General features: G+C 52.0%; 1 protein-coding gene across 3 annotated transcripts; it reads left to right on the top strand.

Annotated features, from left to right (window-relative positions):
• The first annotated feature begins 27,072 nt into the window (after positions 1–27,072).
• On the top strand, positions 27,073–56,710 carry LOC115645289 (translation initiation factor IF-2-like). Of its 3 annotated transcripts, none has more exons than XM_030549707.1 (10): positions 27,073–27,288; positions 33,240–33,326; positions 33,664–33,780; positions 34,726–34,812; positions 37,842–37,964; positions 45,655–45,801; positions 48,956–49,165; positions 52,830–52,937; positions 53,752–53,835; positions 54,650–56,710. In XM_030549707.1, exons 1-10 carry the CDS (start codon positions 27,178–27,180, stop codon positions 54,839–54,841), a joined length of 1,266 nt encoding a protein of 421 aa, XP_030405567.1. In that variant the 5' UTR covers positions 27,073–27,177; the 3' UTR covers positions 54,842–56,710. The 3 variants fall into 3 exon arrangements, with proteins under 3 accessions (XP_030405567.1, XP_030405566.1, XP_030405568.1); XM_030549706.1 differs by having other exon boundaries at positions 54,647–56,710; XM_030549708.1 differs by lacking the exon at positions 33,240–33,326 and having other exon boundaries at positions 54,647–56,710.
• The last annotated feature ends 14,023 nt before the right edge of the window (positions 56,711–70,733 follow it).

The raw sequence follows: 70,733 nt of genomic DNA, 5'->3' as shown, positions 1-70,733 counted from the left end.
GCACCAGATATTGCCTGTGCCAGATGCTATGGAATTAATGCACCCCCCCTCGACCAGGCACACAGGGGTTCCCCTCTCCCATTGGCCAGTCACATAGGGGTTCCCATTGGCCAGGCACACAGGGGTTTCCTCCTCCACCCCCACTGGCCAGGCACACAGGGGTCCCCCCTTCCATTGGCCAGGCACACGAGGTTCCCCTCTCCCATTGGCCAGGCACACAGGGGTTTCCTCCTCCACCCCCACTGGCCAGGCACACGGGGGTTCCCCCCTCCCATTGGCCAGGCACACAGGGTTTTTCCCCCCAGTTTCCTCCCTCCACATCCTCCAGGGACAGAATCTCCCAGAGACAGGGATTTCCCTTCTTCCCTCCCCAGCCGCATCACCCAGCGACAAAGGGGAGACTGGGCCCGTTTCCCAGGCAGGGGCGGGGGGGAGACTGCAGGGACCAGCGTGCCCCTGGCATTGGCTCAGCAGCCCCAAGCACTGCTTTAAATTCAGCTCCTGCATCAGGGGCCCCTGTGGGCTCTGCACAGGTCCCTGCCATTAGCCTGTCTTTCCCCATCCCAGAATTCCCCCTGCTCTGGGGCAGCGCAGGGCTGGTGGTTCTGTGCCTGGGGGTCGAGGTCCCAGTGCAGGGACAGTCCTCCACTGGGGTTATTCTGCTCGGCAGCCCCATTGCACTGGCCTATCCAAGGGCTCCTACATCATCCCTTTGCATTGCCCGGCCAAAAGCATCACCGCGTTCCTGCCCATACTGGCCGGAGACCAGAGCTCAGCCCCTGGGGAACGAGAACTGAGACACAGAGAAATGGGGGAGAGACTGACTGTTCCAAGGGGGGAACCCTCTTTGTGGGCACAGCCCCACCCCACCAGGCAGCTGGCACATTGTGCTGGTGGCAGGGGGTCAGTGAGAGGGAGGGAATGGGGCAGAGGGTGGTGCTAGTGTCTCAATCCCAGCCCTGGAGGACGGTGTGGGGCTGAGGAAGGGGGTCACCTCCCTGCTGTGTGGGAAATCAAGAGAAGCGCCAGGGGAAAGTGGGGCATCTGTGGCGCTCCTGCATCTCACAGCTATAGAAGTGCGTCTTTCCTCACAAGGGGGCGTCCCACCCCCGCTGCTGAAAGCTGCTTACTTAAGAGGAATCGACTCTGGCAGCTCCTCCTGCTCTGTCTCCTCCCCTCTCCACGCACTTGTCCGCACACAGGTGGGCCCTCCCTGTCCGGTTATCCCATGGCAGCTCCCTGCTGCTCCCCTCGGCATAGGAATACCCTGCTATCCTGCACACCCTCCTGGCTCATGGGGCAATTTCACTGTCACCGGTTAATGCAGAAGATCCTGGTTGTCAGCGCTCTCTCCTGATGAGCGGTGCCCAGAATCCCCGTCATTCCTGCAGCCCCTCCCAGGATCCACCCTCACAGCCGCGGGGCCACATTCCCGGTGCCTTGCACGTGGCCTGAGGTCTCAGCTTGTGCTACTCAGATTGCCAAGAGGGATGAGCTCTCCCAGCGGGTCACTCCCTTCCCAGCGCTCAGCGGCCTTTACGTCGGCAGCTTCATGGGGGTGATCAGTGCTGCCCCATTTCTCCTTGGAAGGGGGATTTCCCCATTACCACGTCTCACTTGTCAATAAGGGTGGTCTGTGGCTAAGGGTGTGTCCACACTGCAGTGTAAGGCCAGACTTTGAACCCAGACTCAGGCCTAACCCCCCTTTCGTTGATACACAAATTGCGCTAACCCCCGGCTCAGCTCCAGGACCCCACAAAGGTGGAAGCTCTGAGCCTGAGTCAAGCTGGGACCCAGGGCTGCCAAAAGTATCCCACAGTCCCCTGGGTCAGCTTGCTTCGTCCTGTGGGCAGTCAAATTTTCTCACACTGCACCACAGACAAAGGAGTTGGGAGGGGGGGCTAGGAAAGTCTGGGACGAGGGTGGTTGGACACTGGAGCCCCCAGGGGACCTGAGTGCAACAATTCCTAACCTGGGGTTACAAATGAGTGTAGACGCTCAAGCCCTAGGTTGGGTTTGCTAACTTGAGTTCTCCTAACCCTGGACTTACACTGTGGTGTGGACAGACCCTAAGTCCTTACCCTAAGTCCTTACCAAGGCAGACCCAGCTGGCTTCAGACCCCAAATGGCCACCATCCCCCTGACTACTGGAGAGCGGCCCTCCCCCCCCCCGAACCGCTTTGCACAAGCAGAACAACCTCTCTGCTCAGGGAGAGTCGCCCGGATCCCCACAGGGACAATCAGCTAATTCACACTTCCTGGTGAGGCGCTGAGCCTCTCCTTTGGTGATGGGGCTGTTGGTGCTCAGAGCTGCATCACTGCTCCCTGCAGGTGACTGAGCCAAACTCTTCCAGTCAGTCGGGGAGGATCCGTGATTGACGCTTCCCAACAGGGGTGCGTATGCTGGGGGGAGGGGCGCGGGGTCAGGAATAAAAGGCATGCTCAGCAGCACCCCATTTATTACAGGTGCGAGGATGCTGCAGCTCTTTATTCACAGACATGGAAGCCTGGTCCCCTGGCTGTGACTAATCCAGTGCTGATGACACCAGCTTGGCAGCTTGGATGTCTCTGAGTCCTCAGATCTTCCACTCTCCAAATGAGTCTTTTTCCTTAATTGGTTGGACACCGGGATTTACAAACTATGCAGAGCTGTCAGCTTCAAGCCAGGCTCCAAGTGTGTGTAAACGTGCGCCTGGGACTCACGTTAACTGACAGCTAGTTACCTCTACTAGCTGGATTAAACCCAGTGACGTGCAAATGGCAGCACTGTCAGTTGAATTCTCCCTGATCAGAGCAGCGGTCCTGGAGTCAGGACTCCTGGGTTCTATTCCCAACTCCAGCACTGACTGGTTGTGGAAACCCAAATTTCTCGCCTTCTTAGCAGGGGTTTGTGTGGCTTAATCAAAGTTCCTCTACTCAAGCCAGACTGAGCGCTCTGAGCACCCCAAGTATCAGAGGGGTAGCTGTGTTAGTCTGGATCTGTAAAAGCAGCAAAGAATCCTGTGGCACCTTATAGACTAACAGACGTTTTGGAGCATGAGCTTTCGTGGGTGAATACCCACTTCTTCAGATGCATCTGCTAGTCTATAAGGTGCCACAGGATTCTTTGCTGCTTTTACTGAGCACCCCAGCAGATGGGCCTGGCAGCATGGCGCCACTTGGTGACAGCCCCGTCCTTCAAGGCACAGTAACAGGCGTATCTGTTCATTTCCGTTCTCGAAGTAGGTTGGACAATTGTCAGGCTCTTTGAGCTCCTCAGATGACACTGCAAAGTATCTCCAGTGCTTACAATTTAAGGAATACAATTCATTTGAATACAATTAATGAATTCATTAATTCAATTCATTAATGAATACAATTCATTAAATTTAATAAACACAATTCATTAATTACCCAGATGTAGCTAGATAAAAACATTCTCCTGTCTCCCTTAGACAGCTTTGCGCTCCTTTGGGGGCAGGGACATTGTCTGTACGGCTGGCCGGGTTTCATAGTGTTTAAGGCCAGAAGGGACCATTATGATCATCTTGTCTGACCTCCTGCATGACACATGCCAAAGAACCTCCCATAATTTCTGCATCGAGTCCACCCCAGCTGTCTGAGCTAGTGCAGATCTTTTAGAAGCTAGCCAGTCTTGAGTTGCCATCTTCAGGTGACAGAGAATCCACCGTATCCCTAGGTAAATTATTCCAACAGTTAATTCCCCTCACGGTTAAAGAATGCGCTGCTGTGACAAATGCCTCAGAGTGGGGCAGCCATGACTCTCCTCTTTGCCACTGTGGCCAGTTAGAACACATAGATCATATATCTGCAGGCTGCAGCCATCAGGAAGGGCTGCCTGATTCCCCCATGGCTTTGCACAATGCTTTTCCCTCAGCTATTCAATGGTTAAGACATTTAGATGAACACGCTTGACTTGAATGTCTATGTAAATGAAACTGCAACCAAAAATACTGTTCAAAGTTGTTGAAATGGCCAGGTTAGTCCAGTTGATTAATTATTGCCTTTCCAAAAACACACTGAATCGGTCCTTCCACGTATCCAATCTCTAAGCAAGCCTCCCTGAGCTGAATCAACAAAGGTAGTGTTGCAACCAACTTTGATAACATTTGGTCCATTCCAAAATCTGGGGACTGACACAACCAGATTTCAGATCAGGAGATGGATTCTGGCAGGAGTGGGTAGGTCAGGTTCTGTGGCCTGCAATGTGCAGGAGGTCAGACTAGATGATCATGATGGTCCCTTCTGACCTGAAAGTCTATGAGTCTATGAGGACTGGTAGATGAACTCTTATGGCTAAGGAGAAAGGACAAACTGCTGGACCTGTCAACTGCCTGCTGACACCAGTGTGTTGATTACTGATTACTCTCGCCCCTTGCTCCACCGATATGGCCACCAGGTGCCCGTTATCTACCGGGTAATGAGCGTTGGGGTAGGGCGGAGGTTCGATCACTGGATGCCCCGGGGGCGGGTGTCAAGTGCCCAAGGGTAGTGACGGAGAACACGCAAGCAATCACTCTTAGTGTTTAAGAGAATAAGGGTTTATTAAATGAATCACAGATAAGGATAAGGGATAACACGATTAGTTACAGCTGGGGCTTACAATACACTACCAAAGCAAATAATACAAATACTGCAATTACAAATAAAAGCTGGCCTTGGTATTTTTCCAAGTCCCAATAGTTATTCAGGTCGTTCCAGGGGTTAGTAGAAGTGATACTGGTGCTATTAGTAATCATAAATGCAGCAACTAATTTCCCTAAATAAAGTGTGAGGCTCAACTGATCCCCCTTGCTTTCAAGATTTCCTGGTCAACGGGTTTCCCCTAGCAGGAGTCTTGGGGCGGCTGGAATCAGTCTTTGCCTCTTATCTACCAGTACAGAATACTTAACAGCTAATTATACTTACACATACAAACCACAAAAGTTTCATTACGGCCGGCAAGCGATTAGGCTTCAGGAAACGCGTGAGCCGAGAGAGATTCTTCAGGGTGATCAGGCCTGGATACGGTTTCGACAGGGATTCGGGGTCTCTCCGCCCGTCCCCGGGAGGGGACCGGCAATATATAGTGAATTTGTCGTCATAATTTGTGATAAGCCAATTGGGGGGTCGCGAGTGGTAAATGCCCATACAAGGGAGGCAATTGGGCCCCAACATCCCTACCCAGGAAGCAACCGTCGTGAGGGGAACTTTGTCCCTCCAGGCTGGCCGACCACAAGGCTGCTTTTCCTGTTGCAAGTTCTGCTTTCTGAGCAGCTACGTGACCAGTGGCAGTTCTAGGGGTGGGGGAAAATCCGTTGGGGGGTGGAGGCCGGAGCACCCGTTGTCTGGCCCTGGGGCCCCACTTGGGGGTCTAACATGCCCCCATGCTCCGGCCGACAACGCCCCACGTACCTAAACCTCAGTGTCTGAGTCAGCATCCGCCCCTACGAGCGGACGTTTCTCAGTAGCCGAGGCAATAAGGGCACTTCCCACCATCCGCCGAACACAGGCCTTAACAAAAGCGCACCCAAGGCAGAGGAGGCAGAGGCCCACCACAAGCGACACAAAAAGGGATTGAAAATAAGCCTTATAGGCTCCAAGGCCCAACCACTCCAGCCATGACCAGAAGCGGAAGGTCTCTCTGGACTCACGCACAGCGGTTCCTAAGGCCTTAAGATCATCAATTACTTCAGTTAAGTTTCCAGAAATAGAAGAAAGAGAGATACAGCACTTATCTTTAAACTGGGGATACATAGATACAAGGGTTTCACAAAAATCCCGTGATTGTAACAAAAATTGTATCATTAAGCGATTCTGAAACGAATAATCTGCTAATTCGCCTAACCGCTGATTAACTAAACTAAAGCCTTTTGCAGTAGTATTGGCTAGCGTTTCAATAGCCAGTGATTGGAATAATACTTGCTCACGCAATAACATGTACCCCACGGGGTTAAACGAGACCGCTGAAGAAACCATAGAGGACAACGCCCCCTTCGCCCTCTCCCACCATCCCCAGGAACGTCGAACCCTCCCGGCTGAACTGGGCTGCCAGGTCTTAACATAAACACCGCCCCCTTTTATCAGGATAGAGCCAATAGTACATATGCCTTTGGGGTTGGGGGGGAGTGCCGCAAAGGCAACCTCGCCACATAGCCAAAAATGACCGGGTCGTAATCTGTTTAAAACCCAATTAGAATAAAAATAGGTGTGCCTAAGAGGGTTAAAAAAGGTGCTAAAGGGTGGGGCCCAGACATCTATTTCCACGACAGTTTTATTGATTATTGGCAAGGGGGTGTCCCGATCCATAACAACGTCACCGTAAGACACGTTGCCATAGACAAGGGTTTGAGAACAATTCGGATACGTGCCGACCCAATAGGGTGAGTCTGACCGGTTTTTATGTCCCTCCTTGCCGTAAAATGCCCAACAATGAGACGCCATGGGTCTCTGTGCAGGTGACAAGGGGAGTGGGTCCCTGCAGCGTGCTCTAGTTCTATTAAAAATAGGGAAGACAAGAGGGGAAATGGGGTTAAAAAGGTCTTTTGTGCAACCTGTCCACTGCGCGGTAGGGAGCCACTGAGCTGAGGGGGAAGAGCAATTAAGGGGACCATTAATACTACTAAAGTTAAACACTAACGGTAATAAATCAAACAAAGGCCTATTTACAGACAGCTTGTTGGAACATGCAAGGCAGTTATCAGAGGTCAGCGAAGATAAGTCGATGTTTCCTCCCAGGGCTTCCTGGATCCAATAGGCTGCAAACAGAAGCTGATGGGCATTTTCGCCCACAGGATACCGTCTCAGGTTCAGCAGAGGTGGGCCCCTCCGATCGTCGTTCTGGCTTCCTGCCGCTATGGCGAACTGTAAGACAGAACAGAAGGCGGCCTTATTGGCCACCGTTAGTTCGCTCCTGACTCAGAACGTTTGCTTATCCAGTTGTGGTGGACCAAGGTATGGGTGCCCTGGGCATCCACAACCGTATAGGTATTGGGATATTTACCTGCACTTACAATTTGTGCGGCGTAGGGTTCCCGGCGACCTGAGGCCTGTGGCTCAGCCACCCAGACTAGTTGGTCAGGGTGATATACGAGAGTCCAGGGACCTCTAGGTCTGGGGCTGATTTCCGGCCAACGAGAACAGTTTGCATTGAGGGAGATAAGAACCTGGGGTAATAGCGCACTCCAGCCCTTATAGTCATCGTTGGGATTAACTGAACGTATCATGGTTTTCAGAACCCCGATTTTCCGCTCTACAACACCGTTACTTTCGGGGTGATACTTCAAGTGAATATGGAGGGAAGCCCCCCATCCCAGCACTAATGCTTCGAAACGTTTGCTGGTAAACGGGGGTCCTCCATCTGCTTGAACCTCGGAGGGCACACCCCATGCTGCAGCTACCTGTTGCAGCGCCCCAGCCACGGCCGCAGCCGTGGTGGTATTCAGGGGAATACAGTGAGTTTGACGGGAGCCCAAATCTACCACTACCAGAGCCTTAGGGTGGCGATGGGCTCCGGGTAGGGGTCCCATTAAATCTATTTGCCACACCGCGCCAGGAGGGAAGTACTCTGCAGCGTACGCCCACCGCTCGTAGCGCGGGCGGTTTTGGGACTTGATTTGTGCACACTTAAGGCAGGCCTGCACGACTCTTTCGCAGTCCTGCCGCTGCACCTCAGGCTTTCCCTGAGCACCTAGGGCTAACTGATTGTATAGGCGGCCGCTAGGCAAATGCCCCCAATCCTCATGAAGCCATTGGAGGAATGGGTCGGTGTTAAGATGGGGCTGCTGCCCCAGGCACACTTGGGGTGGTGCCTGAATTTCCCTCATTCTGTGATCCAATTCGGAATGGAGGGGGTTAGAGTCAGGACGATGTGACGGGCAATGAGTTATAAACCAGGGCCGTGGGAACTTACGTACGAGGTCAAAAATAGTCTCCCACAGGGGCGTAAATGCTGTGGGGTTAGCCTCTCCCGTGAGGATGCTGAGACAAAATTGTGAGTCTATGCCTAGCACGACCTGAGCAGAAACGGAATGGGCCTGGGTAACGTGCTGGGCAGCGAGAAGGACCCCATGAACTTTGCTATGCTGGGCCGATGAACCCGGGGGAAGGAGGTCAACCTGGAAGTGGTCGCATTTAGCACAGAGGACACCTGCCCGGGGGGTCGGGGAAGTGCCCCCATCACATACAATCCAGGGGTCATATTTTGTTTCTATACACAGGGGCTCCGAGGCTATTGGGAATCGGACATCGTTTGGCAGCGATTTAAGCGTCCATTCCCGCCACGTGATCTCCCCCACATAACACAGCTGTTGCCACGTTAGGCTGGTTCCATGAAAACTGGGAGGGGGCAACCGCGTGAGCCATGGAATGAGGTGTACCTCAGGGCCAATCAGGGTTCCCTTACTAGATAGCGGGGCCCAAATGCGTGCCTCACCTGCGGCTAGTAACATGAGTCCTATGGGCCCGTATCGATACTGAGGGCCCTTGAGCCGTCGGGCCCAGTTATAGACCGGTTGCCCGTCCTGTGATACTGAGTACCCATAGTGATGTTGTGTAAAGAAAAGGGTGATGGTAAAAGGTGAGTCCCTTTTATATCGGGCCAGCCGTGGGTTAGAGGCAAACCAAGTGGCTATTCGTTCCAGGCTTTTTTGGGCTTCAGGACTCCATATTTCCCGTTTCCGTTTGGACGAGAGGGGTTCCTGGATCACCTCCAGGTCTACAAGGTGTTTATCTGGGATGAAGTGTCTGTGATAATTAATTAGGCCTAAGAGTCTTTGCAGTTGCTTTTTATTCTCGGGCGGGTCTATTACCCAAGGATCTAGAATCCCCGAGGTGGGTTGGCCACAGTCGTAGGGGTCATAATGTTGGCCTAAGAAGGAAAAGCTTTGAGAGGGCACAAGGTGGCTTTTTGCCTCATTAATTCGCCACCCATTGGCCTTTAGTTCGGTTACCACGGCGTTAGTTACGTGCTGAACTATGTGTTCGTTGGGCCCAATTACAATTATGTCGTCCACATAAGCTAAAATGGTGGTGCCCCCAGTGGCTTCTACCCCTTTTAAGGTTTTCGCAAGCGCGGCCGTTGCCAAGGCGGGGGAATTACAGAACCCTTGAGGGCACACCTTCCACTGGTACTGTGCGCCCTGGAAAGCGAAATTTAAGATTTGGGGCTTGTCCTCCAAAGGGATTTGATAGAACATATCCTTTAAATCTAGGGTGCAGGCCCACCTCCCACCGGCATCACTTAGCTGCTGCTGTATTTCTGGGATGGTGGCTGGGCCTGCAAACGGGAGGTGGCGGACTCGGCTATTTGCCTGCCTATAATCAATTACCAATCGAAATTCAGAGGGGTTGCCGGGCTTGGGGATACCCCAGCCGGGAGATAGATAGTTGGACGCGATCGCCTGTGCTATCCGTCCCTCCTTTAACAACTGGTCGAGTAGCTGCTTAATGAGGGGGATGCCTTCAGGCTTCGTGGGAATAGGGGAAAATTTCCATGAACTGTTATTAACAAGCTCGGGGCTATAAGGGGGGGGGGCATCGGGCGACAGGGTGACAGGCAGGGCCTGACAGACCTGTTTTTGTAATCGCAGTCGTTTTATATCCCCAACCCCCAACAAATTTGTCCCTCCCAACAAAGCCTTTACTTTTCGCTTATACCCCTTATGAATTAAAGTAAAGCTGACTACAGGCTTTTCTTCAATACTGTTAAGGCCCTGAACAAACATAGTAGAACTTGTGGGTACGTGGGGCACATCGGATTTTATAACGGAGATTTGAGCTCCGGTGTCCAACAGAAAAGATACAGGGGTGTAAGGGGGTTTGGGACCGGCTACTAACAGGGTGTGATATGGTCGGTCATCCCAAGTCTCTGTGGAGGCCGGGGCTCACCCGGCCTCTACTCGTTTTTTGTCCTCAAATAGTCATCCCAATCCTTCCATCCTAACTGTTTTCCCAAATCTTGCTGTTGGGTATCAGACATCTTCCGCAGTGCCTCCTTGGGGATCCCCTTATGTAATAGGAACCCAAAAAGTGCCCTTTCAGCCTTGGTTCGTTCAGGGTGTTTAGGCTGACCCTTATTAACAGGGTTCTCAGCTGGAAGGGCTGAAATGGGATTCTTCGGGGTCGGTGGCATTCGGAGCCGGGACACGGCCTCATATAAGGTGATAAGGGGTTGCCCAATCCAACCTTGCAACAGCAGGAGTCCCCCTGTGTCAATCGGTGGGGCGCCCTCTACGGCCGAGTCCACCGCGTCCTGGTGGACCGGAATTTGACTGGGGTCTGTGACATAAACAAAGGGGACAGCTGACTGAACCCGTCCCTCGTCTAAATTTAACAGTACCGCTCGTGGATCCCATACTACGATGGATGCTCCGGCAATAGCCCAGATGATCTCATGGGGTGTATTTACGCTGCCGGGAGGCACATACAGCCCCCTAAAACTGCCCTTCATGGCCAAGACGGCCGCGGCCGGGGTGGTAATCGGCCATACCTGATTTTCCAAGAGATGATGACCCGGGAACCCTGACGCCCAATTGGACGTTTTTGCCAGAACAGCGGCTTCCTCCCTGTCCACCATCTCTGCCCCGTGATCAAGGGCCAGACGACCCAGCCACACTAGGGGTGCCTCGCCCTCCCTGCGCCTCGTGTCTGCCAGAAATTCCTTCATCTCTGCCTTAGTGCGAGTTCGATACTCGGTAGTCGAAACTGTCTGACCTGCCCCATAATCCACCTTAGTTTTAGTGATAGAAACGGGCATTGCTTCCATCTGCCTCTCCCGCTCAGGCGCAGGTGGGGCTGAGGGGAGAGCAGGGGGGAGAGCAGGGTAGATCGAAGGGGGAGCTTCATAGGGGGGTGGGCTTTTACCAGCCTGACTCCCGTCCTCCTGCTCCTTGTCACTTATCTCACTTTCTGCACTGTCGGTACCACTCACAGCGGCTTGTTTAGCAGCAAACATAGTGCTTCCGTGAAGGACCGCACAGAGGTCCAGCGCTTTGTTAAGTGCACTGAACAAGACCGTGGACACGTCCTCCGACTTAAACTCGTCTGGTCTAAGTTTCTTTGTCCGCCTGGTCTGCTCTAATTCCTGCAGTAACTGGGCTAGCAACCCATGGGCAGGATCACCTGGCTGTACCCGGGGCGGGGGTATGAGTTTAGAAACGGTGGCCCCGGATTTTTTGATGATACGGCTACACTCCTTCCAGATGCCTGATGGTGTCTCAGTTCAACTAGTTTCCGCAACCCCCGTGCACTGGGGTTGCAGGGAACCATCGGCCGGCTGACACTTAAAGGTGGGGTGGCAGTGGAGGAGGCACCCTACGGCAGGCAGGGTTAATGAGGTAGTATAGCTTTTCAACCCTGACCCTGACTCTATAGTACAAACCCAATCTAGGGTGGGCCTCGCAGACTGTCTGCTGGCCACTTGGTGAAATTGTAAGTGTTGAAATTGCTCGAGCTCAGATTGTTCACGGTCCCCACTACACCACGGGCACTGACCCTCCCGAAGGCATCCTGTTCGTGACGCCATGTTGATTACTGATTACTCTCGCCCCTTGCTCCACCGATATGGCCACCGGGTGCCCGTTATCTACCGGGTAATGAGCGTTGGGGTAGGGCGGAGGTTCGATCACTGGATGCCCCGGGGGGGGGGTGTCAAGTGCCCAAGGGTAGTGACGGAGAACACGCAAGCAATCACTCTTAGTGTTTAAGAGAATAAGGGTTTATTAAATGAATCACAGATAAGGATAAGGGATAACACGATTAGTTACAGCTGGGGCTTACAATACACTACCAAAGCAAATAATACAAATACTGCAATTACAAATAAAAGCTGGCCTTGGTATTTTTCCAAGTCCCAATAGTTATTCAGGTCGTTCCAGGGGTTAGTAGAAGTGATACTGGTGCTATTAGTAATCATAAATGCAGCAACTAATTTCCCTAAATAAAGTGTGAGGCTCAACTGATCCCCCTTGCTTTCAAGATTTCCTGGTCAACGGGTTTCCCCTAGCAGGAGTCTTGGGGCGGCTGGAATCAGTCTTTGCCTCTTATCTACCAGTACAGAATACTTAACAGCTAATTATACTTACACATACAAACCACAAAAGTTTCATTACGGCCGGCAAGCGATTAGGCTTCAGGAAACGCGTGAGCCGAGAGAGATTCTTCAGGGTGATCAGGCCTGGATACGGTTTCGACAGGGATTCGGGGTCTCTCCGCCCGTCCCCGGGAGGGGACCGGCAATATATAGTGAATTTGTCGTCATAATTTGTGATAAGCCAATTGGGGGGTCGCGAGTGGTAAATGCCCATACAAGGGAGGCAATTGGGCCCCAACATCCCTACCCAGGAAGCAACCGTCGTGAGGGGAACTTTGTCCCTCCAGGCTGGCCGACCACAAGGCTGCTTTTCCTGTTGCAAGTTCTGCTTTCTGAGCAGCTACGTGACCAGTGGCAGTTCTAGGGGTGGGGGAAAATCCGTTGGGGGGTGGAGGCCGGAGCACCCGTTGTCTGGCCCTGGGGCCCCACTTGGGGGTCTAACACAGTGGTCACAAGAATGCGTGTGCATCTTTAAGCAAGAGCAGGTTTTATGTTGTTGCAAACATAGTGTTGTCAACGCTTGCAATTTTATCACAAGTGTCATGATGTTTGTGGTTTTCTTAAAGGCTCCCTCCTGGTTGAGACTCAGGTGTGGCCGTCACAGGTGCTGCGTGTGCACCGCTGGTGACTGCAGAACGGCGTGACTCAATGTGGGAACTCAGGAATAACGGAGCATGGGATTCCTGATAGTCTTTGTTTCATCCCATACAGTGACTTTAACCTTGTTGTTCCCTCATTAGAGCAGTTGACCCTGGGCCTGATCCAAAGCTGCTAGAAATCAGTAACAGCCTTTCCACTGATTTCAACAGCCCTCCGAGAGCAGCTTCCGGAACAGCCACTTTTAAAATAAGTTTCTGAAACTGGTTAAAAAAATCGTAAGGCCCAGGTACTTCTGAACTGATTCCCTAAGGTGGCTGTAAACGTTCCCAGTTAATTTTTAACTAAGTTACATCCTTCCCCAGGCCCGTCCATCCCAAATGCTATGGCTCAAACATCTCCCTTCCCACCACTCTGACCCTGTCGATCTCCCTCCTAGAATCTCTGCAGTGACTTTCCCACTGGAGAACCTGGCACCGTGGATGTTGGCTCGGCGCTTTCATGCTGTGAGCAATTCACCCTCACGGACTCCTTGCTGAGGGAACGGGCGCGTGGGAGCACCAGCAGTAAGAATACACAACACCTGTGGTGCAAGAGAAAAACCTACAGTGCGAAACTAATTTACAGCTGACTACAGCGCAGGCTGTGAGTGCAATTTGTCCTTCTCTGTCCCATCAACAGGGCGCCCAGTTTCCAGATTGGATATTTGATCCTGGCTGGACTGAAGGGAAGAACTGTGGGTCAGGGATTATCAGGGCACAAGGGGAAAATTGGTTGTAGCAGCTTCCCAGATGAGCGAGAAAAATACAAGCCGTTGAGGCACTAGCAGGGCACTGACACGTTGAATACAGTTTTTGCAGTCTCATTAGTTGAGGTCTGTCGCCATTCGCTTTAATCTTCTAGCAAATGGTAACCGTGCAAGTTGTCTTTTGATCCACTTTCTACCATGTGTTGGAATGGTCCCTGTTTGGAGAAACCCAGGAGCTGGGATCTGATGGAACTGACTTACCCTTGGAGATGGGAAATGCATTCCCTGGATGCTGGCACTTTGGGGCACAGGCATTGTGCTGCCCACCAAAAAGGCACTTTGGAATTCTGAGCAAAGGGGCGGGTTTGATTCAGGAAGGGCAGGATTTGCACTGGCCTTGCATGCCCAGCTCACAGTTAGGGGCCCGTCACAGCCATCTTCATTATTCTCTTGCCTGTGAGAAGCAGCTGGGGGAGGGGAGCAGCCCCCCCAGCCCTCACCTGAGTTCAGATCCTCAGCAGAGGGGTCTTCCCAGCTCCAAAGAGCAAGGCAGCTTTGCTCTGGTTCAGTTTGTCCGCAAGGCGCAGAATGGCCTCACGCTCAGCCCCACAACTCTGCAACCCCTAGGAATTCCACTTGTGTCACTGGGCCATGTGATACTAAATTAACTCTCCCGGCAGCCCTACAGCTGGTGAGCCCCGAAGAGGATTCAGGAGAGGCAGAAAAAAACTGACACTGGGAACTGGGACCAGAAAATGCAACCATGGGGAGTAAATCGGTGGTAAATCGGTGACACATAGCAACTCCCTGGAGGGGGTGAGCTGAGTCCTCCCCACCCCACACACACCCCATGAACTTGTATCACCACACTGGCTGTCCCTCTGCTCTTCTCAGCACCTGCTTCCCTTCTGGCAGGCACCCCACGCTCTCTGGTGCTACCGATACTCAGGGAGAGACCCACGGGACTTGTGCCGCTAACACTGCTGGGCCCAAGGAGAGGAGACCACGTGCTGATGTGCGGGTTTCTCCCACTCCTGCTTTTCTGATTTGGCCCCGACTCTGTGCCCTCCTTGTGATCTTCGTCCTGTTTAGACACCTGCGCTTTCCTCTTCAGAGCACCTCATGTTTACAGTCATTCACTGAGTGTCTTTGCCAAACCTCTTGTTGCGAGGCACCTGTTTGCCTTTCTTTTCAAACCCTGCCTCCTGGAGTCCCTGCCTTCCTCCCCCATCCCAGCCTGCTGTCACTCCATCGCCTTCGGCGTGACACAGAGCAGAGCTGGGCCGGTCCACGTGCAATGTGGTGCAGTCTCAGGCCTCCTGAGCTGAGCGGTGTGAAAGTAGAATGAATTATATTGTGAAAATAGAAAGGATTAATGAAATGCTGTCTGTACCTTTAAGTAAAACTGTTGGAATGCTGCAATCCAGGTGTCAGGAATACAGACATTCACATAGAACAATTGCACTGTTTAAGGGCAATTGGTAAAGTATTAGCCTTAGATCAATAAGAGTTAGTAAGGAAGTAGGATATGCATTCTGTGCCCCAGGTGAATTTTACTGTTTTGCTTTCTTTGTCCCTTTGTCTAATTCCTGCTCTTTTATCTGTATAAATAAGACTGTTTGGGTCTTGCATGGCCAGTCACATTACCTAGGTGTTATTGGCGGAGTGCTGCGCTAATAAAACAGAGTGGTCTGGCAAATTGTGAGTCCTGATTCTAACTTTGGCAATTTGGAGGTTCCACCGAGATGGCAACCGCCTTCACTGGGGCTGTGTGATTCCTGACCGTTTTTGTAGGATGACCATGGTATCCGCACCTGGGCATTTGGCCTGAGTGGTCCTCCACTAGAGCAGAAAGGCGCACAGCCACAGTGAGATCTACTCCATCGAACCTGTTGGTTCCCACTCTGTTCTGGTAGGGATCCCGGGATCTGACATCAGGAATCTGGTCAGGTAATTATTTCTGTGTTTTGTCTGGACTGAGGACTGTCCTGTCTCTGTGTCTATCCGTCCTCTTGTGGAGTGTTTGAGTCTGGGTGCCGTCCCCGTCCGGGAATAGGCCGACCAAGGGGTTCCTGTCCCCGTGGTCTGAGTGAGTGGAATCTGCACAATCGCAGCCACACCGCACTTTGGGTAAAACCCTTGGTGTGAAAGCAAGGGCAATTGAGGCAGTAGCCTGTGGGCTCCTTTTGTGTGTTGCACTGGGCATCGCTCTGAGGAACCCGAATTTCCTTCTTGCGTGATTGGTGTGTGAAGTCCTCCTGTATTGGTAACCAGACGTCTAAGTCGGGACAGTTCCCTAGATGAACGCCGGCTCATTTTATGTATTTAGGATGGGTCTGGACTCCTGTAAAAAGGGTCCAGACTCCTGTAAATTTCTGGAAAAATGGTCTAGGCTAACTCAGGGGGATCCTAAAACTCAGTGACCACTGTTAAAATCTTGAAACAAAGACTGAGTGGACATCTTAAAGGACAAACTCAGCCAACCTAAAACTAAATGTGCAACACCTGTGCCAGCACTGCTTCTGTCTCCTCCACCTGTGCCTGTAGCCAGACAGATCACCAAAGCATGGATGCTTTTACCCAGATTCTGATGTGGGCTTGCAAAGACTGTAATTTGCAATTTCCACTTACTGATATCCAGGCTGGGGGTGGCATCCAATGTGAAAGGTGCCTACTGGTGGAATCTCTCAGGCAGCAGGTGGGAGAGATACAGGAGGAGGTGGCCAGGCTGAGGAACATCTATGTCCATGAGCAATTCCTGGACAGTGTCCATGTGGAGACAGCTGATGGTGCTGTCCCAGTTGACAGGACTACTGACACACCAGTGGAGGAGGAGGTGCCTCAGGGTGTATCTGACACACCAGTGGAGGAGGAGGCTCAGGGCGGACACAGCCAGCTGGTTACTTCTAGCAGCAGGCAGTGCTCCACCGCTGCTGCGAACCCTCCTGCTGTGGTAATAGATAACTGTTATGCTCTTCTTGATACAGGAGAGAAGAAATCACCCCCAACAGTTAAGGGGGTGAAGCCTCGTACCCCTAAGGCTGGGAGGTCTGCTGCCACCACTGATAAGAAACGTAGGGTAGTGGTGGTTGGAGACTCTCTGCTGAGGGGGACGGAGACACCCATCTGTCGCCCTGACCGTTCATCCAGGGAGGTATGCTGCCTGCCAGGGGCCCGTATCCGAGATGTTACAGAGGCTTTGTCGAGGATTATCCGGCCTTCTGACTACTATCCCATGCTACTCATCCATGTGGGCACAAATGATACTGCGAGGTGTGATGCTGAGCAGATCAAGAGTGACTACAGGGCTCTGGGAGTACGGGTTAAGGAGTTTGGAGCGCAGGTGGTGTTCTCTTCGATTCTTCCTGTTGAAGGTAGGGGTCCGGGCAGAAACAGATGCATCGTGGAGGTGAATGCCTGGCTGCGAAGATGGTGTCGCCAGGAGGGCTTTGGCTTCCTCGACCACGGGATGCTATTTGAGGAAGGACTGCTAGGAACAGATGGCGTTCACCTTTCGAAGCGGGGAAAGGCCTTATTTGCGCACAGACTGGCTAACCTAGTAAGGAGGGCTTTAAACTAGGTTCGACGGGGACAGGTGAGCAAAGCCCACAGGTAAGTGGGGAACAAGACCTGGGAGATGGGTTGGAAACAGGAGGGAGCACGGGCTATAATAGCAGAGAGGAAGGAGGGTCAGGGCAAAGCTGGGAGGCAAGATCAAACCAGTATCTTAGATGCCTTTATACAAATGCAAGAAGTATGGGTAATAAGCAGGAAGAACTGGAAGTGCTAATAAATAAATACAACTATGACATTATTGGCATTACTGAAACTTTGGTGGGATAATACACACGACTGGAATGTTGGTGTGGATGGGTATAGTTTGCTCAGGAAGGATAGACAGGGGAAAAAGGGAGGAGGTGTTGCCTTATATATTAAAAATGTACACACTTGGACTGAGGTGGAGATGGACATAGGAGACGGAAGGGTGGAGAGTCTCTGGGTTAGGCTAAAAGGGGTAAAAAACACAGGTGATGTCGTGCTGGGAGTCTACTACAGGCCACCTAATCAGGCGGAAGAGGTGGATGAGGCTTTTTTCAAACAACTAACAAAATCATCCAAAGCCCAAGATTTGGTGGTGATGGGGGACTTCAACTATCCAGATATATGTTGGGAAAATAACACCGCGGGGCACAGACTATCCAATAAGTTCCTGGACTGCATTGCAGACAACTTTTTATTTCAGAAAGTTGAAAAAGCTACTAGGGGGGAAGCTGTTCTAGACTTGATTTTAACCAATAGGGAGGAACTTGTTGAGAATTTAAAAGTAGAAGGAAGCTTGGGTGAAAGTGATCATGAAATCATAGAATTTGCAATTCTAAGGAAGGGTAGAAAGGAGTACAGCAGAATAGAGACAATGGATTTCAGGAAGGCGGATTTTGGTAAGCTCAGAGAGCTGATAGGCAAGGTCCCATGGGAATTAAGACTGAGGGGAAAAACAACTGAGGAAAGTTGGCAGTTTTTCAAAGGGACTGCTATTAAGGGCCCAAAAGCAAGTTATTCCGATGGTTAGGAAAGATAGAAAATGTGGCAAAAGACCACCTTGGCTTACCCTTGAGATCTTGCGTGACCTACAAAATAAAAAGGCGTCATATAAAAAATGGAAACTAGGTCAGATCACGAAGGATGAATATAGGCAAATAACACAGGAATGCAGAGGCAAGATTAGAAAAGCAAAGGCACAAAATGAACTCAAACTAGCTATGGGAATAAAGGGAAACAAGAAGACTTTTTATCAATACATTAGAAGCAAGAGGAAGACTAAGGACAGGGTAGGACCCACTGCTCAATGAGGAGGGGGTAACAATAACAGGGAGACTTGGAAATGGCAGAGATGCTTAATGACTTCTTTGTTTCGGTCTTCACTGAGAAGTCTGAAGGAATGTCTAGTATAGTGAATGCTTACGGGAAGAGGGTAGGTTTAGAAGAGAAAATAAGGAAAGAGCAAGTAAAAAATCACTTAGAAAAGTTAGATGCCTGCAAGTCACCAGGGCCTGATGAAATGCATCCTAGAATACTCAAGGAGTTAATAGAGGAGGTATCTGAGCCTCTAGCTATTATCTTTGGGAAATCATGGGAGACGGGGGAGATTCCAGAAGACTGGAAGGGGGCAAATATAGTGCCCATCTATAAAAAGGGAAATAAAAACAACCCAGGAAACTACAGACCAGTTAGTTTAACTTCTGTGCCAGGGAAGATAATGGAGCAGGTAATCAAAGAAATCATCTGCAAACACTTGGAAGGTGGTAAGGTGATAGGGAATAGCCAGCATGGATTTGTAAAGAACAAATCATGTCAAACTAATCTGATAGCGTTCTTTGATAGGATAACGAGCCTTGTGGATAAGGGAGAAGCGGTGGATGTGATATACCTAGACTTTAGTAAGGCATTTGATACAGTTTCGCATGATATTCTTATAGATAAGCTAGGAAAGTACAATTTAGATGTGGCTACTATAAGGTGGGTGCATAACTGGCTGGATAACCGTACTCAGAGAGTAGTTGTTAATGGCTCCCAATCCTGCTGGAAAGGTATAACAAGTGGAGTTCCGCAGGGGTCTGTTTTGGGACTGGCTCTGTTCAGTATCTTCATCAACGATTTAGATGTTGGCATAGAAAGTACGCTTATTAAGTTTGCGGACGATACCAAACTGGGAGGGATTGCAACTGCTCTGGAGGACAGGGTCAAAATTCAAAATGATCTGGACAAATTGGAGAAATGGTCTGAGGTAAACAGGATGAAATTCAATAAAGATAAATGCAAAGTGCTCCACTTAGGAAGGAACAATCAGTTTCACACATACAGAATGGGAAGAGACTGTCTAGGAAGGAGGATGGCAGAAAGAGATCTAGGGGTCATAGTGGACCACAAGCTTAATATGAGTCAACAGTGTGATACTGTTGCAAAAAAAGCAAACATGATTCTGGGATGCATTAACAGGTGTGTTGTAAACAAGACACGAGAAGTCATTCTTCCGCTTTACTCTGCGCTGGTTAGGCCTCAACTGGAGTATTGTGTCCAGTTCTGGGCACCGCATTTCAAGAAAGATGTGGAGAAATTGGAGAGGGTCCAGAGAAGAGCAACAAGAATGATTAAAGGTCTTGAGAACATGACCTATGAAGGAAGGCTGAAGGAATTGGGTTTGTTTAGTTTGGAAAAGAGAAGACTGAGAGGGGACCTGATAGCAGTTTTCAGGTATCTAAAAGGGTGTCATCAGGAGGAGGGAGAAAACTTGTTCACCTTGGCCTCCAATGATAGAACAAGAAGCAATGGACTTAAACTGCAGCAAGGGAGATTTAGGTTGGACATTAGGAAAAAGTTCCTAACTGTCAGGGTAGTTAAACACTGGAATAGATTGCCTAGGGAAGTTGTGGAATCTCCATCTCTGGAGACATTTAAGAGTAGGTTAGATAAATGTCTATCAGGGATGGTCTAGACAGTATTTGGTCCTGCCATGAGGGCAGGGGACTGGACTCGATGACCTCTCGAGGTCCCTTCCAGTCCTAGAGTCTATGAGTCTATGAGTCTAAATTGGCTAAAGGAGAGGTTAATTGTTTCATGCAGTGGTGGCAAGAGGCAAATCGTAGGTGGACAAAATCAAAACTCACCTCTCTCAAATATTCAAATAATAAGTTAAAACTTTATTAAAAGCCTCCTCTCCCACCACCAGACTGAGCGCTCACCTTTACCCCGTTCTCCAAACCCTGGATCGATCCAAGCCCCTTCATACTCCCATCTCATTGTAAAAAGGACAAAAAGCCCCTTGTTCTGTTCCCCTTTGTTGTCTGCCTCAAAAACTGATTCTTTAGTGTTCCACTACCAATTCATCAAGGAGGGTGGGCTCCTCAACTAGCCCCCACCCTTCCTGGTCCCTTTCCTTGAACATTTCTTTCAAAATTGTAAAATGACCACAATATCACTCACAAACTGTTCATTGGAAAAAAAAAAACAGGATCGGGCCCAGACAAGCAGGCAAGTAATAGATAAACAAACTGAAAAACAGGTTGAAAGCCCTAAGGGAATAGTGTCAGGAGTAAAAAAAGCAGGATCGGGCCCAGACAAGCAGGCAAGCAACAGATAAAGAAACAGGTTGAAAGCCCTAAGGGAATAGTGTCAGGAGTAAAAAAAGCAGTAAGTGCAGGCATGAACCCCTGGAACAATACTTAAAATGGTAAAATCTGAGGTGATAAAGGTGTCATTTTGGAACAAACAAGTGATTTAAGAAAAGAAAGTAAAAAGTTAACTCTACAGAGGCTGAAGAGAATTAAGCAGTTAAACTTTGTGGAAAATGTTAAAAAAGGACCATGTTAAAGAGAAAAAATTCTTGGTTTCTGTGCAGCCACTCTGAAGGGAAAATAGGCCCTTTTTCCAGAAGAATGCCTGTAAATAATCCATATATATATACAGCTATGTAAAAACAAAGCAGTGTAAAGAAATGTTAAGGAAAAGAATATGTGTATGTATCTATTTGTCTGTGAAAATATGTAACATTCTAAGAATCTAAACCAACACATCTGGTTTGTAAAACTCCTGTTTTCTAGGTGTCAGATAAATCGGTTTTGTTTTTGTTTTTAATGCCACTAAAAATTCATTTGACTCTTTAATTCAAAGTTGCAAAACTGACAAACCTTTTTGCAAAACCCAAGTAATTAGTGCTGTTTGGCTTTGGAATTTAGCATTTAACCCTTAAGAAATATCTTAATTCTTTACAAAAATTAAAATGTTTTTAAATAAAAACCAAGTCATGGCTGCAATAGAGCAGTCAAAATCAGAAAAATAGAAAGAAATTCTAAAGTCTTTTTGTTTGGTTGGGTTTTTTTTTGTAAAAATAGCAAGTAAAAGCTGTAATGAAAGAATAAGAAATTAACAATAACCCTCTGAAGCAACAGCAAAGGTAAGGTGCACAAAACAAAAGAAAGCAATGTTAAAAACACTGAGCCTTAAAATAGCTCTGTGTAAAAAGACTGTCACTTTTATAAGGGTACATAAAAACTCTGTAAGAACAAAACAAACAGTTACACCTTATGTAAAAATTAATATGGCTAATATTTTAAAAAAAGTTATAGTATAAAAAATGTGCATTTTCCCTAGGACATGTGCAGTATATATTGTAGAAAGGGGTAAAAAAAAATGCAGATAAAATGTGCTGCTAAATTAAAATCCTATTAGGGCCAAAAAGAGCCGCAATAGACTGTGTTTTCTTTTTCAGACCCTGTGTGTTAAGACAGAGTCTCTGAGCTCTGCTGATGGCTTTAAATCCAAAAGCCAAGCCTGTGTTAATGCAAATTACCTAACTGATAAAGAAAGTTGAGAACTGCCAGCACAAAAAAAGCTGCAAATAAAAAACATACCTGGTCAGCAAACAAATTGCCTACATAAAAGGCATGGTATAACAAGATACCTTTAATAGATTTGATGCTAATGTTATTGTTAATATTAAACATTAAAATAAATTTAATGTTAGTAAGTACCCCTGTAACAACTTATAGTGTGTATAATTTTTGAAAAAAATCCTTTAAAGTAATATGGTAATAATGCTTCTCAGCTATTACCTGTAAATAAACTTAAAGCTTAACACAGCAGAAAAAACATTACAAACTTGGTCTGCTATATATAAAAAAAAAACTTGAGGTACACTGCCTCATGAATTTAATAACTAAACAGTAAAATAATTTCCGCATAACCCTTAAAAAGTAAAAGCCATTAAAACCTGGCCTGCCTATAAAACAAACAAACAAATAAACAAACAAACAAACAAACAAACAAAAACCACAAAAAATATGGGGGTAATTCCTCTGTTTTGCCTGCAATCAGCAAGGGTATTTGTAAAAGAAAGAAATCTTTTAAGTAATAATCAATACCACCCCAAAAAGGATAAAAAAATGTTATCTTTGTCTTTCAAATAATCCAAAGTACTGTATAATGGGCTATGTGTATGTGTTAATTCTTAAAAAAAAGTGTTTAAAAAGTGTTAACAACCCACCAATAAATAAATGTAAATGTAAAGGTAATGTAAGTACTGTGTTTACCAATAATCACATTTAGTATTTGCCACAACAATAACAATAACAAAAAAGTCTCAGCTTACTGTAAGCACTAATTTAGCTCAGTTCTCTATCAAGCTTGGCATTAAATGGCAAACAGTTACCAATCATCTGTTAAAAGGTAAAAAGGTAATGTAAAAAACTAAACCATTCATATTATACACACAAATAAAAACATGTTAAAAATTGCCACTACAAAAAAACATAACAGCTTACCATTGGTATAACATATATTTTCTATGGTCTCCCACAACTACTAGCATACTAATGTTACTACCCCTAATTATGTTTTTGGTTTTAAATTGTATGTGTTTAATTAAAATGTTTAAAATGTGCTGGTGAATAAAACAAATGTGTGCAAAGCTAAAGTCACAGGCTCAAATCACCTCCCAGTATTTTCTATTATGTGAACTAAATAAAAAGTGACACTGGCGATTAATAATCTTAGTGTCAAAAGGGGGATATGTAGGAGTAGGATTTTATAATGTCCCTTAAGAATTAAAGTATAATTTGATTTCATCCTGCTAGCCACTTTTTTAAATAGCAGAAAGAAATGATCCCCTGGGACTATAAGATTCTGTTTTCCCATATGCATTACAAATTGGGCCCTCTCTTAACTCTTTAAGATTTAGTTAGTAAGAGACAGGATTCTCTATTGTGTCTATGTTAAGTAAATTAAAGAAACCTTAAAGGCCTGGGTCTCAATGTAAATTGTCTTGGTTATCAATTGTAAAACTTAGCAAGGTTTAATTTGCAATGCCTTTTTTTTTGCTCAATATAAAATACTACTGTTTGTATTCTCAATCTGTTTGTGTGAATAAGGAATGTATGCATCAGGAAAAAATAAAGAGTGAAGGCCATTATTATAGCCAGAGTCAAGGAAGAAGTAGTAAAGAGACTTAAAGAACATCAAAGAATCACCAGGCAGTGCTTTCTACCCCGATGGCTGTTAAACTGTCTGGCATCTCAGAGTGGATACATGCTTCGCAGTGTGAGAATGCACCACCCCCAGTGAACCAATCATCACCTCAGGACCACGAAGAGTCAATTGTGACTCCAGAAGAAGACGTAGAGGAACAGCCTGCAATACCTTACAATCTGCGCTCTCGTAAGGGTTGCCGGAAGCAGACGACTACATAAAGCAAGGCCCAAGAAGAAGCAGTAGTGAGCCTAGCGCCTGCTGCCTGGTGGACATAAAACTGTGACTGCGGTTCCCTCAGTTGGGGTTGTCAGAACCAGAAGGGCCCTGCCTCCAACATGCACCTCTGGTGGTGCCTGTTCCTCAGCTGTTGGTGTCTTAAAGTCTGGGGAGCCCACAATGACAATTCTTTTATCCAGCAGCAAGTGTGGATAGCTCAGACCCTTAATATTTCTAAATGCTGTGTCTGCAGCCACATCCCAGCCCACTCTCAAACTGGTGTTCCTGTCCTGGCTACCCATTCAATTCCCCAGACCTCACTGGAGGACCTTGTCCATTTAACACGATATGGAACAGTAATGACACCTGGGCAGAGGCTATTGGCAGTTCCTTTATCCCACTTGGGGGAGTAATACACCAGGCAAAAAGGCTCCTGAGGTTACCAGCAGTAGTTGAAATAATGGCAAATGAAACTAGAGAAAGTTTAAAAACCCTGGCTAAAGAAACAGGGGCGATCGGACAGTTGGCCCTCCAAAACTGTCAGGCATTAGACATAGTGCTGCCGGCCAAAGGAGGGACCTGTGCTCTCATTGGAAAAGAATGTTGTGTGTTTATACCTGACAATACCAATGAGGTAATACATCGCGCTAGCCACTTAGAACAAATCGCATATCTTCCCCATGAAGAGTCGAATTCTTTATGAAAGTGGCTAAGTAACCTGTACAATTTCTCTGGCATAGGAAACTGGTTGTTTCAGGGAGCCCTAACTATCCTGTTTGGAATCTTAGTGATTTTTGTATGCTTTCAGTTAATCTCCTGTTTTATCCAGAATTGTGTCACCCAGATGACTGCCCCAAAACAGAGTGCTAATATGATGATTTTAAATATCACTGATAAACAAAGAGATAAGGAACGGTTAATTTGTGGAACCCAGTAATTTTTGGTCATGGCGTATGCTTGATCAAAAGGAGGGATTGTGAAAGTAGAATGAATTATATTGTGAAAATAGAAAGGATTAAAGAAATGCTGTCGGTACCTTTAAGCAAAACTGTTGGAATGCTGCAATCCAGGTGTCAGGAATACAGACATTCACATAGAACAATTGCACCATTTAAGGGCAATTGGTAAAGTATTAGCCTTAGATCGATAAGAGTTAGTAAGGAAATAGAATATGCATGCTATGCCCCTGGTGAATTTTACTGTTTTGCTTTCTTTGTCTCTTTGTCTAATTCCCACTCTTTTATCTGTATAAATAAGACTGTTTGGGTCTTGCATGGCCACTCACATTACCTGGGTGTTATTGGCGGAGCGCTGCGCTAATAAAACAGAGTGGTCTGACAAATTGTGAGTCCTGATTCTAACTTTGACAGCGGTATTCTGGGCTGGATGTGGGTCTCCAGTGTCCGCCCTGCTGCAGCCCAGCCGGAGGATGCTGCTGGCTTGGTTAGCACAGGGGGAGGCAGGTGTCTTGTGGGAGGAGGGAGCACAGAGGCAGGCCCTGCTTCCCATCGAGGCTGCACCTCCCCTGCCATGGTGCCCCAGGGCTCGGCCCTCTGAGAGGAGAAGCAGGAGATGCTGCAGGACAGGGTGTGACTGTAACAGGCCAATCTGTCTGCAGAGCATTTGGGGCCCGACTGTGGGGAAGATGCCAAGTTACCCGCTGTCTGGTAGAGACAAGGGGAAGCTGTACTGTACCATCACCTGCAGCAGGAGCCTGTGGAAATGAAGGCGACTCCATTGGGGAGGGGAGCCCCCATGCCCCCTTTCCGCCTCCGCCGGGCTCCACTCCAAAGCTGCAGGGCTTTCCCCATCCCCCTGCATCCTCACCCACATTCCCTTCACAGCTTCTGGGGAGACCTCTCCTCCCACCACACTCCCTGAGGGTCAATTGCCAGCACATGCCCTCCTCCAGAACCTAGACCTGTGGGCCTAGCTGAGCCCCACACCCAGGGCGTAAATTCTCATAGACCAGAGGTTCTCAAACTGGGGTCCATGGACCACCACTGGTCTGCGAGCTCCATTCAGCTGGTCCGCGGATAGTTCCCTCTAAGGTGCGTGCCTGAGCGGCCACACACGAGACAATGAAGGGCCACCCACCTCGTTAGTGGAGCGTGCAGGAATGACTCCTCTAATTAGGTGCCTGGACCCTGGAGAAGACGCACATGTAAGGTGAGATGGTGGACTTGGGGGGGGGAATAGGGGGTAGGTGGGAGGGGGCAGTGGGGTAAGACCAGGGGGGTGGGTGGAATTTGGGATGTGCAGGGCTGCGGCGGCCAGAGAAAGAGGTGACTTTTCCCAGCTCCAGGGGCTGCTGGGGAGAAATGGCCCTCCTTCCCAGGCCCAGCTCGGGAGCTGCTGCCATGAGGGAGAGAGCCCCCCCCTTCCCAGCCCCAGTCTGGGGGCTACCACAGTGGGGGGAGAGAGGGAGAGACCCCCCCTTCCCAGCCCCAGCTCGGGAGCTGCCACAGTGGGGAAGAGAGGGAGAGACCCCCCCTTCCCAGCCCCAGCTTGGGGGCTGCCACAATGGGGAAGAGAGGGAGAGACCCCCCCTTCCCAGCCCCAGCTTGGGGGCTGCCACAGTGGGGAAGAGAGGGAGATACCCCCCTCCGTTCCAGCCCCAGCTTGGAAGCTGCTGCAGTGGGGAAGAGAGGGCACATCCATCGTATTAGAAAGATAAAACTACTGATATTAAAATATGAATTGTGGGCTTTTATTTGTAGAACAAAAAAAGTTAATTTTTTTTATATAGCACTTTTATCCAAAGCGCTTTACAATAGTTAGCTAATGGCACAAACAACATTTGGAAAGTTCATTAAGTGGCACGCTGAGACCCTCAGCAATTTTCAAGTGGCCTGCGGAAAAAAATGTTTGAGGACCACTGTCAAGGAGTATTTCCCAGAGCCCCCTCCCACTAGTACTATAAAAATCCCAGGGCTCAGTGGGGCTGGGAGGCTCCAGGCTTCGGCTGCTAGGCTTGTGGGGGGAACTCTGGGCTTCTGCCTTGTGGTGGGGTGGTGGGGCTGGGGATTCGGGATTCGGGATTCACCTGTGGGGAGGGGGGGTCTCAGGGCTTCAGCCCTGCAAGAGGTGCCAGGGCTTGGGACTTTGGCCCCGTGGGTTTGGAATATTTACCGGAGCTCTGCTCCAGACAACTCCTGCTGAAGTGAAGGGCTGCCCCATTGCCTCCCTCGCCAGCTCCCTGCGTGCACCCTGCCGGGGGAGCTGCTGACTCTGTTTCCATCTCTCCCGGAATGGTCTGTTCAGTCGGCTCTGCCCTGGCTCGCTACAGGTCTGGCTCTCCCTTATCGGGGAGCCGGCTGGATGAGTCAGCGGCCTATCAGGAGCAGGAAGGTAAACGTGTAAGGACAGGCAGGAGCCCAAGCTGTTAGGCAGGTTGCCTGGGAGCTGGGATCCAACAGTCAAGGTCCATGCGGGGGTTGCGACATTGCATTGCCCTCCAGCAGGACAGTCTGTGAGGCTGTCGGAGAAGCTGCACCTGCAGGTGGACCGAGCCTGGTGCAGGATGAGGCTCTGGCTGCTGGCGGGTTTAGCGGCTGCGCTCACCCTTGTGGCGGTGGCCGGGACCGACCTGGGGGACTCAACGGAGGTGGAAGATGCGGTAGGAGAGAAAGAGGTTTGTATGTGGGGGAGGGGCAGGCCTGAGCAATGAGACGGGGGGACAGTGGAAGAGGGGGACCAGGGACCCCACCCATTGACCTGCAGAGGATCCGGGTTCGACATTATTCAAAAGCAGTGGAGGTTCTGGGTGCGGGTGTGCAGCGAGACACGGCCTGGATCGTGGAGCCAGCGAGGGGCAGCCGTGCTCCCAGGCCGGAGCCCACAGGCGCTAGCTTCTCACCCGCACTGGGACCTTCCTGAACCAAAGGACTTTACGCCCCCCTCGCCCCACCCAGGAACACAGTGTTGGCTGTACCAGCTCAGACAATTAATCCAGCTGCTCCAGTGTCCTGCCTGTGGCAACGGGCAATACTTGGAGGCATCAGAGAGAGAGAGAGAGTGTGTGTGTGTGTGTTTGTGTGTGTGTGTGTGTGTGTGTGTTTTTGTTTTTCTCCTTCCTGGTCACTAACAGTGTGATTTGCTTCTCTACTGTAGGGTTTCAGAGAGACGGGGTGGGGAAGGTGATGTCTCTTATTGGACCAGCTTGTGTCGGTGAGAGAGAAGCCTTTGAGTCGCTCCAAGCTCTGGGTGCGGATCTGCAGAACAGCTCTGGGTGGCTCAAAAGCTTCTTTCTCACCAACAGAAACTGGCCCAGTAAAAGCTATTCTCTCCCCCACCTTGTCTGTCTCGGAGCCTGGGACCCATACGGCTACCCCACACTGCAGACAACATCCCCTGGGGTCTGTTGGTTGTGTCCATCACTTTCCTGCTGCGCTCCCGCTCTGAGTGCAAGCTGGGACCTGGGATGGCAAGGAAGCACACTGCAAAATGCTGATTGTAAAAGTAGGAATGGGGCAGCTGACATCAGCTTGGGGAGGAGAAGCAGGGACGAAGGGGGTGACATTGGGAGGCCTTTGGTTGGAGCAGCTCAGCTGCCTAAATTACAAAAGAAAAGAATAAGGCACCTCCTCTTGGAGACCTGCAGACACTGCCCCCTCCCGCTCCCCCAAACGTGGCTGCTAAAGCCTCACTCTCCTGCAGCTTCCCCCACTGCCCCTGGCTGAGAGTCTCTCCCCTGGTCCCCCCATCGTCCTGCAGCTCAAACTCCTTGTCCTGCTTTTCTGGGCACTCCCCACCCAGCCCTGCCTGTGTCTCTGGCCTCGTCTCGGCTGGAATTGCCCCATCCTGTCCGATCAGCCAGTGCCACTGCCCTCCAGAGCTTTCCTTCACCCCTCATCCCCCCGCCCCGGCCTTCCAGTGTCCTCCCACAGCCTGGCCTCGAAGCCCTTCTCCTCTCTGGAGACATGCCCCCTGAGCAGCCCTTACAAGGAGGAAACATGCTCCCCTGCACTGTAAGAGCAACATGGGACCCAGCAGGAGCCCTGTCTGCGTCACCCGAGTACCCCCGGCCCTGCCCCTCCTCACACTGTTACACCCTCACTTGGCCACTGTCCCCCCGCTCGGCCCAGTGGTTCTCGGGCAGTGGTTTGCAGATCCCTGGTCGGTTGATGGAGGATAGCTTTGTGTGGGTCACAGGCTGCTGTCTATTCCAGCTGAGAAAGTGCACAGCTGACAAGGGATGGCCATGAGATGGGCCAAATCCTCTGCTGGTGTAAACCAGCCCAGCTCCACTGAAAGTGGGAGAACTGTACGGGTTCTGGCTTCATTTGGGAGCCCTTGGCATAGATGGGACACTCCTTGGGCAGGACTTCTGTCTTAGGAGTCTTCTGTGCAGTGCGTGGCACAGCCGTAGGCACCACAAATTAAATGAATCACCCCCGTAATGCCCACGGGCCTTGGGAGAGACCCACATGGTCCCTATTGCTCCAGGCGGCCCTATGGGGGGAGAGACTCCCTGTCCATGACTTGGAAGCAAGTTTTGGGGCTAGTCTTCACTACAAAGTTAGGCTGACCTAACGGTATTGCTCAGGGCGGTGAAATATGTCCTGCCCTGTGGGACAGAGTTAAGGGGACAGCCCCTGGGTAGGCAGCACTATTGGTGCATTGACCCAGCTCCTGCCTCTCAGAGCAGTGATGGAAGGACCCCTCCCGTCGCTGTCTACAACTGTACCGCTGTGGCATGTCTAGTGCAGACGCAGACGGGCGGGGGCAGACTGCCCGCAGGGCTGCTGGGAGTCGGAGCAGGCAGTGACACTGCGGCCGATGGGGAGGGAACAGACATTGGGCACAGCAGTGGGGCAGACTCGTCCCTGGCTGGGCCTGTCCCACCGAGTCAGGCCTTCGAGGGATGGAGCAGGGCTAGTGTGCCGGGGGGAGGGATGGAGCTGACAGCATCTGTGGAACAGAACATCCCGATCAAGGGTTAGCCACATGCTTCACCTGCTGCTTGGCTGACAGCCCCCTTCCCCTCCCCACCCCCTCTTGGCCGAGCTGGGGAGGGCCCTGCTGAAAACATGTTTGTGTGACTGGGGTTTCCCCTTGCTCAGGTCAGGGCTTGTGCAATGGGCAAACATTTAATCAGGCACTTGGCAAAGGGCAGATAGTGGTGCAAGCGGGAGGGGGGAATGAGATTGAGGGAGCCCCTTTCCTGTGCCCCAAATGGCTTTTTGCACTCCCAGGTTTTACCCACGGCTCACATACCTCAGCGCTCACCTGCAGCCCCCCTGCTAGTCCAGGCTGGGGCCCACACGGCAGCTGGCAAGTGACCCCCCCATCTCCCCACCCAGCTCTGCAAATGCATATCTGGCCTCAGTTGCTGTCTGGGTCTCCACACTGCAGATCCAATGAGAGGGAAGCGAGGCAGGGAGCTCAGAGTGGGAATTTGCTGTAATGTTTTTATGAACTATCGGTGTGACTCTGGACTAGTCACTTGGCATGGTCATATCCTGGGGGGGAGGAGTTGCTGCTCTCTCTGGGCCATGGGAGATCAGGGTTAGGGGTCTGAGACACAGGGCCTCTAGGGCTGGCTGGCCTGGACTCAGCTGAGGGGAATGGAAACCCCTTCAGGGACAGTGGAAGCCTCAATGACCCACGTTAACTCCTAGAGTGAGTTACATCTCCCTGGCTCCCTATGGGGAAGAGGGGTGCACTGCTCCCTGCCGAAGAACAGCCTCGCTCAGGGCTCTGCAGCTGGTTGGACTGGCGGTGGAGAGCCGTGGGGATAAACAGGAGCTGCTGGAGCCCGAAGGCCCCTCCAGGAGGTGCTGAGGCAGCGTGGCCTTGCCCTGGTGGGAAAGTGTGACCCTGGGGAGTCTGGCACACGAAGCAGGGGTACTGCTGGGGACGGTTTAATGGCTGGGGCACAGCCCAGACCTTGCAAACCCTTACAGCAGGTATCTAGGGGGCAGCGGAGCCAGAAGGGTTTCTGAAGATGTCATAGCAACGTAGGCTGATGATTGCTGCGCTAGGTCAAATTCATCGCTCGTGAGCGAAGGGAATGCATTGAATGAATTCTCTCAGAGCTTTATAAACACATCTGGTAGACAGAAAATCAGCTGGGCAGGCCCATAAATCGAGGGTAATGAAATAGGGCGGGGTGCGAAGGGCTGGAGAGGCGTCCAGTGGGCATTGCAGGGTTTGGGGTTAGGTCCGGTCTGACTGAAGAGCCAGTGGGGTGCCCTGGAGAGGTGTGTGACCAGTCTGTTCACAACAGCTCCACGGGACACTAAACTGGAAGGAGTCACAAACACTAACGAGGAAAGAGGAAATGACAGAAAGTTGCTGAGAGAGATTCGAAATACCACAATGGTGAGAAACAGCCACAATGGAGCCAGGGTGAGAAATACCACAATGGAATTCAGCCAGGAAAAGTGGAAGTGAAGACATGGGGGGTGTAACAACCCAAAACATAGTGGGACAGACCGGAGAAACAGCCGTGTCCAAAGAGACGTGGGGGGAGACTGAGACCGGAGAAAGAGCCGTGGCCAAAGAGACGTAGGGGGAGACTGAGACCGGAGAAACAGCCGTGGCCAAAGAGACGTGGGGGAGACTGAGACCAGAGAAACAGCCGTGGCCAAAGAGACGTGAGGGAGACTGAGAAAGGAAAAACAGCCGTGGCCAAAGAGACGTGGGGGAGACTGAGACCAGAGAAACAGCCGTGTCCAAAGAGACGTAGGGGGAGACTGAGACCAGAGAAACAGCCGTGGCCAAAGAGCCCTGGGGGGAGACTGAGAAAGGAGAAACAGCCGTGGCCAAAGAGACGTGGGGGAGACTGAGACCAGAGAAACAGCCGTGGCCAAAGAGACGTAGCGGGAGACTGAGACCGGAGAAACAGCTGTGGCCAAAGAGCCCTGGAGGGAGACTGAGAAAGGAGAAACAGCCGTGGCCAAAGAGACGTGGGGGAGACTGAGACCAGAGAAACAGCCGTGGCCAAAGAGACGTAGGGGGAGACTAGCGCCGAGCAGCTGGGCTATGGGGCTGCCTTGTCACGTGGCCACGAGAGAAGATGTGGGCTCGGAGCTGCGCCCACCGATGCATTGTGTCATACAGCAACGAGGCGATGTCAGTACAGCGTGGGTGAGAGTGCCCCCGGGGCACTGAGCCCAGTTCTGGGTCCCTCAGGCCCTCACCAAATTGGGAGGAATTCAGCGAAAAGCCAGAGAAGCGCTGGAGGGGCTGCGGGGACAGGGTTATGGGAACGATGAAAATGACTAAAGTGTCACAGACCCATAGAACTGCAGGACTAGATGGGCCCTCAGGAGGCCACGGAGCCCTTCCTGTTCCCCCAGCCAGAGGCAGGGCCGCCCAGAGGATTCCGGGGGCCTGGGGCCATCGGCGGCAGGCGGCTCCGGTGGACCTCCCGCAGGCGTGCCTGTGGAGGGTCCGCTGGTCCCGCGGTTCCGGTCCAGCATCCGCAGGCACACTTGCGGAAGGTCCACCGGAGCCGCGGGACCAGTGGACCCTCCGCAGCCATGCCTGCCAGAGGTCCACCGGAGCCGTGGGACCGGCAAGTGGCAGGGGGCCCCCCGCGCGGCGAAATGTCTAGAGTCGGCCTTGTTCGGCGGCGGGGGGCCCTTCCGTTCTGGAACCCGCCGCCGAAGTGCCCCGAAGACCCGCGGCGGGGCCCCCCCGCCGGCAAATTACCGTCGAAGCGGGACCCACCGCCGAAGTGGAGCCCGCTCTTCGGCGGTAATTTGGTGGCGGGGGACCCCCGCCGTGGGTCTTCGGGGCACTGCGGCGGCGGGTCCCTGAATGGAAGGGCCCCCCGCCGCCGAATTACCGCCGAAGACTGGGTTGCACTTCAGCGGCAGGTCCTGCTTCGGCGGTAATGTGCTGGCGGGGGGTCCTTCCGCCCCGGAGCGGAAGGACTCCCCCGCCAGCAAAGACCGGGAGCGGAAGAAGCTCCGGGGCCCGGCCCTGCAAGAGTTTTCTGGGGCCCCCGAGTGGGTGAAGGACCCCGCTCCAGGGGCCCCGAAAGACTCTCGTGGGGGCCCTTGCGGAGCCCGGGGCCTAGGGCAAATTGCCCCACTTGCCCCCCCCTGGGCGGCCCTGGCAGAGGGAGTGTTAAGTGTCATACGGCGCTAGCTTGGAGCGCTGACATCACAAAGGGACTAATGGCATGTGGCCACTTCGAGGGGAGAACGTCAGGCAGGGACAGGAACCATGGAGTGGGCCAAGGGGCCCAGCCTGGAGTAAAGAGAGAAAAGTGGGCAAAGGTAGATGGCGGCAGAGCAGGAGGAAGGTCTCCGAGCAGAGAGGGCTGGCAGACTGCGCACTTGGCCCCAGAGGGTGGCCGGACAAAACACGGCACAGACTAACCCTGCCTTGGTGCCAGGGCCGGACGACGTGCTCTCCATTTCTGCCATCTGTTACCCTGTGCTCTGCCAGCGCCCTGCTGTGCCAATGCCAGCCTCGGGCGCCCAGCCAGCCAGCGAACGCACCCCAGCCCTGCCCCCACGGAGCTGATCCTGCTCTGTGCGTTCCCCGAGAGTGGGCAGTGAGCCGGTGCAAAACACAGACTCTGGCAACGAGACGTGGCCCTAAGCGCTGAATTCTCTCCACCCCCAGGATCGGCTGAGAGTCAGGAGGGAGGACAAAAGACCCAGGTCACCCCCTTCCCAACCCTGTCCTGGCTGCTATTCTCCTCTGAGCAAGGTGAGCTGGGAACAACAGAGTCACCAGAGATGTGCTTCAATCTGCCTGCCCCTTCCCAGCCAGTGTCAGCAGGACCACGGGGAGGGGCCTTCCCCGTCAGGCTGCAGAGAGCCCAGCTGCTCCCCGAGGGGACTGAACTGCATGTTTCCAGCTTAGCTGGCCCAGCCTCACTGTCCTACAACTCTGAACTGCACAGGGACCTCTCTGCCCTCCACAGGCCGCAGCCCCCAGCCGCCTGGCCCAGCCCTGCCCGGGGCAGGTCCTGACGCTGGTGCTGAGGCCGTGCACACTGCACCGAGCCCTGAGCCGGCTCTCAGCTCTCATCCTCTCTCTGCAGCCTGGTGAACCAGCGAGAGCCAGGAGACAAGTGGAGAAACAGCAGCAACCCAGACGCAGACCCAGGCCTAAACCTACTTGGAGACCAGGCGTCCTGATTCCTCTAAGCGATGAAACGGTGAGGCTGCAAGGCACGAGCGCCTTGTCACATGCACAGCACCCCAGCCCGTGCTCAGGCCTAGGGGAGGGGTGCTACGGAGGGGAAATGGTGGCTCAGAAGGAAGGGGAGCGAGAGAGCTCCAAGCTCCATAACCACCCAGCCAACCACCACTATCTGACCTCTCTCGGTGTGCGGCAGGCCTGCGAGCACCGCGGTGTCGGTAGACAGACCTCCTGCCCCCTAGCAGGGAGCTAGAGCAGGGTCTCCTCCCCAGACTTCCCTCTACAAATATCCTGGTCCGGGTGGGTGGCCAGAGGGCTGAGAACTCCACTCCCCTTCTCCTGTTCTTTATCCCTGCTGGGGAGGATTTCTTCCGAAAAGCAGAGAACTAAACTCAACAATTGAAAATAAAATTAAAATCCCCAAAGCTAGTGACACGGATGCGTCACCTGGCCAAGATCAACAGGCCCCCCAGCGTACAGAGCAGAGGTGAGAGCCTCACCGGGCAGTGCTATAAAGGGGCCCTCCTACCCCTGTGCGCCCAGGCAGGTCCTGTGGGAGACAGCCAACTGCTGCCTTCTGAGGACACCCTTGCCAGGCCTGGCCTAGGAGACGCGCAGAGGCAGAGCTCAGTATGCAGGTGGCGTGTGCCCATGGTGCAGCCCAGACATGCTGCCATAACTCAGACAGGCTCCAGGGACGGTGGAGAATAACCCTGCCTTGGGGCCGGGGCCGGACGACGTGCTCTCCATTTCTACCGTCTGTTTCCCTGTGCTCTGCCACCGCCCTGCTGTGCCAATGCCAGCCTCGGGCGCCCAGCCAGCCAGCGAATGCACCCCAGCCCTGCCCCCACGGAGCTGATCCTGCTCTGTGCGTTCCCCGAGAGTGGGCAGTGAGCCGGCGCAAAACACAGACTCTGGCAACGAGACGTGGCCCTAAGCGCTGAATTCTCTCCACCCCCAGGTTTGGCTGCAAACCAGGAGGGAGGACAAAAAACCCAGTTCACCACCTTCCCAAGCCTGTCCTGGCTGCTATTCTCCTCTGAGCAAGGTGAGTTAGGAACAACGGAGTCACCAGAGAGATGGGGGCCCGAGAGGTTCTGCACCAGAGATGGGTTAGCAGAGACAGCAGCTGAGCCAGGGGAAGGAGAGCAGGGCAGGGGAAGCCACAGCTGCAGATTAACAATTGTGGAATAAAACACAGGGATCAACCTGGGAACGGCCCAGACGGCATCCTGCCCCCTCCCCCTCAGAGCAGGAGTCTGAGCCGGGGAATCGGCCTGAATCAGGGGTGCAAGACAGAAGAATCTGCCAGCGATGGCCTGTCTCCACTCTCCAGCCCTGCCCTCCAACCAGCCCTTCCCAAACCATCCCTAGGAAGGGCCTAACAGACGTTGGGTGTTTGTGGGCTGGGATTGTTGTTGTACTTACAGCATTTCTATACAAAACACAATTTACATGGAGAACAAGGGGGCTGCAGTGTTCTGTGTCCCAAGGTCAGAGTTAAGGTGGAAAGGCTTTACTGTAATCCCCCATTCTCAGGGCTGGATTAACTCTCCTGTGGAACAGGAACTACTAGATTTTGTGGGACCTCTGCATACAAGTCATTTTCCTAATTTAAAACAAAATGATCATAATTCTGGCATCGAGGCTATTAACGCTGTACTAAACTTGCCTTTTAATTAACATAAAGCCATTCTGTGGTTACATTTCAGTCTTAAAACATGTAGAATATAGTTAAGTAAATTCAAAATAGCCTAATTCTTACCTTAGAACAGCTGTTATATTAGTTTCTTTCTGGGAGGGAGTTTGGATGCAGGAGTGAGCTCCAGGCTGGGGCAGAGGGTTGGGGTGCAGGAGAGGTTGAGGGGTCTGGGATCTGAGAGGGAGTTTGGGTGCAGGAGGGGGTTCTGACCTGGGGCAGGGGGTTGGGGTGGAGGAGGGGGTGCGAGGTCTGGGAGGGAGTTTGGGTGCAGGAGGGGGTGAGAGGTCTGGGAGGGAGGAGGGGGTGCGAGGTCTGGGAGGGAGTTTGGGGGCAGGAGGGGGTTCTGATCTGGGGTGGAGGAGGGGGTGTGAGGTCTGAGAAGGAGTTTGGGTGCAGGAGGGGGTTCTGACGTGGGGTGGAGGAGGAGGTGTGAGGTCTGGGAGGGAGTTTGGGTGCAGGAGGGGGTTCTGACCTGGGGTGGAGGAGGAGGTGCGAGGTCTGGGAGGGAGTTTGGGTGCAGGAGGGGGTTCTGACCTGGGGTAGGGGGTTGGGGTGCAGGACGGAGTGCGAGGTCTGGGAGGGAGTTTGGGTGCAGGAGGGGGTTCTGACCTGGGGTGGAGGAGGGGGTGCGAGGTCTGAGAGGGAGTTTGGGTGCAGGAGGGGGTTCTGATCTGGGGTGGAGGAGGGAGTGCGAGGTCTGGGAGGCAGTTTGGGTGCAGGAGGGGGTTCTGACCTGGGGTGGAGGAGGGGGTGAGAGGTCTGGGAGGGAGTTTGGGTGCAGGAGAGGGTTCTGACCTGGGGTGGAGGAGGGAGTGCGGGGTCTGGGAGGGAGTTTGAGTGCAGGATGGGTTTCTGATCTGGGGTGGAGGAGGGGGTGCGAGGTCTGGGAGGGAGTTTGGGTGCAGGAGGGGGTTCTGATCTGGGGTGGAGGAGGGGGTGCGAGGTCTGGGAGGGAGTTTGGGTGCAGGAGGGGGTTCTGACCTGGGGTGGAGGAGGGGGTGCGAGGTCTGGGAGGGAGTTTGGGTGCAGCAGGGGGTTCTGACCTGGGGTGGAGGAGGGGGTGCGAAGTCTGGGAGGGAGTTTGGGTGCAGGAGGGGGTTCTGATCTGGGGTGGAGGAGGGAGTGCGAGGTCTGGGAGGCAGTTTGGGTGCAGGAGGGGGTTCTGACCTGGGGTGGAGGAGGGGGTGAGAGGTCTGGGAGGGAGTTTGGGTGCAGGAGAGGGTTCTGACCTGGGGTGGAGGAGGGAGTGCGGGGTCTGGGAGGGAGTTTGAGTGCAGGATGGGTTTCTGATCTGGGGTGGAGGAGGGGGTGCGAGGTCTGGGAGGGAGTTTGGGTGCAGGAGGGGGTTCTGATCTGGGGTGGAGGAGGGGGTGCGAGGTCTGGGAGGGAGTTTGGGTGCAGGAGGGGGTTCTGACCTGGGGTGGAGGAGGGGGTGCGAGGTCTGGGAGGGAGTTTGGGTGCAGCAGGGGGTTCTGACCTGGGTTGGAGGAGGGGGTGCGAGGTCTGGGAGGGAGTTTGGGTGCAGGAGGGGGTTCTGACCTGGGGCAGGGGGTTGTGGTGCAGAAGGGGGTGAGAGATGCAGGCTCGGGCCAGGAGGCACTTACCATAGGCAGCTCCTGGCTGGCGACGCAGCAGGACTCAGGCAGGCTGACTGCATGCCGTGGCCCCATGTCGCTCCGGGAAGTGGCTGGCTTCTGGCATGTCTCTGCGCGCCCCAGTGGGAGGGGAACAGTGTGTCTCCGTGCGCTGCCCGTGCCCCCAAGTGCCGCCCCTGGAGCTCCCATTGGCTGGTTCTTGGTGCTGGGGGCGGGGACAGCACGCAGAGCCTCCCCCACTGCCAGGGGCCCTAGAGACGCCCTAGCATCCGGCCGCTTCCGGGAGTGGCGCGGGGCCACGGCATGCAGGCAGCCTGCCTGAGCCCTGCTGCGCCACTGGACTTTTAGCAGCCTGGAGATTGCGATCGACTGGCAGAGGCTCCAGGATCGGTGGATTGGTGACCACTGACTTGTAGATAATCATGAATTTATTTTTGCAGGGCCCCCCTTAGCCCTCGGCTGCAGCCCCTAAAGCCCCTGCGTTAATCCAGCCCTGCCCACTCCCAGCAGGACCACGGGGAGGGGCCTTCCCCATCAGGTTGCAGAGAGCTCAGCTGCCCCCCGAGGGGACTGAACTGCATGTTTCCAGCTTAGCTGGCCCAGCCTCACTGTCCTACAACTCTGAACTGCACAGGGACCTCTCTGCCCTCCACAGGCTGCAGCCCCCAGCCGCCTGGCCCAGCCCTGCCCTGCCCGGGGCAGGTCCTGACGCTGGTGCTGAGGCCGTGCACACTGCACCGAGCCCTGAGCCGGCTCTCAGCTCTCATCCTCTCTCTGCAGCCTGGTGAACCAGCGAGAGCCAGGAGACAAGTGGAGAAACAGCAGCAACCCAGACGCAGACCCAGGCCTAAACCTACCTGGAGACCAGGCGTCCTGAGTCTTCTAAGACCTGCCAAGGTGGAGGTAGGGTTGACAACTTTCTGATCCCTGAAATCCGAACATCCCTGCCCCGCCTCTTCCCCTGAGGCCCCGCCCCCTGCCTCACATGTCCTCCCCCCCACCTCATCGCTCACTCACCACCCCTGCTGGTTGCTCCCCCGGGACTCACCTGCTGCCCGCAGAGCTGGGTTGGGAGGAGCTGACGTGGAACCTGCCCAATTGGGGCATGGAAGGGGTCAGTCCCTGGAGTGAAGGGCTGGGGAAATTGGAGCACAGTGGTGTGGGTGGGTCAGTCCCTGGAGTGAGGGGCTGGGGAAATCGGGGCACAGTGGTGTGGGTGGGTCAGTCCCTGGAGTGAGGGGCTGGGGAAATCGGAGCACAGTGGGGTGGGTGGGTGGGTCGGTCCCTGGAGTGAGGGTCTGGGGAAATCGGGGCACAGCAGGGCGGAGGGGTCCCTGGAGTGAGAGGCTGGGGAAATTGGAGCACAGTGGGGTGGGTGGGTCGGTCCCTGGAGTGAGGGGCTGGGGAAATCGGGGCACAGCAGGGCGCAGGGGTCCCTGGAGTGAGGGGCTGGGGAAATTGGAGCACAGTGGGGTGGGTAGATCGGTCCCTAGAGTGGGTGTTGGGGCACAGCGGGATGGGAGGCAGGCAGGTTACCCTCCTGCCCCCTGGACAGTGCTGGTACCTACTTTGGAGCCCGTTCCCGGAGCCATCAGTTCTCTCCATCAGGTGGGCGGGGCGGGAAGAGGCTGCTAAGCAGAGCTGCTCCTCCAGGCTGGGAAGCAGCCAGTTACTGCAGCTAACCAGACCTTTAGCGTCTGCTCAGCTGTGCTGACTGGATGCTGCCAGTTTCCCTTTGCAACCAGACGTTCCGGCTGAAAACCGGACACCTGGCAACCCTCGGTGGGGGAGAATCTGTATCCCGTGAGCCCCAGGTTAGCCAAGGGGTGATGGACCCCGGCTGTCCAGCCCATGCTCCGGGAGAGGGACGGGAGAAACGGTGGCTCGGCAGGAAGGGCACAGGGCACAGCTTCATCACCATGGAGAGAACCAAGCACGATCCTGATATTTCGTGGTGTATGGCAGGGAAATGGACTCTAGCTAGCGGCGCAGCCCGACCAAGGCCAGGCCAGGATGCAGAGGCAGGCGCCAGGAGGCTCAGTAGCTGATCACCAGCGAGCTCCAGCTCCACCAGGCCTTGCAAGCTCCTAGTTCCCCTGCCTGCTGTGATGTTCCTGTAATGCATGACAGCCCCCATCCTGTCCTTCCACAGACCCTGACCCTGTCACTTCCATCATGCTGTCTGGAGGGGCTCCGGCCTGTGAGTGCCAGTCTCAGGGCAGACTGTCAGAAGCCAGGGCAGACACCCCAAACTGGTGGCGTGTTCTATAATTAGATGTCACCAAGCCAGTAACAGACATGGGCTCCTGGATCACTCTATTAATCTTCCCATGGAGCCACAGACAGGCCCCTTTAGGCTCTCCAGCTAACCTTACCACCCAGACAAACTGGACTTCGTGATAAAGGTCACATAAACCAGAAATCACCATGCATCAGGTCACTCCCGCCCCGACCCCAAAGGCCAGTCACTCACCCCAGGTCAGTGGATGCTCAGGATCTCACACCAAAGAACTAATTTCTCTAGTAAATTAAATATGTATTAGCTAAGAAAAGGAACAAGAGTTATTGAAAGGTTAAAGCAGGTAAAATACATAACAGCTGAGTCAGAGTTTGTAAGTCCAAACAACAGCAGAGATCTCTGCCAGTTCACCTTAAGTCTCTCAAGATTACTCAAATTGGTTTTTGGGGACCTCTGTCCAATCACTCAGGATTCCCCCTGTCAGAATCCATTAGTTCAGAGATGCTGGATCATGCCCTTTAATCAGGATTTGTAGATCCGGCTCACAGATGACACGCTGGCTTTTCACCCACATGGGTGCTTCCTTTGATGGAGTCCAGGACCTCAGGTCGCCACATCAGTGACCACTTGCCTTGACGTTAGCATTTGCTTGTTAAAGTCCTTAAAGCCTTCGTCAGCGTTCAAAAGATTTCTTTGAGGAGTAATTTGGTTAGTGATATACATAAGGCAATTGTCACGTTATAATAAAAACAGGTAAGAGGTAACAGTCACTGGTTTTTCAGGAAGTTTACACTCCAAGTACATGCTCATCTAAATGCTAATACAACCTTTGATCTAGGGTCAAACGTAATGTGACCTGATAGCATTCGACAGGTTACAGATAAGTGAAGACAATATCATTTCCGTGACTCATAGACTCATAGACTTTAAGGTCAGAAGGGACCAATATGATCATCTAGTCTGACCTCCTGCACAAAGCAGGCCACAGAACTCTACCCATCCATTTCTATAACAAACCCCTAACCTATGTCCGAGTTATTGAAGTCTTCAAATTGTGGTTTGAAGACCTCAAGCTGCAGAGAATCCACCAGCAAGCGACCCGTGCCCCACGCTGCAGAGGAAGGCGAAAAACCTCCAGGGCCTCTGCCAATCTGCCCTGGAGGAAAATTCCTTCCCAACCCCAAATATGGTGATCAGCTAAACCCTGAGCATGTGGGCAAGACTCACTAGCCAGCACTCAGGAAAGAATTCTCTGCAGTAACTCAGATCCCATCCCATCCAACATCCCATCACAGACCACTGGGCATACTTATCTGCTGATAATCAAAGATCAATTGCCAAAATTAAGCTATCCCATCATACCATCCCTTCCATAAACTTATCAAGCTTAGTCTTAAAGCCAGATATGTCTTTTGCCCCCACTACTCCCCTTGGAAGGCTGTTCCAGAACTTAATTCCTCTAATGGTTAGAAACTTTTGTCTAATTTCAAGTATAAACTTCCTAGTGTCCAGTTTATATCCATTTGTTCTTGTGTCTACATTGGTACTAAGCTTAAATAATTCCTCTCCCTCCCTAATATTAATCCCTCTGATATATTTATAAAGAGCAAGCATGTCCCCCCTCAGCCTTCTTTTGGTTAGGCTAAACAAGCCAAGCTCTTTGAGTCTCCTTTCATAAGGCAGGTTTTCCATTCCTCGGATCATCCTAGTAGCCTGTCTCTGAACCTGTTCCAGTTTGAATTAATCCTTCTTAAAAATGGGAGACCAGAACTGCACACAGAATTCCAGATGAGGTCTCACCAGTGCCTTGTATAACGGTACTAACACCTCCTTATCTTTGCTGGAAATACCTCGCCTGATGCATCCTAAAACTGCATTAGCTTTTTTAACGGCCATATCACATTGGCGGCTCATAGTCATCCCGTGATCAACCAATACTCCAAGGTCCTTCTCCTCCTCTGTTGCTTCCAACTGATGTGTCCCCAATGTATATCTAAAATTCTTATTATTAATCCCTAAGTGCATGACCTTGCACTTTCCACTATTAAATTTCATCCTATTACTATTACTCCAGTTTACAAGGTCATCCCGATCTTCCTGTATGATATCCCGGTCCTTCTCTGTGTTAGCAATACCCCCCAGCTTCGTGTTATCTGCAAACTTTATTAGCGCATTCCGGCTTTTTGTGCCAAGGTCAGTAATAAAAAGGTTAAATAAGATTGATCCCAAAACTGATCCTTGAGGAACTCCACTAGTAACCTCCTTCCAGCCTGACAGTTCACCTTTCAGTACGACCCATTGGAGTCTCCCCTTTAACCAGTTCCTTATCCACCTTTCAATTCTCATATTGATCCCCATCTTTTCCAATTTAACTAATAATTCCCCATGTGGAACCATGTCAAATGCCTTACTGAAATCGAGGTAAATTAGATCTACTGCATTTCCTTTGTCTAAATAATCTGTCACCTTCTCAAAGAAGGAGATCAGGTTGGTTTGGCACGATCTACCTTTAATAAAACCATGTTGTAATTTGTCCCAATTACCACTGACCTCAATGTCCTTAACTACTTTCTCCTTCAAAATTTTTTCCAAGACCTTACATACTATAGATGTCAAACTAACAGGCCTATAGTTACTCGGATCACATATTTTCCCTTTCTTAAAGATAGGAACTACGTTAGCAATTCTCCAGTCGCACGGTACAACCCCTGAGTTTACCGATTCATTAAAAATTCTTGCTAAGGGGCTTGCAATTTCATGCGCCAGTTCCTTTAATATTCTTGGATGCAGATTGTCTGGGCCCTCCGATTTTGTCCCATTAAGCTGTTCAAGTTTGGCTTCTACCTCAGATGTGGTAATATCTACCTCCATATCCTCATTCCTGTTTGTCATCCTTCCATTATCCCTAAGCTCCTCATGAGCCTCATTAAAGACTGAGGCAAAGTACTTATTTAGATATTGGGCCATGCCTAGGTTATCCTCAACCTCAACTCCATCCTCAGTGTTTAGCGGTCCCACTTCTTCTTTCTTTGTTTTCTTCTTATTTATATAGCTGCAGAACCTTTTACTATTGGTTTTCATTCCCTTTCAAGGTCCAACTCTACATGGCTTTTAGCCTTTCTCACTTTATCCCTACATGTTCTGACCTCACTAAGGTAGCTTTCCTTGCTAATCCCGCCCTTCTTCCACTCCTTGTAGGCTTCCTGCTTTTTCTTAATCACCTCTCTGAGATGCTTGCTCATCCAGCTTGGTCTACAACTTCTGCCTATGTTTTTTTTCCCCTTTCTTGGGATGCAGGCTTCTGATAGTTTCTGTAGCTGCGACTTAAAGTAATTCCAGGCCTCCTCTGCATTTAGATCCACAAGTTCGTCAGTCCAATCCACTTCCCTAACTAATTTCCTTAATTCTTTAGAGTTAGCCCTTTTGAAATCAAAAACCCTAGTCCCAGATCTATTTTTGTTTATCCTTCCATCTAGTTTGAACTGAATTAGCTCATGATCACTCGAACCAAGGTTGTCCCCTACAACCATTTCTTCTATGAGGTCCTCACAACTCACCAAAACCAAATCTAAAATGGCATCCCCTCTTGTTGGTTCTTCAACTACTTGGTGAGGAAATCCATCTGCTATCACATCCAGAAAAATCTGAGCCCTATTATTCTTGCTAGCACTTGTCCTCCAATCTATATCTGGGAAGTTAAAGTCTCCCATTATCACACATTTCCTATTAGTGTTTGCTTCATTAAAAACATTAAAGAGGTCTCTATCCATATCCAGATCAGATCTCGGCGGTCTGTAGCACACCCCAAGCACTATCTCAGGGGAGGCTCTAGTAGCTTTCTTTCCCGGTGTGATTTTTGCCCAGACAGATTCGGTCTTGTCCATTCCATCACTTCTTATTTCTTTACAGTTAACCTCCTCATTGATGTACAATGCTACTCCACCATCTTTGCCTTTATTTCTTCTTTCCTAAACAGCACATAGCCTTCAATACCTGTACTCCAGTCATGACTACTATTCCACCATGTTTCTGTTATCCCTATAATATCCGGTTTCACTTCCTGCACCAGTAGCTCTAGTTTCTCCATTTTGTTCCCTAGGCTCCTCGCATTAGTGTACAGACATCTTAATTTTTGCCGTTTGGCTTCACTGACATTCTTTACCCTGTTAGGCACAGACATTCTACCACCAGCATCACCTGATAGTCTGCTATCTACACTACCCTTCCTCCTTATGCCAATTCTTCTGTCCACGGCTGTAACCCCTCTTACTTTGTTTACTTCCCTCTCAAGGTTAAATTCCGGCGTGGAGATCTCCTGGACATCTCCCAACCATCTCCCCCGAATTCCTAGTTTAAAGCTCTCTTGATCAGTTGGGCGAGCCTCCATCCTAGAAGTCTATTTCCCTCCTTACTCAGGTGAAGTCCATCCCGAGAGAACAGTTCTCTGTCCATGAATGCTTCCCAATGGCTGTACATCCCAAAGCCCTCCTTATAGCACCACTGCCTGAGCCATCTGTTGATCGCCGTAATCTTGTCACACCTTTGATGTCCTTCTCTAGGAACCGGCTGAATCCCACTGAAGATCACCTGAGTCTCGATTTCCTTAAGCGTCTTCCCCAGTCTGGCATAGTCTCCCTTGATACATTCCAGAGAGTATCTAGCTGTATCATTCGTTCCCACATGAAGGACAATCAACGGATTCTTCCCTGCTCCTGCTAGTATCCTTTTCAGCTGCAGGTCCACATCCTGTATCTTAGCACTCGGCATACAGCACACCCTTCAGTTCTCCCGATCAGCTCTAGTCACAGGTCTGTCTATTCTTCTCAGTAAGGAGTCTCCAATCACGTAGACCTGCCTATTCCTGGTGACAGTGCGCTTCTCCGGTCTATCTCCCGCACCCACCGGCTGCAAGTCCTCTCGATTCCTATTCCCCCTTGCAATCCTCTTGGGGCTTATATTTGGTGTTGCCTCCATTGACTCCTCCCCTCCTCTTGCAGGACTATCAGCTCTTCTCTTTTTCCTTGCCCTCTCTCCTTCAGCGACCACCTGCTGTGCCCCTTCTTCATTTTCCAACTCTGCAAACCTGTTCCTGAGTTCTATTTCTCCTTCACTGGCCCATCTTTTCCTCTGCCTGGTTCTCTTAGTCACATGCTTCCACCGTCCACTTTCCTCACCCAGCAGTCTCTCCTCTGAATTCTTTGGTCCTGCTTCCATCTGCACATCTGAGCTTATCCCTTCAGCCCCCTCGTGTCTGTGCTCCATCATCTGCTCAAACCCCCTTCTGAACTCGACCAGAGTTTCCACCTGCATCTCCAGTCCTCGGATCTTCTCTTCCATCAGCTCTATCAGGCGGCACTTCATGCAGACAAAACTCTTTTCAGGTACCCCTTCCAGGATCATGTACATGCCGCAGCTTCCACATCCAGTCATCCTCACTGTGTCCTCCACTGCTACCTCTGTATCAGTCATAGCCTTCCCACCTAAAGCCTGGTAGTACACGAAACACAACACAACACAAACCCCCAGCAGGCACCAGACCACCACCCTCTCCCTTAACTAGCCTGTCAGTTCCTCTGTCTTAGTCTCCCCCGCAACCTCCTCCAAGAGAACTCCCTCTGAAACTCCCCTGTTTCCAGCTCTGTTTGCTGGCTGCTGTGCCGCTGCCTGACTGGCTGGCTACTTTTATAGGACCCCTAATCGGGTAAGCCCCGCCCCCTAATCAGGGCTCCGCTGCTGTCCCAGCACACTGCCCCTAGCAGCCTCCACACATACAAACTACACAATACAATCCACAAACTACAAAAACCTTTAAAACTAACTTAACAGGTGAGTGAATTAGCCTGCTGCCTTGGTCTGCTGGCCACCTGTTCGACAGCATCCCAATCTCCTCCTGTTTGTTCTCTGCACCACTGGCAGCGTTAGCATGAGCAAAGCTCACCTGGCTGCCCGAATGCACCCAGCGCACCACGGAAAGGACCATTGCAGGACACTGGGAAGCTCGGAGCTGATGTTTATGTCCCAGGGGAGCTCCCAGAGCAGAGGGGAGAGCTGTCTCCATCGCAGCCTTCAGCTCCTGGCACACTGCAGTGTCAGCACAGGGAAGGGAAAACCCCATTCAGGTGCCAGTGGAGATTTAATGGCAAACTCAGCCCTTAGCCGTCCCACGATGGGGCCAGGGCTCCATGTTACCAACTGAGTTCCTGCCCGTGGGACAGTTCTGCAGCCTGAAATGAACTCAGCGGGGGGCCTGCTGCCCGAAGCAGAGCTCCCCCCGCTCAGACCCATGCTGTCCCATAGGCCCCCCGTTACCTGGAGATCACACTGCAGTGTGGCGTTAACATTGTCCTTCTGCAGGTCCAGGATTCAGAAGTGAGAACCAGGAGGGAAGTTGAGAGATATCCGCAGCAGCGACCTAGACCCAGATCGAATTCTCCAGGGCACTCACTTTACAACTTTGGCTATATGACTCCTTTTTCTTCCTCTTCCAACATGAGCCTCCAGGTAGAGTAAAACGAGAGGAGGGCGGCAGCTGTGAGTTTCATGTTAACTAATGAGCTGAGCCCTGTGCAAATCACCATGTCACGGAGGGCCCAGAAATCGGGCTGTGCCCCCAAACCGTGAGCTTTCCAATATTTTTTTTTTAAAGAAAATGTCTGCAACAGAGTCCTTACTACAAACAATTCCCTTAGCTAGTCAGTTTCACGGCAGGAATTAGTTTTACTAGTAAGGCTACTCAAAATTGACCAACCTTACTTGTGAAATTCATTCCAGCCTTGAAACTGGCTTAGTTCAGTTGTGGTTTGCAGTGTTGTTGTAGCCGGGCTGGACCCAGGGTATTTGCGAGACAAGGTGAGTGAAGTACTATCTCTTTCGGACCAACTTCTGTTGTGCAAACTCTGTGTAAACAAGAGACAAGCGCTAAGAGCTCTGTTTAAGGTGGAAAGCTCGTCTCTCTCACCAACAGAAATTCCAGGAAAAGGTATCACCTCCCCCACCTTGTCTCTCTGCATTTAGTTGTGAAATTCATTGCATGCAAGCTCGGGGGAAATCAATATTTTGCCATTGACGCTGTCATGCATTTTGTAACAGAATTGTGATTTACCCACAGCCTGGCTAACATGCAATGAAACTCCACAGCCTAAGCGCCAGGGCCCAAGGGAAGCTGATGTGTCCTTGGGAGGCTGGGGCAGAGAGAAGGGACGGGCGTTGCTGAGGGGAAAGGGAGGCTCGGAAGGAAGGGCACAGCACACTGCGAAGGCATGCTCGGCTTAGGGTATGTCTACACAGCGAAGAAACACCTGCGGCTGGCCCATGCCAGCTGACTTGGGCTCGTGGGGCTTGGGCTGTTTCATTGCTGTGTAGACATCTGGGCTCAGGCTGCAGCCCAAGCTTGGGGACCTGCCCAGACGTCTACACAGCAGTGACACAGCCCTGTGGCCTGAGTCCTACGCGCTCGAGTTGGCTGGCACGGGCCAGCCGCGGGTGTTTAGCTGCTGTGCAGACACGCCCTTGGATGCCAGAGGCTCCATTGCTGATCACCAGCCAGCCAGTGCCTCTGCATCCGCACTAACCGGGGCTTGCAAGGTCCCTGTGCTCCTGCCTGCTGTGGGTTTTCTTTAGTGCATTATATGGGCAAGTGAACCCCCATTTCGGGGAGGCTAACCCACTGGTCCCACCCCTTCCACCTGCACCCTTCCTGTGGTCGGAGGAGCCCCAGAGCCCTCCCCTCCGCCAGAGGAGCCCCAAGCCCTGCCTGCCCTGAGCTGCTGGCCATCCCGCCCCAGCTGAGCTGCTGGTCTGACATTGGGCCAAGCCGTTGGCCTGACCTCCAACCAGCCCACGTGCTGCCCCAGAGCCGCTGGCCCGATCTCCTGGCTGGCCCCAGCTTCCCAGGGCAGCCCCAGGCCCTGGCTGTTGCTGGCTGGAGCTGAGTCCCCACCAGCTTAAGGGGAAAGAGGGAGGGAGGCGGGTCCTTGGGGCAGAAGATGGGCGAGGCCATGGCCTGGGTTAGGGGAGGCTTAACCTCCCTGGCCATGGATACCGGCCGCCCATGGTGTGTTCCAGCCCTTAGCCTGTCCTGCAGCACTCCCACCCCATGGCTCCCTGCTGCTCTGCTCTCTCAGCACCGCGCACACCACTGGTGTTAGTGAGTCTCCCATGGCAGCGCATGCTGCCCTCCTGGGAAGCCGGGAGCTGGCCGGGAGAGCTCGGTGTGCCCAGGGGCGAGACGTGCCCGGTCCATGCTGCTCACTGGCAGCAGAGTCCGGCCCAGCGCGAATGAAGCCCAATGCCAGCTCTCTCCTTGCCCGGGGCAAGATGTGCCCGGTCCATGTTGCTCACTGGCAGCAGAGTCCGGCCCAGCGCGAATGAAGCCCAATGCCAGCTCTCTCCTTGCCCAGGGGCGAGACGTGCCCTGTCTGTGCTGCTCACTGGCAGCAGAGTCCGGACCAGTGCGAATGAAGCCCAATGCCAGCTCTCTCCTTGCCCAGGGGCGAGACATGCCCGGTCCATGTTGCTCACTGGCAGCAGAGTCCGGCCCAGCGCGAATGAAGCCCAATGCCAGCTCTCTCCTTGCCCAGGGGCGAGACGTGCCCGGTCCATGTTGCTCACTGGCAGCAGAGTCCGGCCCAGCGCGAATGAAGCCCAATGCCAGCTCTCTCCTTGCCCAGGGGCGAGACGTGCCTGGTCCATGTTGCTCACTGGCAGCAGAGTCCGGCCCAGCGCGAATGAAGCCCAATGCCAGCTCTCTCCTTGCCCGGGGCGAGACGTGCCCTGTCTGTGCTGCTCACTGGCAGCAGAGTCCGGCCCAGCGCGAATGAAGCCCAATGCCAGCTCTCTCCTTGCCCGGGGCGAGACGTGCCCTGTCTGTGCTGCTCACTGGCAGCGGAGTCCGGACCAGCGCGAATGAAGCCCAATGCCAGCTCTCTCCTTGCCCAGGGGCGAGACATGCCCGGTCCATGTTGCTCACTGGCAGCAGAGTCCGGCCCAGCGCGAATGAAGCCCAATGCCAGCTCTCTCCTTGCCCAGGGGCGAGACGTGCCCGGTCCATGTTGCTCACTGGCAGCAGAGTCCGGCCCAGCGCGAATGAAGCCCAGTGCCAGCTCTCTCCTTGCCCAGGGGCGAGACGTGCCTGGTCCATGTTGCTCACTGGCAGCAGAGTCCGGCCCAGCGCGAATGAAGCCCAATGCCAGCTCTCTCCTTGCCCGGGGCGAGACGTGCCCTGTCTGTGCTGCTCACTGGCAGCAGAGTCCGGCCCAGCGCGAATGAAGCCCAATGCCAGCTCTCTCCTTGCCCAGGGGCGAGACATGCCCGGTCCATGTTGCTCACTGGCAGCAGAGTCCGGCCCAGCGCGAATGAAGCCCAATGCCAGCTCTCTCCTTGCCCAGGGGCGAGACATGCCCGGTCCATGTTGCTCACTGGCAGCAGAGTCCGGCCCAGCGCGAATGAAGCCCAATGCCAGCTCTCTCCTTGCCCAGGGGCGAGACGTGCCCGGTCCATGTTGCTCACTGGCAGCAGAGTCCGGCCCAGCGCGAATGAAGCCCAATGCCAGCTCTCTCCTTGCCAGGGGCGAGACGTGCCCTGTCTGTGCTGCTCACTGGCAGCAGAGTCCGGCCCAGCGCGAATGAAGCCCAATGCCAGCTCTCTCCTTACACAGGAGGAAGATGTGCTCCGTCCATGCTGCTCACTGGCAGCAGAGCCTGATGCAGTGCAAATGAAGCCCAGTACCAGCTCTCTCCTTGCCGAGGGGCCTGCACCACAAGGGCGAGGCAGGAGGGCGGCTGAAGGAACTGAGCCACGCACACTAAAACCCAAGCGACCCAGGCTGCCCTGCTCGGGCTGCTACAGCCCTTTAGTGTCCCCCAAGGTAAGAGGCAGAGACCAGCCGAGGGATTCCCGGACTCAGCCTGTGGAGCTAAGCTAAGCTACACAGACCACACTGGAGCATTGCATGCTGGGACCCATAGCCTCCATTGGCCATAGGCTGCATTTTACCTGGGGGCTTCCGATTGGCCATCCCTATTGAGAGCACAAGCTGCACTGTGCTCCCCTCTGCCAGCGAGACAGATGGACCAGGGGCTGGAGGGCTGATTCGGGGCACGTAAGCACGACCTAGGTGGAGAGTCTCCTTTAGGTGCCGTGCTAAGAAATGCTGCTTCTTTCAGATCCCACTGGCTTCAGGCCCAATTCCAGGTGCAGTGAGTTTCCTGGACGGAGCTGCAAGAACCTGCCTTCTTCCCTTCTAAAGAAGGGAATAAATAAAGAGCTAGCTCACTAAACAAATAAACGCCAGTTCCCTCTGGGGCAGGGCTGTGGGGCCGCAGAGGGGAAGATAGCCCAGTGAGTCTTCATTTCGATAGATAGTAAGATCATAGGGGGCCAGACTATAATCCCAGTTATACCAGTGTCAATCTGGAGTAACTCCATTAGCATGAGTGACTTTCGTTACCCCAGGGTAAATCTCAAATAACCATTGGATTAAATGGAGTTACTCTGGATTTGCAGCTTTACAGCTTTGTAGCGCAGGGCATTTAACTAAAAAAAAAGTTAGTGCAAACCCTCCCCCCCCCACCCTATGACTCGAAGCTCTGAAGCTGGCCCACTGGCGTCCCAGGTGAACATCAACATTACTGACCTGAGACCTATGGTAAATATTGACCAGCATGAAGTCAGTGTTAATAATTACCTCCAGGCACAAGTCTTGCTGTTTGCTGAATCATGGAGTCCTTGTAAACAGTTACATTGTCCTTAATGTCTCCAACACAGGTATCTGGGTATGTGCAGGGACTCAGGACTATGAGACCCAAATCATCCCCCCCACCCCACCCCAATAAACATTGACAGTCGAGATGAGAAATGTGGGCGGAGTTAGAGGTCCAAGAAAAGCTAGTCTTTTTCTCTTGTGAGCCAATCGGGAGGCAAAGATTTGCATATCTGAGCAGGTAGGCTACAACATGAGCGTTGGGAACACCATGATTGGTGTCTGAGCCCCGCAGGACTATCACTATTCATTATGGGCTGGGTTCTGTAGGGTAGCACCTTGTTCCAGGAGTGGCCCTACGGGACCACTGGAACCGTTGGTGGTGAGAGTTTTTGGTCAGTGAGAGTGAGGGGACCAGACTCTGGTGCTAGCTGTTACGTGCCAACGAGGCGAGCGGTGCTGTACAAGACCCTAGGAAAGGCAGCTCCAAAAGCTTCAATCCTAACAGCATCTGCTACCTTGACGGCCCTGAGATCGCAGGAGCAGGCTCCAGGGACAGACACTTGGTCAGGCCAGAGGAATGTGATGACGACAAAGTTTTTTCACCTCTCGTACTCTGTTTCTGCCGCTTACAAGCAGCAATGCTGGGGTGGGGAAGGTACTCAACTGTGATGGGTTAGTGTCCCTGAACCTGGGACATCAGGAGGGGAGAGAAAAGGGGTTAAATAGGCATCTCTTAGTTAAGTGAGAGCGAAGGGTCAGGCGGTGATGACATACGTACTGGAAAGGCCACCTGATAAGTGGCCCAGCAGCCAACTAACGTGCACCCTGACGGTGCCCACTGCTCTCAGGGAACAGCTCAGGCATTTGAAGAAATTCTGTGGAGACATGGTTGTTTTGTGTGTATACTTCCACTACCAAAAGTAGTCCACAGTGGAAAGATAAACGCAAGTGTAACCCTTCTGCCAGGTGGAGCCGGCAGTAACAAAGGTTGGGTTCAGTATCTTGGGGTTCTTCTTAACAAAACTAAACAGAACCACCTCAAGCCCCCACCCAGTAACCCGGGAAAATTTAAACCTCTTGTCTCCCTTCACAAGCACTGAGTCTGTGGCTAGCCAAGAAAACTTTTAATAAAAGAGGAAAAGAACCCGGCATTAATTTGGGGAAACACTATGACCACAGTCCGAAAGCACATTACCCCAAGTAAACACCCACCCCAGAGTATGTTAGGCAGTGCCCTTTGCCTCAGTTTATCACCTTGCGCTGTGAAAGTCTGACAACAAATGTTCATTTAACACATTGCTCCCCTCTCCCTCCACCGCATCCCACCCGCAGTTACTGTGCTTGGTCAGCAGTGGTGCCAGTACGTGAGTTCACCTCACACCCCAGGGAGGGGACATCAAGCCATGCCTGAGCTGCTGCACTGCGGCTGCAACTAGCTCGCAGTTACTGTTGTTCCCTCGGCCTGGCACTGCCCACTGCCAGGGCTGTTCATTCTGCTGCAGCCAAGGGCTCTGGCCCCACGGTCTCTCTGCAGCAGTGTCATGCTCTGAGGCCCCACCACTTAACCCAGGCCTCAGTGGGTAGCAGGAAACGTCTGCTAGTGAAGGCTGGGCAGGGTCTTTCAGGACAACACTGTCCCACACCAGGTCTTAGGCTCAGCACCTGGTTATGGGTGGTTTTAGCTTTAGCCATCATTGGACAAAACAAGGACTCTTGGTGGAGTCTAACAGCTCTGGCTTCAAACAGAAGAGAGGAGAAGGTCAGATAGTAGGTAGGATTTGGCATCTCTACCCTCCGCTGAGCAAATGAGGTTCAGTTTAAGGGAACCCCTCAGGCAGGCAGGCTAAGTACTGTTCTGCTGCCCGTTACTCGTACAATAAGGATAACCACATTTCATTAGCCCTGCATTCAGGCTAATGTGAAAATGGTCTAGTACCTGGGGCTAAGGGAAGGGTGTCTATACACCTTGGTACAATGCTTGAGTTATACAGAAATACAAAGTCTGGGTTAAAAGTCATAAGATACATAAAATACATAATCAGCACTATCCCAAATGTAAGTTAATAAATTTAATGATACAGTTTAGATATTCGTGTCCAAATATTCAGGCACATCACTCATAAAAGATTACACTCCGTGTGTTTTGTAACCCAGCGCCAGCCCACAGGGATCACTCTGGGAAAGCCGCTCCATTATGCTGCACACCTAGGCAGGGTGACCGTGTCTATGCACACAGAGGCTGCTCCCCAAAGCCCCTCACTAGCTCATTCAGACCCTGCTCACACAGGTAGTAGGGAAAGGTTGCAAACACTTTTCTGTTTGGAACAGATTTTTATTTCTAACTTTTCCTCTCTCAGATTCTGCTCAGAGTTCACAGTTCCTTCTCCTCCACCCGCGGCCCCCCTGGCTCTGTTGGCAGCAGGTTATGACCTGACAGTTTCAATTCTTGCTCGTATAAAAACTAGCCTGGGGCCCAGTTCCCGAGGTGCCACTCGTGGGTTTGGACACCCTGGAAGCCCTCAAAGTGCTGCTGAGGGGGGAGGGGCAGTGTAAGCCTGTCCGATTTCTTATTTTTCCTCTTTCTCACCAGCTGCTGTTTCTTCACTCCTCTCTCCTGCCCTCCCCTTTAGCTTCTTTCCCCGTGTCCATCTTTGGGAAGTCGCTCCCACTTGCGCTAAAGGAGATCTCCAATGGCTATCAGCACTAGTAGGAGCTTTATCCCCTCTGTAGGCTGTGCCCAGCCAGCAGACGGTGACATTCACCCCCCGCCTCCCCACCCCAATTCCTGCCTTGCAGCGTGTCCCTGATGCACAGCTCTCTCCTGCAGGACAACCACCAGCAAGAGAGAGTTAAGAGGGAAGGCCAGAAACCACAGCAAGACAGACCCACAAGGAAGCCCACTTGGAGACCCGGCTCTGGGTCCATCCTAGGCTTGGTACAGTAAGAGGGGAAGAGGGTGGAAGCCCTGAGCTCCAGACCAGCTAACAGGCAACAAAAGCCTGTTCCGTAATCAATGGGGCACAAGGGGGGCTCAACTTTCTGGTTGCTCTTAGGAGACAGTGTCGGCCAGTATGCAGCCAGAGCACATGCTCCAGGAGATGGGAGGGGAGTGAATGAGGGGAATTGCTGGTGCAGAAAGTACTGCACCAGGGAGAGCTCCATGCTCCACAGCCATGGAACAAACCAGCCCCCTTCTGGAGGAAGGGAAGCCCTAGGAGCTGGTGGGGAGGTGAGCACAGTGCTGAGACCCCCACATGGCTGTGACAGCAGGGGAGAAGCCTCCCTCGAGGGGTCTGTCTACACTACAGCTGGGAACGTGGCCCCCAACCCGGGCAGGCAGACTCACACTGGCTCTGCTCCAAGTAACATGCTAAGAATAGCAGTGTGGACGGTGCGGTGCGGGTGGCGGCTCGGGCTAGCCCCCTGCATCCAAGCCCGTCCACTCCCTGGGCCTGAGCTTCCACCCTCGCTGCCACGACCGCGTGGCTATTTTTAGAGCACTTGCCTGAGTGGACCTAGTGCGAGTCTGTCTCCCCAGCTGCAGCCTGGACAGAGCCTTAGATCCCCAGCGAATCCGCCAGGGCCCTCGTGTGCTGGACCAGTGCAGCCCAGGGACGGTGGCTCACCGTTGCTGCAGAGGCAGCAGGGCGCTAACCGCTTGCACGCATCCCCCCGGCCTCGCCCCATGCTGCCCTGTAAACCCTGGCCTCCCAGTGACTCGCCCCTAACCCTCTCCTCTCCTCCTGCAGAGTCCCCATGAGGAAGTCAAAAACAAGCTCCCCGCCCCCAAGCTCCCCTGTCCCGGCTGCCATGGATCTGTAGCCACCGGCCAGGTGAGAGGTAGCCTCAGCGGGGAACAGCACGAGGCAACCCAGGGGCCCCAGGGAGGGCAGGACTCTGAGCCGGGGACGCCTTCCTGCTCTGTTCCTCTTCCTTCAAACACAACTAACCTGACGCAGTTGGTCAGGGAATGCAGGACAGCAGAGGGAGGGCAGAGCGAAGGGGGGACGCTACCTGCTGTTGCCATTGTCCACAGAGGCTCGGAAAGTCCTGTCACAGCCCCCACCTCCGGGACATGTGGGGAGATGCCCTGGGGGGAGGGCTCTGGGGAAATGCGCTGCAGAGCTGCGATTGCTCTGCTCTCCCTGCCACCTATCACTGAACCGCGTGCTGCAAAGAGACAGCGACGGAGTCCCGGCTGGCAAGGAGGCATTCGCTCAGCCCTGCCCGGCTCAGTCAGGGTGAAGGGAAGAGCTGCTGGGGCTGTACTGCTCCTTCGCTAGTGCTGTCTGGGCTCAGAGCACACTAGGGACAGTAACGACTGAATCCTCCAAGCCCCCTTGCAGGAGGCGAGTCAGAACTATCACCATTAGACAGATGGGGAAACTGAGGCACGGTGAGCTTAACGGGCACATGGTGAGTCCATGATGGAGCCAAGATTAGCAGTCAGGAGTGCCTGGTTCCTCAGCCATCGGCTGATTGTCAGAGCACCCTGCCCCCCCTCTGCTCCTCTGCCTGAAGGGTGGTGGTCGTGTGTGCCAGGCCTGGCTAGCTCCTCTGGGATCCCTTGCCACCCTGTCCTATGGCGGCAAGGAGCAGCGGGCGGAGAGGACGCTGTAGGTGACCCCTCTCTGTCTCGTGCAGGAGGGGCGCTCTGCTGAGGGGATCCTGAGCCCCAGGACCAGGAGAGAAGACGAAAGGCCCACGGTGGCGAAGCGCAAAGCCAAGCAGAGAGCAAGAGACGGACTGTACTGTGCTGGCTGCTATTCCGGCCTCACGCTGCGGAGCCAGACGCCCCCCTTGAGAGAGGGGGCGGATGGAGGATCAAGCAGAGATTAGCTACTGCACCCACCTGAGGCGGAGTCCTTCCAGGCCTCACCTCCCTTGTGTAGCTAGGCAGCAGCCCAGGCTGGAGCCTGGTAGCCACCCCTCCCCTCCATGCCCCTGAGATCAGTCACATGGAATCTGGATCCCAACCCCCCCTTCCCCCTCCAGCCAGTACAAACACCCCCTGCTTCTCCTGCTGCAGGGCTGGGATGCATCCGAGGCCCCTTTCTCTGCATCCTGCAAACCAACAACCCCACCCGCCCCTGCCTCGTTCCCTGTAACAGCACAGACAAAGGGAGCGTGGCTGCCAGGGGCCCAGAACGGCCTGTCCCATGGTGCCCTCTGGCCTCCCAAGCCGCTGTGCAGAGGCAGATAGATAGAAATGAAATGAAAGCTCCGTAGAAAGGGCTGAACTCCCAAGGGTGTACGTGGGTCCAGCTCTGCTGCGCTGAGCGGAACTGCGCCCGTTTATACGTGCGGGGAACGTGAGCTAAGAGTGCAAATAAACACAAATACACTCGCTCTGTGTGACCTGCTCCTGTTGGCAGGGCTGGGCCTTGAGCCAGGGCCGCCGCACGACTCTGCCCAGGGGTTCGCCGGCTCCTTTTCTTCAGCTCATTTACTCCTGCTGTTGTCTGCTGAGGAGAGTGGGCCAGAGAGCTCCGTGGTGCATGAGCCAATGGGGGAGGGGTCACATAGCCGCTTTAATTTACAGATACATGCTGTGGAGACCACAGCCCCCAGCATGCAATGCTCCTCCTCGAGCTGCATGGCCTAGCTGAGCATCCTCACACTCAGCACCACCGTTCTGGTGGCCCCACAGCCCCATACACGGTGGGAGATTTGGTCTCAGCTCGTGGTGCCGTATCACAGACCCACCATGACAGCTGGCTCTAGGGCCTGGCTGTGCCATGGGGACCCTCTGCTCTGACGGTGGCTCTGTAGCCTGGGCTGAGGCATGCTGTTATCTGGTGCAGAGGGGGGTGATTTGCAGTGTCGCTGCCTGTGCAGCACCTATTCTTTGCATAAAGAGAGGAATTTAATTAGCTCTTTAATGAGCTGAAAATCTGAAAGGCCTCCTGTGAAAAGTGGAAACATGGACAAATTGCAAAGGAGGCGCACAAAAGAACAGTGCAAGCACATAGGGACAGAATGAGAAAAGCAAAGGCACAAAATGCGAGTTACACTAGCAGGGGAGATGAAAGGAACTCGAAGTGGTTCTATAAGTACATTCCAGCAAGAGAAAGAGAAAGGAAAGTTTAGACGCACTGCTTAGTGGGGAGTGAGAGCTGGTAATGGATGATACCAAGAAGACTGAGGTGTTTAATGCCTCTTTTGTTTCTGTTGTCACTAAAAAGGTAAATTGTAGCCAGATACTTAACACAATTAATATTAACAAGGGGGAAGGAATGAAAACCAAAACAGGGAAAGCACAAGTGAAAGACTATTTAGATAAATTGGATGTATTCAAGTCAGCAGGGCCTGATGAAATTTACCCCAGGTTATTTCAGAAACTAGCTGAAGCCGTCTTGGAAGCATTAGCGATTATCTTTGACAACTCATGGAGGATGGGTGAGAGCCCAGAGAACTGGAGAACAAACATGGTATCTCTCATTAAAAAGGGAACAAATTGGCCCCGGGGGATTATAGACCAGGCAGCCTAAAACTTCAATATCTGGAAAGATACTGGAACAAATGATTAACCAATCAGCTTGTGAGCACCTGGAGGATAACAAGGTTACAGGGAATAGCCAGCAGGGGTTTGTCAAGAACAAATCACGCCTGACCAACCGAATTTCCTTCGGTGACAGTTTACTGGCCGAGCGGCTGCGGGGAAGCAGTAGATGTGGAGGTCTTGGTTTCAGAAAGAGGTTCTCACCTTCTGCTGGCAGGGCCTGTGTGGCGGTGAGAACTCTGTTAAAGGCCCTGTATCCTACTGGTTCCTCTCAAAAGAGCTGAGCTGAGGATGACGAACAGTGGATGGGGCTTCCCCACTGCAGGATAACAAGCTGCGAGTGGGGGAGCTGGGGGAGTGGAAGGGGCCAGGATGCACCAGCTGCTCACAACTGCCAGAGGAGACCGGAGGCTGGAACTATTGCTGAGGTGCCCCAGGAGGCTGACATCTTACCTAATATTGTAAATTCATTACTTGCTGGTTTTCCCAAGTTTCTGTTCTCCCCCACCTCATTCCCCTCCCCAATCATATTCTCTTTGTTTAAACCCCCAGACTCAGTACCTGCAAATGGGGAAGTATTGGCCATCCAGGGCACCCAGGGTGGGGGCTGTAGTTTCCTAGATTTCCAGGTGGTGGCTTGCACTGGTGTTGGGGATGGATGCAGAAGAAAGCGAAGCACAGAAGGGAGAGGAGATTTGGGGAGTGTGCGCAGGGGCTGCAGAGACGTGGAAGAGGCGGGGGGGAATGTGGAGGAGAGGAGGTAGAGGTAACTGGTTGCTTTGCATTGCTCCAGTGATGTAAAACAAGTAAGCTGGCACCCTCCTTGCACTGTTCCGGCATGGCACTCCAGCGACTGTGACCATAAAAGTTAAAAATAAAAATAAAAATTACTTACAAATGATCATAGTAAAAGAATAACAAAGATATTTGGGGGTGGGGTGGGGGGGGGAGGGGGAGTAAAACCAGCCCCAACAGGTATTTATCTGACCTGTTCTCCAGTGATTAGTATTTCACAACCTCCCTTGGAAGCCTGTTCCAGAGTTTTACTACCCTTATAGTCAGAAAGTTTTTCCTAATATCGAACCTAAATCTCCACTGTTGAAGATTAAGCCCTTTGCTGCTTCTCCTACCTTTAGTGTAGAAAGAGAAAAATTGATCACTCTGCTCTTTGTAGCAGCCCTTAACATAGCTGATGACTCATCTTTCATTTTGATCAAAAATGCTGAACTTTTCATTCAGTGAAAGTTTTGATAGTTCAACTCTTTTAACCGGATTTAGGCTGAAAATAAAAACTGGAGTCGTGTGTGCAATATCGAGGAAGTTCAACACCCCACAAGTGTACCCCAAAGCCATTCAGCAGCCCCACCCCACCATCCTTTCCTGGGCAGTGCTCTGTCTGGGGTATGATGCAGTGCTGGGTTGATGGCTACTAAACTGAAAATGACACCAGAGAGCCCCGCACCAGTGTCCCAGTGCTGATGAATCAGTTCTCTGCTGGGAGAGACTCGCTGAGTTCCTGCCCGGCATCAGATGGCATGATGGACCATGGCTGATGTATCCCCATGGCACAGAGCCATGAGATGGGAGTGGGGAGCTGAGAACAGGCATGCTCGATGCATGGCGCAGGCACTCCAGCACCGATACAGGAGGCTCACAGAGGTGTGAGCTGCTCCATTCCTATTGATAGATGTTCCCATCCCCTCCTGTTTTAGCCACTAGAGAGCATCTGGTTTGTTTTACTGTAGCCTTTCCTCTCTCTTTCACTCTTACCTGAAATCGCTCACGGATCTGTTCGTTAATACACGTGCCCTCGTTTCATTGCAAAACCCTCTGAGTGCTGCATGCTAAGCTACCGGGTAAACCCCCCTCAGCTCACTCGCAGGCTGTGTGGCCACTGGCTCTCTGACATAGTCAACTTGATAACTGCTGAGACATCCAGGGATGGGGACTGGACAGTTCCGGGGGGACAAGACTTGGAGCGGAAGAACTGTTGGTGTCGCTCTGCGAGGAGTAACTGGGCTGGCCTATGCCAGGGTGAGGGCACTGGGCTGTGAGCAGCATGGACGTACCCAGGGTTACAGGGCAGGGGTGACACAACCCTCACTGGACTGGGTGAACCCCAGAGCATCTCCCTGTCACTGGAGGTGTGTAAGAACAGGTCGGACAAACCCCAGACAGGGATGGTCTAGGACCAGGTTACCTTGGCTCTGCCTCAGCGCAGACAGGGCCGGCTTTAGGAAATGCGGGGCCCAATTCGAACACTTTCGGCGGGGCCCTGGCAGGGATGACTTAAAAAGAAAAAAGTGTAAAAAAAAGCCTTCCATTTCTTCCATGTATTATTTACTTTCCATAACTATACAAATAATAAAATTGTATATTATGTACATTGCATCATATATGCTGCTGATTGGTTATTAATGACTGCTGTTTCACATGCGTAGGTCCATGCCACTCCCTGGGGGTGTGCACATGTGTGGTTCCCAGCTGCTCCCTGCCCCCCTCATTGAAGCAGGTGTGCAGGTTACTGCCCTGGGAACTGCAGGGCAGCAGTGGACATGGGGCTGGTTCGAGGCAGGGCAGGGGCTGACTGGAGGTAGGGTCTGGCTGCAGGCAGAGCAAGGGGTGAGGGGCTGGCTGGAGACAGGGGAGTGTGGGGCGGGCTGGCTTCAGGCAGGGCCACAGGGGGGTGCAGCAGGGGTTGGCAGGGCTGGAGACAGGAGTATGGGACTGGCTGGCTTCAGATAAGGGGGTGCAGCAGGAATTGACTGGAGACAGGGCAGGGTGGGCAGAGCAGGGCTGGTGCGGGCAGGGGTGTGTGGCAGGGGTTGGCTGGAGACAGGGCAGGGGGTTTGGCAGGGACTGGCTGTGGGCAGTGGGGGGCGGGGATGGTGTGGGCAGGGCAGGGGGTGCAGCAGAGGCAGATGGAGCCCCGGCCCTTTAGAAAGCCCCCAAGCCCCCCGCTATCCCAGGGCTTTGGGGGCTATTTAAAGGGCCCGGGACTCCCCTGCTTCTACCCCGCCCCGGACCTTTTAAATAGCCGTGGGAGCCCTGGGGAATGCATGGGGGCGGAGGGGCTCTGGCGGCTATTTAAAGGACCAGGGTGGCAGAGGTAGCTGGAGTCCTGGCCCTTTAAATAGCTCCCGGAGCCCCCTGCTACCCCAGGGCTCTGAGGGCTATTTAAAGGGCCTGGAGCTCCACCCGGGGTCACGGGGCTTGTCACGCTCCGGCCAGAGCTCCAGCCAGGAGTGCGGGGCCGCGGGGCTCGTCGCGCTCCGGCCAGAGCTCCAGCCAGGAGAGCGGGGCCGCGGGGCTCGTCGCGCTCCGGCTAGAGCTCCAGCCAGGAGAGCGGGGCCACGGGGCTTGCAGCGCTCCAGCCAGAGCTCCAGCCAGAAGAACGAACCGCGGGGTTTGCGGCGCTCGGGCCAGAGCTCCAGCTGAAAGAGCTGGGGCTGTGGGGCAGCCATGCTCCCGCCGGCGCTTTGGTCAGGGGAGCAGGGCTATGGAAGACCCCGGAGCAGACCGCAGCCAGGGTAAGTAAAAAAATTTTAAAGGCACCTAAAGCACGGGGCCCTCTTAGGCGCGGGGCCCGATTCCCAGGAGTCGGGCGAATCGGCCTAAAGCCGGCCCTGAGAGCAGAGGCAGGACTGATGACCCCTCGAGGGCACTTCCCTCCCACTGTTTCTGTGATGCTGTGAACCAGTCTCCCCTTAACAAGGACGTGCCAGCGTGAACACTGCCAGCCTGCGCTGTAGCTGTGAATTTCCTAGCGGGGGTGACGGGGGAAGCCAGACAAGAACCCCAGAGCTGCAATCAGAGTACACAATGTTCTGTAACAACAATAATGCAAACCCCAGAGGGAGATCGGTACCATGGGAGAGAGGAAAAACACACTCCCGGCTGGGAGCTATGGGCCGATCAGAGCCAGAGAAGGTCAGAGGGGCAGGAGGAAATTCCATGGCTCTCCAGACCTGGAGGGAAAGCACTGCCCTGCTACGGGTCTCCAGTGTCAGAGCCGGGGCTCAGCTTGTTCTCAGGAATAGGATGTTGACACAATGGCAGTTTGGCCTGGGAAAGGATGCAGCCCACCAGGATTTGCCCTCATGGTTCCCTGCCCCTGTCGTTTGATGGTCCCCAGGGACCCATCAGTATGTCATGGAGTCTCTTCTCAAGTCAGCTTCTGCTGGTTGCTCTGGTGACCTGGCCCAGAAATCCCATCACAGAGTCAAAGTGTTTAAAGCCAGCAGGGACCCCTAGATCATCCAATCTGATCTCCTGCATACCACAGGCCACCCTCACCCACCAGCACCTGCACGCTGAGTCCAAGGCATTGCAGCCTCAGGAGACTAGACTGTTATGTGCCACAGGCAGAGAATAGGAGGGGCCGAGGTGCACCAGTGCCCGAGGTCCTGCCACGGCAGGGAAACGATGAGGTGAGATATACCCAGATAATGCAGGCAAGTGACCCGCACCCACACCCTGCAGAGGAAGGTGAAAATGCCCAAGGTCACTGAGAGTCTGACCTGGGGAAAAATTCCTGATCCTGCATATGCTTGCAAGAGACTGGATAGACCCATAAGAACCAGGCCCATCCGCTGATCTCAGTGGGGCTGGAACCCTCACTCAATGCCTGGCCAAGAGGTGTGTTCACTGCTCTGCCTGCCCAGGCTGTGCTGCGGGGTTTGCGGACGAGTGTTACCGGGGAAAGCGGCTAACAGCAGCCACTAGCACTTCAGCTCTGATGGCATCAGGCTAACAGAGCACCTGGGGCTCCCTGGCTCCCATGGCCTTTCTGCAGGTCCCTCCTCAGCACAGGGCATGTGGCAGGAAATGACCCAGCTGTAACCCCCTCTCCTGGCATGGGACAGATGGAGGGGAGCGAGGAGCAGCCAGAGAGGGGATGATGGTGCCACCCAGCCACTGAAACACAAGACAGATGCAATCAAACCCGCCGACCCCAGCTACTGCCTGCTACGTGCTCCCAGAGAGCGAGCAGCCGCAGGGGGAGGAGGAACGCCGGGATGAAATGGGGAAGCAGAGGAGAATACACTGATTTCTCTCCACGTTCTCCCCTGCAAGGGCCCCAGTGCTGGGCTCAATTTGCTGGGCAATAGAGATGTAAGCAGGGTCTGAATGAATGCTTCCCTGACAGCTAGCTGGGAGGGGAGAGACTTGGGTGTGTTTATGTGTAACCCTCTGTGCATCTAGGGGTTTCTTTTCAATAACAATGCAACCGGCTTGAGGCCCCACCCAGTGACCTGGGACAATTACACACCACCCCCTGGGTGCCTCTAAGAGGCCACACTTCCCCTCTCACAAGAACAGAGTCTGAGTGCAGCAAAAGCCCTTTAATAAAGGAGGGAAACAATGCAGCATTACTTGTTGGGGAAACACCACAAACGGGATTCATAAATGTAACTCATGAGCAAAGAAAGACGTCCAGCAACCCAAAAGTCCCATTAATGTGACCGTCCTTTCCCTGCACCTCACCCACAGCTGCTGTCCTTGGATCAATCAGACTTAGAGTTCCAAGGTGCATCTGCAGACCTGGACTGAATGGGGGGATAAGAAGACACCTTACGCACTCCACTCCCCAGGTACTTGCTCGCTGTGATGACACCCGCTGGCTATGCCTCTCCACCAGCTGTCCACACCATGTTTTCAGAGCCCCGCACTTATCACAGCTCTCAGTGATTTCAGCTCTTAGTGCGGGAGCCTCACCGCTGATGCACACTGGGAAGTCTCTTGCATCAGAGATACTGTCCCAAAGCAGGTCTACTATTTAGACCAAGAGTGGGCAAACTTTTTGGCCGAAGGGCCACATCTGGGTATGGAAATTGTATAGCCGGGCCATGAATGCTCGTGAAATTGGGGGTTGGGGTGTAGGCTCTGGGGTGGGGCCAGAAATTAGGAGCTCAGGGTGTGAGGAGGAGCTCCAGACTGGGGCAGGGAGTTGGGGTTGGGGGGGGTGAGGGCTCTTGGGTGGGGCTGGGAATGAGAGGTTGGAAGTGCAGAATGGTGCTCTGGGTTGGGACCGAGGGGCTCAGAGGGCAGGGAGAGGATCAGGGCTAGGGCAGGTGGCCAGGGTGCAGGAGGGGGTCAGGGGTGCAGGCTCCAGGTGGCGCTTACCTTAAGCAGCTCCAGGAAGCAGCGGCATGTCCCCCCTGTGGCTCCTACGCAGAGGGGCAGCCAGGGGGCTCCACATGCTGCCCCATCCACAGGTGCCAGCCCTGCAGCTCCTGTTGGCCACAGGTGGGACATTCCACTGCTTCCAGGAGTCATGCAGAGTCACGGCCCCGAGCATGTATGTCCTGGACCCTGCTCCGCAGCAGGAGCTTAAGGACCATAGCTTGTCCACCTCTGCTTTAGACCTAGATGTCAGTGGCCACCCCCATCTCTTTGGGAAGGCATTGCCTTCATTACCCACCGCCCATGGCCAGGTAGTTGGATACAGCTTCTAGGTTGCCATCTAATTACTAAAACATCTGCGTGTTAAAAAACAGGAACACTTCTGTTAGCTGCTTTCAGGTAAATCTGCAGCTGTGGGGCAAATAATTCAGACCCTGGATCACCTTCGCCACTGAACCCAGCCTGTGGCCTTTCTGTCTGAGTAACATGGAGGTCTGCAGAATGAACCAGCCACATGGTCTGCTAGTGCCGCTGCCTTCAGAGCTCCAAGAACAGGAGCCACGCTGCAGCAGCAATGACATGCCCCAGCACTTCACAACAATACATAGGCATGGGCCCAGATTTTCAGAGGCACTTAGGCGCCCAACTCCCATTGACTTCAATGGGTGTTAGGTGTCTAAATATCGTTGAAGGAGCCGTGCCCTGGTTAGTAGATCCAGTACAAACTCTTCTGTGATATCACTGGCTACCGGAGACTTTTTATATAACAGATTTGAGCTCAGCACTAGGCTTGCCAATCGTCATCCAAGCTAAAGTCCTTGCAGCAATGCTGCATTGATGCCAGCAAGATGGTACATCACAAGCAAAAGGGAGCCCTGTACAAGGACTGTCAGCAAGTACACGTTGATACAATCGCCACTTTCCATATCTGCTTCTTCAAGAAACCCTTTTTCTTCATCGCTATGGAGGTGTTTGGCAGGGTCAGTAAATATAAGCTTCTCTAATGAACATACAATTCCTCTTCTAATGGTCCCTCCAAGAGATGGAAGCCATATTTACTCAATATCTGGGTGGAGAGAAGGCAAATCTGTAGAGAAACCACACAGTCTTTGAAAATTCTGTCCACGCTGGAGGCTCTGGGTTGATTATTTTAAGTAATGTAGAAAAATGAACCTGCTTCAGAGCAGAGAAAGTAAAATTTCTTCCCTATCTTCTGAACTACTCAGGCAGGGTTGGTCTGGTGGGATGGGCAATGATCAGAAGAAATGATAATTAATAGGATATCTCCTGGAAGTCTCAAGCTATTATTCCTCAGATCTAGGCAGGCCCATTCATGCTACATTTTTTACATTAACCCATTAAAAAGTTTAATTTCAGCAATAGAGAAAAATAACATCTAGCACCGAGGGCCCCACCTTTCTGTGTCTATCACATTTCAGTACGGATGACACTTTCAAAGAAAGAAAAAAACAGCATCCGCCCTCTCCCTAGAAAGTCTGTAGTCCACAAGACAGCTATGTATAAAAGTATCAGAAGGGTAGCCGTGTTAGTCTGGATCTGTAAAAGCAGCAAAGAATCCTGTGGCACCTTATAGACTAACAGATGTTTTGGAGCATGAGCTTTCGTGGGTGAATACCCACTTCGTCAGATGCATGTAGTGGAAATTTCCAGGGGCAGGTATATATATGCAAGCAAGCTAGAGATAATGAGGTTAGTTCAATCAGGGAGGATGAGGCCCTGTTCTAGCAGTTGAGGTGTGAAAACCAAGGGAGGAGAAACCGGTTCTGTAGTTGGCAAGCCATTCACAGTCTTTGTTTAATCCTGAGCTGATGGTGTCAAATTTGCAGATGAACTGAAGCTCAGCAGTTTCTCTTTGAAGTCTGGTCCTGAAGTTGTTTTGCTGCAGGATGGCCACCTTAAGGTCTGCAATAGCGTGGCCAGGGAGGTTGAAGTGTTCTCCTACAGGTTTCTGTATATTGCCATTCCTAATATCTGATTTGTGTCCATTTATCCTTTTCCGTAGAGACTGTCCAGTTTGGCTGATGTACATAGCAGAGGGGCATTGCTGGCATATGATGGCGTATATTACATTGGTGGATGTGCAGGTGAATGAACCAGTGATGGTGTGGCTGATCTGGTTAGGTCCTGTGATGGTGTCGCTGGTGTAGATATGTGGGCAGAGCTGGCATCGAGGTTTGTTGCATGGATTGGTTCCTGAGCTAGAGTTACTATGGTGCGGTGTGCAGTTACTGGTGAGGATATGTTTCAGGTTGGCAGGTTGTCTGTGGTTGAGGACTGGCCTGCCACCCAAGGCCTTTGAAAGTGTGGGGTCGTTGTCCAGGATGGGTTGTAGATCCCTGATGATGCGTTGGAGGGGTTTTAGCTGGGGACTGTATGTGATGGCCAATGGAGTCCTGTTGGTTTCTTTCTTGGGTTTGTCTTGCAGTAGGAGGCTTCTGAGTACACGTCTGGCTCTGTTGATCTGTTTCCTTATTTCCTCGTGCAGGTATTGTAGTTTTGAGAATGAGTTTGGAGACTCTCATTAATAACCAAACTTCCATACAAATGGACTTCACTAAAATAAGACAGGAGATCTACATTACTCACTTCACCTCTCTACAAAGGAAAAAGGACTGTAAGCTGTCTAAACTCCTACCTGCCACATGGGGCCACAACCGTGGTACTCCCAACCCACCCAGCAATATCGTCAATCTATCCAACTATACACTCAGCCCAGAAGAAAAGTCTGTCCTATCTTGGGGACTCTCTTTCTGCCCTGCCACCTCCACGATACAGTTCTGCGGCGATCTGGAAGCCTACTTTCACCATCTCCGACTCAAAGAATACTTTCAGGACAACACTGAACAGTGCACTGATACACAGATACCCTCCCACCAACAGCACAAGAAGAAGAACTCCACACGGACTCCTCCTGAAGGTCGAAATGACAGTCTGGACCTATACATTGAATGCTTCCGCCGACGTGCACAGGCAGAAATTGTGGAAAAACAACATCGCTTGCCTCACAACCTAAGTCGTGTAGAACGCAATGTCATCCACAGCCTCAGAAACCACCCTGACATTATCATCAAAGAGGCTGATAAAGGAGGGGCCATTGTCATCATGAACAGGTCTGACTACCAAAAGGAGGCTGCCAGACAGCTCTCCAATACCAAATTCTACAGGCCACTTCCCTCAGATTCCACTGAGGAATACACTAAGAAACTGCACCATCTACTCAGGACACTCCCTACACTAACACTGGAACAAATCAACATACCCTCAGAGCCCCAACCAGGGTCATTCTGTCTACTACCCAAGATCCACAAACCCGACAATCCTGGACGCCCCATCATCTCAGGCATTGGCACTCTCACTGAAGGACTGTGTGGATATGTGGACTCACTACTTAGACCCTATGCCACCAGCACTCCCAGCTATCTCCGTGACACCACTGATTTCCTGAGGAAACTACAACGCATTGGTGACCTCCCAGAAAACACCATCCTAGCCACCATGGATATACAGGCTCTCCACACAAACATCCCACACACAGATGGAATACAAGCTGTCAGGAACAGTATCCCCGATGATGCCACAGCACTACTGGCTGCTGAGCTCTGTGCCTTTATCCTCACACACACCTATTTTGAATTTGATGACAATATATATCTCCAGATCAGTGGCACCGCTATGGGCACCCACATGGCCCCACAATATGCCAATATTTTTATGGCCGACCTGGAACAACGCTTCCTCAGCTCTCGTCCACTCATGCCCCTTCTCTACCTACGCTACATTGATGACATCTTCATCATCTGGGCCCATGGGAAGGAGACTGGAAAAATTCCACCACGATTTCAACAGCTTCCACTCCACTATCAACCTCAGCCTGGACCAATCTACACAGGAGGTCCACTTCCTAGACACCACGGTGCAAATAAGTCATGGTTACATTAACACCACCCTATACCGAAAACCTACAGACCGCTATGCCTACCTTCATGCCTCCAGCTTCCATTCCGGGCACTTCACACGATCCATTGTCTACAGCCAAGCACTGAGGTACAACCGCATCTGCTCTAACCCCTCAGACAGAGACCAACACCTACAAAATCTACACCAAGCATTCTCAAAACTACAATACCTGCACGAGGAAATAAGGAAACAGATCAACAGAGCCAGATGTGTACCCAGAAGCCTCCTACTGCAAGACAAACCCAAGAAAGAAACCAGACAGGACTCCACTGGCCATCACATACAGTCTCCAGCTAAAACCTCTCCAATGCATCATCAGGGATTTACAATCCATCCTGGACAACGACCCCACACTTTCAAAGGCCTTGGGTGGCAGGCCAGTCCTCAACCACAGACAACCTGCCAACCTGAAACATATTCTCACCAGTAACTGCACACCGCACCATAGTAACTCTAGCTCAGGAACCAATCCATGCAACAAACCTCGATGCCAGCTCTGCCCACATATCTACACCAGCGACACCATCACAGGACCTAACCAGATCAGCCACACCATCACTGGTTCATTCACCTGCACATCCACCAATGTAATATATGCCATCATATGCCAGCAATGCCCCTCTGCTATGTACATCAGCCAAACTGGACAGTCTCTACAGAAAAGGATAAATGGACACAAATCAGATATTAGGAATGGCAATATACAGAAACCTGTAGGAGAACACTTTAACCTCCCTGGCCATGCTATCGCAGACCTTAAGGTGGCCATCCTGCAGCAAAACAACTTCAGGACCAGACTTCAAAGAGAAACTGCTGAGCTTCAGTTCATCTGCAAATTTGACACCATCAGCTCAGGATTAAACAAAGACTGTAAATGGCTTGCCAAGTACAGAACCAGTTTCTCCTCCCTTGGTTTTCACACCTCAGCTGCTAGAACAGGGCCTCATCCTCTCTGATTGAACTAACCTCGTTATCTCTAGAATGCCTGCATATACCTGCCCCTGGAAATTTCCATTACATGCATCTGACGACGTGGGTATTCACCCACGAAAGCTCATGCTCCAAAACGTCTGTTAGTCTATAAGGTGCCACAGGATTCTTTGCTGCTTATGTATAAAAGTCTAACTGTGTAGAAACTATATTTTATACAGAAATATTCTCTCTTATAGACAGGGTAGGTCATTAGCAAAGATCAACACTTCCAATTCAGATGAACAACAAGCCCCTTTAAATGTGATGAGTTAGAATTTAGCCTGCCCAGCCAACTGATTAAAAGTTGACGCCAACTTATTACATCTATAGCTATTTTATTTAACAGAGGAATACAGTTGGCTTTATGTAAATCTTTCATGGCCATGTTAAAAGTTATTCTGAGCTTAAGACTGATGTTTTTTTACCTGTTTGAGCTTCCTTTGTTTTCCCTTCCTGCTTGATGACTTTGGTTACTGCATTAAATGCAAATCAATGCAAGTATATATTCCTTTGTTTAGGACAGACCTGTTTGCAGACTTCTGCCTGGGCAGGGCTGACTGTCCGTTAATAGCATCATACAAGGAAATCTTATAACTTCACAATGTTGCCACACATTTTTTCAGGACAATACCAACCAGCAAATTATGAGTTTTGAAATGATACCTTTGTGACACTCTGTCCCTCAAAGTAGCACCGTGGAGCCTCCATATTCACCACTGTGATATAACTATATGTTTGGTACAATGGATGCCTTTGTGAGGTCTCGTGAAATCTTGATATGTTGAACATTATCCTGTTGGATTGTATGTTCTATCATCGTATGTGACGTTATGAAGTATTGCGATATGTGCTACTGAAATATGTTATAAGGTTGGAAGATGCCCACAGCCAGCCTTTCCATAGGGACAAAGGAGCAGCCATCACTGGTCAGACAGATGCTAATGTCTCATCAAGAAGAATCCAGTATCCCAGAGACTTCTCAAAGACTGCACATACGCAATGGAGACTGCCTGACCAATGGGGACTGCCTGGTCCCCACATCACAGAAACGATATTTCTAGCAGCTGGAAGAAGGTCTAAAAAGAGAGACAGTGACATCATCACTAGGCCTCTTCCCCTCCACCCTCACCCCCATCTCAACACCTGGAAGATCATCTAGAAGACAAAGTTTTTGAACGGGGTAAGATTGGTCCCAGGCTGGAAGGGAGTTCAGTTCAGTCTGTGTATTGAGGAACTGCGAGCAGCCTGTAATGTCTGTTAGGGAATTCAGCCCCTTGTGGCGATTTGGGGAATCTGGCTACGTACAACTTATGAACTGTGTTTGATATTGGGGACTATCTGTGTCAGACTGCAAACTATATTTCTATTGTCAGGCTGGTCTGTGCCTTCCTGCTGTCTTTTTACCATCATCTTGGACTAAAAATTCCTGGGAGTGGCACAGGGCTATCAGTGGAAGGTTATTAAATATTGATGATTGTCCATTTCAATGGCACATCCTTGGACAAACAGATTGTGATGGGGAGCTCCATACGCTTTATGAAAATATGCTTATGATATGAATATGTCATAACTGAGAGATGCTTTATGCAAGATGGCTTATGTAACAGATCATTGGAAAGGTTTCAGAGTGGTAGCTGTGTTAGTCTGTATCAGCAAAAACAACAAGGAATCCTTGTGGCACCTTAGAGACTAACAAATTAATCTGGGCATAAGCTTTCGTGGGCTAAAACACACTTCGTCAGATGCATGGAGTGGAAAATACAGTAGGTAAGTACAATAGGAAAGCTTGTGATTTACTCAATATGATTATCCCATTTGTATGCTTGCATCATGTTTGTAGATGAAGTTAGGTATATTGACCCATGTATCTGTATTGCATATTCCACTGCTTTGAGTCACTCCCATTGCTGGCACTTCAGGGACTACAGTGTAAAAGCCAGGCAGTGTTGATGGCCCATCAGCAAGAGACAATGAATGGTGAAAGAGCTTAACCTTTCTGTGAATGTGTGGGTCAGCCTGTGAAAAATGGCTATAGGAGCCCTACAGAGACATGTGACCATGTCACCTGATATTGGAACCCATCTTGAATTCTCTATTTTTCCATGAGAAGCTGGATGTGTGTGTCAAACCATGAAACAAAGGACTCCCGCCTTATTCAAATCCTACTGAAGGGTGGGGAGTGAGGTAATCCAGGTCGTCAGTTCTCCCTGGCTACCCCATCCAAGATGAGTGCTGGAAACAACTCAGGCTCCACTACAAAGATCAAAGCGCTCCCGTGGCAGCGCTTTGATCTGCTTGTGTGGTCACCCCCGAGCACTTGGGAGAGAGCTCTCCCAGTGCTCCTGTAATCCATCCCCATGAGGGAAATAGCTACCTGTGCTGGAAGTGCGGCTCCCCACGCTCGGAGCCTATCCACACTGGTACTTTACAGTGCTCAAACTTGCTGCACTTGGGGGCGAGGGTGTTTTTTCACACCCCTGAGTGAGCAAGTTACTGCGCTGTGGCTTGCCAGTGTCGACAAGCTCTAAGACTGAACTGGGGGAAGGGACTGGGTCCAGGCTGGAAGGGCGTCTGGCCTGTGAAGATTATTAGAACCACATTTATTATAAAAACAACAGGGAGTCCTTATGGCACCTTAGAGATTAACACATTTATTTGGGCATAAGGTTTCTTGGGCTAGAACTGAGTTTTAGCCTACAAAAGCTTATGCTCAAATAAATTGTTAGTCTCTAAGGTATCACAAGGACTCTTCATTGTTTTTGCTGATACAGACTAACGCGGCTACCTCTCTGAAACCTTTAGGGTAAGATCTTACATGTATCTAGTGTCTTTAGTGCATCTAGCTTAGATCGCAAGCTTTATGTTATTGTCTTAGTAACCTGCTGTGCTCTGTTTGCTTCCTCTTTGAGCATTTAGAACACCTTTTCTTAGTTAATAAAATTATTTGTGGTTTATAATATAATCCAGTTTATGTAATTTCTAATGGGGGGGCCCAGAGGCCATGTATATCTTCTTTCACATTGAGGAAGGAGGCGAGAGTCATTTAAATTTGGGTCTGTACCCCGGGGGGGGTGAAATTTGGGTGCTGGAGTAAACCCCAGATCTGTTCTCAGTGTCTGTACTTCTGCAGCTGGGTGCAGCCCTGCCTGAGTA

The sequence above is a fragment of the Gopherus evgoodei genome, chromosome 2 (assembly GCF_007399415.2).
Source record: "Gopherus evgoodei ecotype Sinaloan lineage chromosome 2, rGopEvg1_v1.p, whole genome shotgun sequence".
In the NCBI taxonomy this organism is placed as follows: domain Eukaryota; kingdom Metazoa; phylum Chordata; order Testudines; family Testudinidae; genus Gopherus; species Gopherus evgoodei.
Note: the sequence above shows the minus strand (reverse complement) of the source record. Positions and strands in the feature narration are given on the sequence as shown.

Coding starts and splice junctions, on each gene's coding strand:
- LOC115645289 (XM_030549706.1), top strand. CDS start 27,178: ATGAGGCTCTGGCTGCTGGCGGGTTTAGCGGCTGCGCTCACCCTTGTG. Junction 34,813..37,841: donor GCTATTCTCCTCTGAGCAAG/GTGAGTTAGGAA, acceptor CTCTCTCTGCAG/CCTGGTGAACCAGCGAGAGC. Junction 53,836..54,646: donor GATCTGTAGCCACCGGCCAG/GTGAGAGGTAGC, acceptor TGTCTCGTGCAG/GAGGGGCGCTCTGCTGAGGG.